Consider the following 57,572-nt stretch of genomic DNA (forward strand, 5'->3'; position numbering starts at 1 on the left):
TCATGATGGAAATGTGGTCGGAGAGCCCGAGGTGGGGGCGGGGCACGGCTCTGTATGCGTCTCTCACGTTGGTGTAAACACGGTCGAGTGTGTTATTTCCCCGTGTTGGAATGTTCACATGCTGGAAAAACCTCGGCAATGTGTCCGTCAGTTTCACGTGATTAAAGTCTCCTGCCACCACGTAAAACGCCGCCGGATGCTTGTTCTGAAGCGAGCTGATGTTGTCATGTAGCTCCTCCAGCGCGTTGTTAGCCTTAGCATCCGGTGCTATGTAAACAGCAGTGACGAACACAGCCGTAAACTCCCGAGGCAGATAGTGTGGCCGACACTTTAAAGTCAGTTGTTCTGTCGCCTCAGAGCAGTGGCTCTTTACCAACACGCAGTTTGTGCACCAACCTTTGTTTATGTAGACACGGGTCTGTCCAACATGTCTGTCTGAGATCTACACTTTTACAAATACTTAAATTGGACACACTTCTGATTTTTTTTGTTAAAGTATTCTCACATGGGTAGCTGTGGGTCCAACTTTTGAAAGGTCTGTAAACATCAATTTGCAGTACAACTAATACTTATTCCATCTGCATTAAAATAAAACAGTTTATACTGTTTATACAATATATACTCACAAACACATACATTTCATACACACATACTCATACACAAAAACAGGAAACTATCCCCGGATTTTGACAGAATGCACAAAGGTGAATTGTTTTTGTTTCTGATCAACACATTTTATTCACACCAAAGCAGATGTGTTGGAATTATTTTTATTTGCATATGAAATAGACAACTATGTCTGATAAAAAAGTGAGTCATATTCCTTGTACTATTTGGGATGTGAGAACAACAAATGAAAGTGCTAACTTAGGGGAAATAGCCTTTAGTTTGACAAGTTGGTCACAAGAAAGTTTCTTCAATTATTCCAGAATAGACATATTGTGACCTAAAATACAATAAATTTTAGTCCATGTCATCAAAGCAGTTTTAAGAGGTTTTCATAGATCCCTTTATGATGCAGTAACATAAAAACACTTTTTCGTGAGTACTAAAGAGCATAGCAGCAAAATGTTTAACTTCACTCTGAAGGAGGTTTTCCAAATTTGCCACAATCCAGCCACGTTCTGGTGGATCATGTAGGTCATGGGGAGCCTTGTGGGTCGTCATTCAGTATGAAAGATGCCTAAGATCCTGTGAGGTTTAAATATCCATAGAGCTTTTCATTTGTGTGCAGAACAGTTCATCATCACAAACACAGAAACACACAACCATTCACACACATTCACACTTAAGGTCAGTTTAGTATCACCAGTTAACCCATGCGTGGTGTACCTGGAGAAAACAATAAAACAGTGCTCCTAATTTAAAAGGTAAGGTTTGTGTGTGTGTGTGTGTGTGTGTGTGGGTTGGGTGTGTGTATGAATTCTCAAGTTACCTTAAGAAATTTAGAAAAATATGCTTTTGAAGAACCATAACAAATACAGCAGCTTTCAAGTGCATGGTGTACAATATTTTTTATATGTATATTACAGCTATGGCTCATTTCAAGCCAAAATATATTTTAAGACACGGTCTACCTTTATGTCCATTAGCAGAAACAAAATCTTTTGTATGTTATGAATTCAGCTGATCAGCAGTTTGCTTATTTGAGAAGAGTGTTGAAGTTTGTCTTAGGTCTGGTAACTTTGAAACTGAGAACTTTAAAAAAAATGTTCTCCTGGGTTTCTTACAGAGCAGGTTTGCTGAGAGAGGAAGACATAATGAGCAACAGAGTTTGTTTGCATTCCCATGTAGTCTTTATATAAACAGAGTGCCATGCAGTACAATCATGCTCTCCAGCACCGTGCATGTTTCTGCAAGTAAGTGTATATGAATGAATCATGAATCATTTTTTGCAGGATCTGGAACGAGTATTTGACAACAAAATGAAACCATTAGCCCTTACAAGATGTAGACCATGACATTTCATTCACAAAACTTGATACAATTTGAGGTTTCTAACAACAAACTTCTGTTGGCCAGTTATGGGAAACATTAACCAAAAAGCAGCAACTTATATCCTACTTAACTCGTTTACCCGGGCTTTTCTTTATAGGTTCATGGTTAGTTCTGATTTATTTTAACAACAATAAAAAAAGAATTCTAAAGAGAAACTGCATGAGCAAAAGTTTGCTTTTTGCGTAAAAGTATAAACTTTAGCAGGAAGCCTCAAAATCAGTTGCAACAATTTTGTCACATGCACACAATGAGACTTTAAAAAGTATTTAGCTCTTATTTTTTACATTTTCTTCCCTCATGACAAGAATTAATAGTGATTTGCAAAATGAAAACAAATTAAGAAGTTCTCTAATTTCAGGGACAAGGTTCTGAACAGGTACAAAATGAAAGTAGCATATTATTTTAAGGGATGGTGGTGCAGTGGTCTGATATCTTGTAGACTGGCTCTCATTCCTAGAAGAACACCTTCCTCTATCTTTATAAAGTAAAGTCACGAAGGGGAAGTGAGTATAATACTTACTGCCTGGCACCATGTGATAGATGAGTTAGCTTTGTGTCTTTTTGAACCAGAAAATATCATATTCTCTTTACCTTTTGTCATTTTGTTGGTTTTAGAGCATTTTTATTGTGTAAGAAGTTCCTTCCTAATGTTGCATTTGCATTTTACTAATTTTTGCTCCCAAATGTTTTATCTTAAAAAAATATTATTGAACACTTGTCTCTTTTTCATTAGTGGACTTTGTTTGTACTCAATGATTGTGATTTTTTGGGTGATCCACAAAGTAGGCCTGTCAACAGCTTTAGGTCAGCTTTGATTCAGTGGTGGAGTGGTAATCTTCCAATGAGAAGTTCAACATTTCAGCCTCTGACAGATGCTTTCAAACCAAACTAAATATTGCAAAAAGCAATGGCAACCGCTCTTTTTCCCTCAGGTGACCTACGTCCATGCAAGAATAAAACCCCCTTTATTACCAACATATACAACAACACAGCTGCAATAGCAAAAGCCAGCCAGTCCATTCCTGTGGTGTCGGGGGTCCAGGGGTGTGAAGAGGGCTGACCTCCAACACACAGAGAATAAAACTGATTTACTGCTGCTCCGCTGGCTGCGCTGCACTTTATAAAACTGTCCTAAGCAAAGTTACGACCCCAGGTAACACATGCAGACACACTCACAGGCACATGTAAACACACAAAGCGACATGCTAATGCATACATACAGTACATGAACACACACACACACACACTGAAAGATGGATGGAAATTCTCACACAAGCAGACTCAATATTGTACAAGATGACACTTTTACTTTGACATGTGAAGAGAAACAAACGATCCTTTTAAGGGAAAGAATCGGACACTCGTAAAATGATAAGATCATTGCAGACTTTTTTAAGACCGTGAACAAGTACTTAAACATTACATGTTGTTCCTGTTGTTGACACATGGTTTCCCACTCTACTTTTCAATGCACTTCACCAACATCTGAATTAAATTTCAAGTGTTTAAACTGTGTTAATGTGAGATAAAAGAATGTCGCACAAGTCTGAGAAATTACTGTAAAAGAAGAAGTGAAGAAAGACAGAAAAGTTAGGAGAAGTAAGGATTTTACATCAGAACACAAACAATTACCCAAATATGTAAAATATGAAAAACATGAATAGGAAATTAGATCAAATTTCAAATATAATTTTGATCCTATTTTCTAGTTAGTAAACAAATGAAGGCTGTGCTTATGTCACTTCTTTGTGACACTACTAAGACTCACCCTCCTGAGTGGCAAAACATTCAACATGCCTTCCACCTCAACTCAGAATGGGAGTGAAACAAAAAAATAACATTATAAATTCAGAGCTAATTGTCTTGGAAGGGATCACTGTGACCTACATGAACTAAAGTGATTAAAATTTGATCAGGAATGTTTTGATTCTACACTAGAACAAATCACAAAGTAAAACCCAGAGGCATTTAAAAGCCTGCTTTCAGTTTCACATTACATGGTTAATCAGGCAGAAATATTATGATGTTCCTGCTGGAAGGGCCTCAGGTTGTTCCAACTATGTGCTGCTAAAGGTCTTCTCAATGAACCATAGAATTATATTTCAATAATTGATCAAAAAGTTATCTGCAACAAGTAAGATAAAAATTGATTATTACTTTTACACTGAACCCAACTTCACAGGATTTAATCATTGCTTTTAGTTGGTATTTCTTTTTTTTGTTCCTAGAATTTATTATCAAATTTAGCAAATAAGTAGAGCTTGTTAATGTGTACAGATAGATTAGGTCTTTTTTTCTTGCTGTGTTTAGTGCACAAATAAAATTATATTATTATAAATTATATCCACTGTGCAGCTCATAATATACTTTGTAATCACAGTTGTGAGACGATTAAAAATGTTTTGAGGGTATATTCAACAATTTTTAAAAAATGTAAAAAGTTAAGTCACTTTCTGTACAGGTTCCAGTTGCAGAATAAAAGTGTTAATTTTGTCCCAAGGTTGACAAACCAACATCTTACCTTTGTCCACAACAGATCAAATGAGCAGAGTCCCCCACACCTTCACCCCCTTCAAACATTAACCCTGAATTTTTGCAGATTCTGTTTGCATAGTTGATTGAGCAACTATCCCCGCCCCATTTTAGCTTTGATTACTTAAACAGATCATTGTTGGGGTCTTTTTGCCACTCAGTGGAGCGTGACCTGAGTTTGAGACTTTTGCGGTGTCATTACGTGCACAAAACTTTATATGACAACAGTTCTTATACAAACTGCATCTGTGGTAAATCCCTTTGACAGCACACAGAAACAGTCCAGCAATATGCAAATAAACAATTTAGTCACTGTTTATAAATGTGTAGAATAATTGAAATTGAGTTGTGAGTCATCAGTTTCCTCTACATTATTCTTTCGTTCATGTAGTTAAAGTATATGACAAATAAATAAGGCTATTAGAAGTATTTCAGTATCGCCCAGTCTTTGTGTAACAGCCACATAAACACACATCCATTAAATATAACAATACAGTACTGATGTGTAACATTCATGTTTTAGATCTTCTCCGGTCTTCTGAAGGAGGAAAAGCAGATCCAGGAGCTCATGAGTTTAAATCACCCACCGCTGCCCGGTTCATCCCTGCACACTGCAGCTGTGTGGATGGCTGACACTAAGCAGATGTGCTGTGCTTTATCTTGTCCTGACACGGAGCTACTGAAAGAAAACTGCAGAGCTCAGGGGTTTTGTCTGAATCTGGGTTTAAGTTCTGTTTGTCAACTCATTGGGGGCATGATTGTGTAAACTGGATATCTAATATTTGATTAAAAAAATGTCTGAATATGCAATAATTTGATTTTAAAAAAGTGTCTGAGCCTGGACATGGAGCAGATGTTTGTTGGAAGGAAACTGCTGGGTAAAAAACTGACTTGCTTTGTTGGAAGCAAGGATCCACTACTGACTCATACACATGCACAAAACACAGGCTTTATTAGTTATGTTAATACTCACTATATATATTTTTAGGACCTAAAACCTTTCGGAATCTTAAAATAATAGTTGGTCATAAAAATGCGAGGCTACTGAGACAAAGCAGATGTGTTCAGTGTCAACTTGTCGTTTAACACCACTACTCAATGGTGCGTCGTTAGTTTCCTGTCTGTCTGCTTGATGTTCTCATTTTTATCCTGCGATGGCTGTAACAGTTTTCTGATTTAAAGCAGCTGTCAGCGAAACACAGGGGATGACAGGGCCCATTAATAACCATTAACGCTTTCTTTTACAGGCATAGCATGATAACATGTGCTTAATAATAGACATTTGACAGCAGTTTGTGTGTGTGTGAGCATTTGTCTGTTATGTTTGTAATATATCTCATGAACCACTGGATGGATTTTAATGAAACTTCCAAAAAGTAATAATTCAAGGTTTGATCAAAATGGCAATAGCTCTGTTTTCATAACATTTGACAATCTGAGTTAAGAACTCTGAATTGAAAGGCGATGGGTGATATGCTTTACTTCAAGGAATGTTAGCCTTGAATTTTTTGAATGTTGTTGCTCTTTTGATTTGATTTTTGTCACTGCATAGCCATAACATAAGGATAGCTGAACTTATCAAAATAATAATAAAAAGAAAATTGCACATAGTCTTCACCGGATCCATTTTTGTCTGAAAAGCTAGCATTTCTGTTTCATGTGATTCCCTTTGTTAGGTCTTTTGCAGGCTGATTTAATGTGCATTTGTGAGGTATACAAGTGTGATGACACAAATAGCATGTCATCTGTAAGGGAAATGTTGACACAAGTTTTGTTTACCTTGTATTTCTTTGTTCCAGATAATTACACTCATAATACACAATGTATCAGCAGCATCAATAAATAGCATCTACTACTTTCTTCCTGAATACATAAACAATATATGACAGTGTTTATCTCTTTTAATCTCTCCATCCTTCACTTTCACACGGTGTGGTCCAGACATGAGATCTCAGAGGTGGGAGGAGGAAGGCTGATCCAGCTCTGTCACCCAGTGACGAGAGGTTATCCTGAGAAAAAAGCTCTGTTAGCTCTGGATGGGGCAATGAATACAGGCTGACACTTTTGAAAAAAAGACAGGTGAAGCAAGGCGGAGGGAATAGGAGCATAAAGCAAAAAGGTCAAAGGAAAGAGGACAGTGGGAAGTAGAGATGAAAATATTCAAACAGATACTTGAATATAATCAAAGTATCTAGAATGTTGAGTTTCATTTTGACATTGTTTGGAGTCAGTTACTCTAGACAACATTCCTCACAATGTAGAAAAAAAACATGATTTTATAAACTCCAGAAAGTTGAACGTAATGTAATTTTTGCATTCTGATGCAATTTTTCTTAATAAAAAAATACTTCACAAATGTTTGATTCAACTGAGTCTTTCCAACTTGTCCAGTTTCCACTCTGGGTATTTGTAGTCAATATGAGCCCAAAGACTGCTGTGGTTTTGGCTGAAGTGCTTTTAAATCTGATGCAACAACTCAACCCGAAACAGCAGCAGAGAGATCGTGACCCTAGAGTCCATCGTTAAACTTAAACAAGATATTTTCTTCCATAATTGAGGCCTGGTGCTGCAGGACAGGGTCACTGAGGCCAAAAGAGAAGAGTGAATCAAACGTGCCTGTATAAGACCTTCTCTGTTCACAGGTGTAGCTCCTATGTTATTTTAGACAGAGGTCATTGTCGTCTTCTCTGAGGGATGGAAGGATGGCAGGATGGATGAGGCGGGTGGAAGACAGGAGCCTTCAGTGCCTGCTTGGGCTGACAATGGGCTGCTTCTGCCGGGCTGAACGGTGGGTCTGTGTTTGAAAGAAGAGCAGAGAGGAGAGCGGGGGATAGAGCAGAAAAGAGAGAGGAAGAATTGTTACATCATGGAAGTACTGTCCCACACACACACACACACACACACACACCATCTCTCAGCTGTGACCTTGTACTGACCTGAGCCAGTATCTGGTTCACCTGTCCACAGGGGATCTCCTCATTCTGCTGTCTACTCATCATTCTCTGTCCAACTCCTGTATCTGTAAGGCAGCCAGCTGGACTCTGAACTATTGCTAATTTCCCTTTATAACTACAGTGAAACAGTTTATGTTCACATAAAAAGATATGGTCATTTTGATTTTGAAATAAAATAATAGCAGCTCTAAGTTCATTAGTACCGCCTGCCTGCAGATTATATATATATAATAAAAGTTATTATATGACAGTAATAACCATGCAAGTGTAAACAGTGTTTAGTATGTGTGTGATTCTTTATGGTGTTTATGTCTATGTGTATGTATTACTGCCAGCTACTCAGCCAAGTGTTTGGATTTAAATGTCTAATAATAAGTGGTATTGATAGCAGCTCCATCACTATCGTCATGTAAAACACCCAAATTGCAGATGTTACTGCACTGCTCCTATTTTGTATTTTAAAATACATTCACACCTCAAACATTCCATCACAACATTTACAGCAGCCATTTTATGGCAACCATATTAAGGTAAGGCTGAAGTAAAACTATAGAACAGAGATCGGGAGCTGAGTGTAGTCTGCTACTCCAATACATCCCTGATGCCAGGTGTGAAATAAATGAACAAAAAAAGTAAAAAAAAAAAGGACAAAATGTATCTAAATGTCTAAACAAATAAAAAGGGGAAAGGAAAGGGAATTATGAGCAGAATGGCTAAGTGATGGTAAGAAAAGAGCATTGCTTTTATCTCCGCCTGACACCCATCCATCCACCTTCGTAACAAGAGCGCATCAGAGCAATGACCAACAAAAGGCAGCTGGACTGGTCTGAGCTGTGCACTCACCACAATAAAAGGTCATGAAGAATATCTCTTCATGTGTGCGTGATTGTGTGTGTATTTTGTGACAGAGATATCCATGACTTGGTCTACTTAGCCTCTGTCGTATCATCAAAGGACACAGGTGAGAGCAGCATTGTGGGTCCTGAGCTCTCAGGTTACTCTTTCAGCTCAGGGAGGGCACATCAAAGAGGGCTGCTTAAAAAGTACAAAACACACACACACACACAAGCATGAAAAATACAAGGACATAAAAAAACAACACAAATGCACATTTCTGACACACAGCGGAAAGATGGGTCTTTGCATTAACTTAAGCTTTTGTGTGTGTGTGTGTGTGCGTGTGCGTGTGTGTGTGCGTGTGTGAGTGGTAGAAGCATAATAAGTGATGATTTGCAGTCTCACCCAAACTCCAGATCATTTATGTAACTTGTCAAATATTACTATTTCTCTTAGACTGTTGTCTTAGTCCAATATCACCACAAAACAGTCCTGACTCATTGCAAAATAATAATAATAATAATAATAATAATAATAATAATAATAATAATAATAATAATAATAATAATAATAATAATGAACTCTAAATTGTCCCTGTGAGTGAGAGTGTGAATGGTTGTTTGTCTCTATGTGTCCCTGTGATGGACTTGTGACCTGTCCAGGGTGTCCTCTACCTCTCACACAGTGACTGCTGGAGACAGGCACCAGCTCCCCTTGACCCGGAAAGGAGAAGTGGGAAAAGAAAATAGATGGATGGATGGATAGATAATAAAATTCATAATTATAATCTGATCTGACCTGATTTGATTTGATTTGATTTGAAGGCTGAAACCTTTGATAGGACTGTTTTCCAGATCATCAAGAACTTCAGCGTGAGAGATTCAGTATCAGTGAAGAAAGATTCAGGACATCCAAGACTGTCCAGCAAATGCCAGAACCGTCTCCTCCTGAGGAGGGAGCTACAGAATTGTGTTGCCATCAGTACAAAGCTCACATTGGCAGCAGATAGGTCTGAACCCATCTTCAGCACAGTGAGGTGAAGACTTTTGGACAATGTCTTTGTGACAAAAAGTGCACAGAAGAGGTCCTTTTTGTCCAAGAAAATCAGAAAGGACAGACTGATATTCTGCAGAAAGTACAAGGACTGGACAGCAGAAATGGTGCAAAGTTATTTTCTCTAATCTTCTGATTGTTTGGGACATCTGGAAAATCATTTGGAAAGGTGAGTGTTACCATGAGTCCTGTGTCGTGCCAACAAGGATGCATCTTAATACAGTTCATGTGTGTGGGGGTGGTTGTTTCTGATCCAAGAGAGTGGGTTTATTCATTGCTTTGTCCAAGAACACTACCATGAATAAAAAGTGTAATCATAACGTCCTAAAAGAGCAACTGCTTCCAAAAATCCAGGCAGAAGTTTGTGATAATGTGTGTATTATCCAGCTTGATTAGGTCAGAATATTAAGATTTTGAACGTGAAGCCAGGAAACTCCCCATATTTGAACCTTTTTGAGAACCTGTGGTCAGTTCTCAAAAGCAGGTGGATAAACAGAAATCAACAAATTGTGATCAACTCTTAGCACTAATGAGACAATACCGTGATTTTTTTTGTACATGAAACACGTTTGCACGATTGGTACTTTTTTTCTTATTAGGAGCAACTTAAACCAACTAAGGCAGCTGCCTCACATTTACTCAAGTTTTTGCTGCCCAAAATTTGAGAATGTGTTCAGTGAATGGAGTCTGAAATAATAAAGTATTTTTTAAGGAGTTGGTGAGATCTGTCTTTCCTCAGTTTACCCCAAGCTTTTACTCTGCAGCATCATAAAAACTGGAAGATAAACAGCTGCCTTTTGTTGCAGCTCCTTTGTCAATCCTGCTGGCAGCACAGCTCACCAAAGCTTGGCGTGAAATTTCAGAATCAGAAACTGAAATGAGTATTTTGGCCATGTGCACCACCTCTCTGGTAAATTTCTTGGCACAGCATAAAGAAAGATTGCTAAAAGGAGCTTGACGGGAGTAAAGTTCTGACTTAAGAAAATTTCTCTCAGCTTTTATTATATATCTAACACCTCATCAGAACTTTCCAGATAGGGCTGGTAGAAAATAAAGGATGTTGGGAACCTTGCCAACCTGCAGCTATGGTGAGCATGACTGGCAGGTGTTAGTGGGTGTTTCTATCGGTGGCATTTCCCGGCAAGGTTTCAAATCACACTGAACAGGCAGCACATGTTTAAAAACCAGCTACTTTTCTCTGAGGGGTCATAAAACTGTTCTTCTGAAAGATTTGCTATATCACAGGTTACTGTATGAGGTATACGGTATGTAGTTCTACAGCTAATGACAGCCTTACTTAATTTATAGTCATATGTTCATATTTAAACCATTATTCCACACATTCTGGCCAAAGGCAGTGATATACAGCATAAAGTTCATTTCTGCATTTTTTAGGAGACAGTTGGGTGAATAATTCCTCCGACTTCATGAGCATTGAAGTCATTTTTTCTTTAAAACTGCTTTCATTTACTCAAATAAACTGACCATCAGGTGATTGATTGAAATACTCTCAAGAGAACTTTTATTTTTCCCTCAAAAAAACATTTTGATCCCTTTTCCCCACCTTACCAGGCTCAGGCTTCTCTCTCTCCATTCTTCATCAAAAGGTATGTTTGCCCGCAGTATAACACAGCATGGACTTCCAGCAGTAATTTATCACACTTTTTTCCAAAAAGAACCATTTGTGTAATGAAAGCGTTGGGCAGGGGGAAAAAACACCTTCAACCTGTAATAAAAAACAGACATGCCGAGAAGGAGGCTCAAAGGTGACGTCTCATTTGCTGCCAGCCCTCCTGAAGGTGGTGGTGGTGGTGGTTGGGTGGGGGAAATGTTACATTATAAGGAATGAATTAAATCTTGGATGCAGAGCGGGAGCTTAGATGCCTTGCTTTCATGAGCCTGCAAGCAGAACCAAACACACCTTTGTTGGACTGGCTCTTAATAGCCAAACGTCCAGCAAAAATGGCATCTCAACCAGCTGCCATATCCCACAAACTGAGGCCCATTTTTCCAGTGTTAAGCTGTCACCAAACAAAGCTTGAGACTGTATGCCAAGCAGAAAGCACATGTGTCTGGAAATAACATTAAAAAGCATAAAACGGTGGTGTTGGAACATCAGAAAGAAAATGTGTTAGCGCTGAGAGAAGACAGATAACGAACCGCAAGAATATTTCCTGGTATAACATTGCTACTATTACCATATTGCTTTACACTTTTCCACAGTTTGTTTGGCTACAGGTATTTAAGTTACTTTTTTCTTTGTAACTGATCCTCAGGGGGAAAAAAAGTATTTGAAAACCTGCTTTTTACATTTAAGAAACACAGAACTGAGAGTTATTCTTGCATTTCTTAAACCTGCTTGGGAATGCAGGCTTAAACCTAAACATTGATGCTATGGTGCAATCCCGGATCTTTCTCCTACTGTGACCCTTCTTTGGAAAAAGTTACAGCACAAACTGAAACTGTCTAGTTTAACTATGGCTTGCTGCCAAGGGTAAGGCGATAACGTTTTTGCCTATGTGTCTGTGTGTGGGTGTAATCTTTGGATTGGCATCTGCAAATATTTAATGTTATTTTCAACTTAATTCAATATGCTTGCCATAGTCATCTGACCTTAAAAACACAAAAATAGCTACAATTCAATCAATGAGCTGAGAGTCATTCACAATACATAATCAAAGTCCTTCTTATTGCACTAGATTTTTGCTTAAAACTTCAGTATTACCTGTTGTCTGCTAGCAAAATATCCCATGAACCACTTAACATATTTAAATGAAAGTTTCAGTATGTAATCATTGGATGCACTGTACATCTACAAATGATTAAGCTTTGGGGCTAATCCAATTCAAGATGGCTGCCACAATTCTGTCACTTTTACAGATATAGAGCAAAGATTTGATATTGCTGAACATGAGTGTCATTCACAACACATACTTAGAGAGTGGCATAGTACGATATTGCATGAGATTATGCATAATGTTATTTTCAAGGATTAGCCAAAATGACTTTTACTCAATCATTTCTCATCATAAGATGATCTGAGTCTAAACTCCGGCATGAAAGACAGCAAACGATATGCAATCCTTCAAGGAATGTTAGGCCTTTAATTCCATTAAAGGATTTTAAACTTCTTTTAGGGTCAGTAAAAAAGGCAAAATACGAAATCTGTAACTGATTCTATGTTCTGCTTTTTTGATACTTTTGTTTAATTGCCATATGCACTGTAATTGTTGTATTTGTGACTATATTTTTGTCTTTTATGTTCACTTTAAACAGATATTGTGAAACCATGTCTCACAAAAATGACTTGTAATAAATAAAGGTAAAAATAAAAAATGGTATATGAAACTTAACAGGCATTTCTTTCCACTGTGGATTCTGTTTAAATAAATGAATACATAAAAAGTAGTATTCTCTGAAGGAATGCACATCACTTGCTGCTTTGCATGGCAAAGTTTTAAACAAAACTCTCATGTGATCTGTTAGTGCGTCTATAAAAATGTTCTCCAGCAAGGCCAAATATACAGCCATGACTCATGTCGACTTAAATGCATATTTTGGAGCAGACTTTGTCACAGACAGAGTCTCGAAAACCACAGCAGACTTCAAAAGTCTCCTAATGTGCCAAACTTTGTCATGATAACATCAACTAGCTAACTGAGCGGAAAACATGACGTTCGTTGTTAGAAATTCCACAACATAGCAACCAGAAACATCCATTTCCAAATGACAGAAAATGCACCAAGTTCAGCACAGGTGCTTCAGCATGATAATGCTCAACCTTAAAATGACATCTAACCTAAAACACTGTCCTCTGATGGATACAAAATGAATGTTCAATTCATATCTGCCCCCCACACCCATGGTCCTACCTCTCACCCCAGCAGAATGTCCTCCAAGTAAAGCCAAGAAGTTATAACAGGTTATATATTATTTCAGGTACAGTCAAAAAACAAAGAATTGTGTCTAATCAAGTTCTGTAGAAATCAGCTTAAACAGTGAGGACACATTACTCAGATACATTTTTTCTGTTTTACAGTTGCAATCACAAATATTTAGGAAAGTCCAAGGTCAGAGTAAAAGCTGGAGACAGGCGTAAAGAAAAATATCTTTTGCTTAATGTATTTGGACAAAGTTCACAGCAGGTTTTAGGTTACAGAAGTTTATTCACTTTCAGCTTTTTGATAAAAGCTTGTGTTAAAACTGACTTGTCTGTGAAGAAGTAACTCGAGTCGTGGTTTGCTTTTATTTGCGCTCTCAGAGATATTGTGAGCTCATAAACACCTCTAACCATTATTACTCAGTCTCTTTGACGCACAAATCATTGGAAAGCTAAGAGGCTCTTTTAAGCTCAGCTGCCTTTGTCAGTGTTCATCAGTTGTCCAAAAACAGAAAAAAAAATATTATTTGATGTCTGCTTGGATAAATGTCAAAATGTAGTCAATATAATATTTTTTTGTTTTTATGTCTTGCCTTAAAGTTGATGAATGAGGGCCCTGCAACAGCAAATTTAGACTTTGTGGCAATTTTATTAGGCTGAATTCAACATCAGAAAATGGTGCATTGCCAGCTATTTTTGCCTATGAACTAAAAGCTGATTTTTGATCAATACTGTAAACAAGTTTAAAAGCAAAACTATGTGTAGAAATAATATCTATGGACTGCCAATATTTAAACTCCAAAACTATTTAATCCACGCCATTTATAACAAAGTGTGTTAAAATAATGAAATGTTTCACCATGCTTCAAACCAAGTCCAAATAAACAGAAATGGTGGTTTGAGACTACCGGTGCTGTTTTATAGTGGGTATTGAATCAAGGCATGAGTCTGGCAGGTGGGAGTTAAAAAAGTATCAGAGCGTAGAGTGCACATTTCATCAGGGGCACTCTGGAAGGAAAATGTGCAAACAAATATGGAGATGTTCTGGAAAACCCCCATGATACAAACTGCACAGAGTCAAATCACTTGCACATACAACACACACACAAGCATGTAAATGTTACCTTGGGTGTGCAGACACCTACACACACTAACAAGCTCCTGCTTGCACACGCTGAAGCTTACACAAACACACGTTTTATTTATTTGGATTCATAAAACCTCAAAAAGTTCAACAAAAACCATGCAAGATTGAAATATAAAAAAGCAACAAACTTTTCATCATGCAATACCCAAACACATGGTAAACAAATAAAACCAACTTCCCACCACCTTCACGTACACACACTATAGAGTGTAATGTGTTTTTCACATCAAAAAGTGAGCTCCGTGTGTTGCACCACAGCGTGCAGAGTCACAAACATAAGAGGACGAGAGGGACAGAGAGGGGAAAGAAATTTAAACGTTTTATATAAACTGGATATTTCTGTATGTTAGCAGTCAAACAAGTCAGCTTAGAGCCACCAGCAGGTTCTGGCAGAGTCTGCACACTGTTTATGGTTTACAAGTGAAGAAGAGGTAGCGTCACTCTAAGAAAAGAAAAAAATAAACAAACATTTGTGCGTTTTGTTCAAACATGTGGAGCTTTTGCTAATTTCTCAATGAAAAGTATCTCATATCACCTGAGAAGGTTTTCAGAGTCTCTTCCTGCTTCATAAGGAAAAACCTTTAAACTTAAATACATTGGAAAAAAGCAACAGTTAAAAAAATCTTTCATATACATTTTAAGCTTAAAATGGTTCTTATCAGAACTTAGAGACTTCTCAAATGGTTATGGTCTTTCTTGCTATACTGTAATAAAAAAAATCTCTGAGTTGTTAGTGCTCTGGGCAGCCCTGAATGCTCTGTGGAGGAAAGATGGTGTTGGTCTTGGCCAGCAGCAAGCTAAAAGCTGTAATAACAAGAACAAGCACTAACTCAAATCTACAGGGTTTATTTGATTTGAGTTCCATACTGTCAGATACTGGCAACGAAGCTTTAGCTGCACAGCAGAGTAAAGAAGAAAATTAAATAAGTGTTTCTTTCAAGCTCCTTCCTATGTAGAACTTGTTAGTCAAGATAGTACACAGAAAACTTAGGTTGTTAAATAAAGAGGACAAAGCTTTTTATGTGGATAGGCGATTTAGCCTTTGACCACTGTATTGTCAATATTTAAAAGCATGAGACACATATATTATAATTCAGTGTGTGGATTTCTGTTGAACCTTCTCTAAACATGGAGAATCTTAAATTTTTTAATAAAATGTGAAACTCAGCGGCTGCAGCCAGCTGAAACAAACACTGGATACAGGAGGCAGATTTCAGGCCCAAACCTTTTTAATTACAACTAAGATGCTCTAGAACCCAGGCAAAAAAGCAAGGAGACACTTGAACACGCAAAAAAATTCTTTATTCAATCCAAAATACATAGCTTGAGCCAGGCCACACACGAGAAACAGGAGAAGAAGGCAGAGGGAGAGGCAAAGACTTGACCACGTGTACACAGAAGAAAGCTAACAAGACACAGGCGAAAACAATCAAGACAATCAAGGGCTGAAGAGCAGGGGGAGCGAAACAAGACTTCCACATTAAAACAGGAGCTAAGGACTGCAAAACTAATTATGGAGCTTAGCAAAATCCAAAATTAACCCCAAAATAGCATAATTAAAGAAACAAAAATCCTACAGACTGTGTCAGCTAGCATCCTTTTAGAAATTAGGCTACATTAGGAAGTTGTTGTCAACAATCACATACAAAATAGTTATTGAGTGTTACAGATGGATATATTGACAGTCTTTTTGTTAAAGCAAGGCTAGGTGGTTTTCTTGATAAGAGTTTCATTTCCACAGGGGCCACTATGCTGCATGTTTTAGATGTGTTCTTGCTTTAAAACACCTGATTTAAATGGATGACTTTTGAGCACGCTTGAAGAGCTTGATGATTTGAAGAGGAGGTCTTTAAAACATTTGAATCAGGTGTGTTGGAGCAGGAAATCCAGGACAGTGGCCCTGGAGGCCTGGAGTTTGACACTCCTGCTTTAGATCTTTTAATGTGAGGTTCTGTGGAAATGTTAAGAAAAATAAATATCTTACCTGCTGTTGATAGATCTTTGAAGGGTCTCACCTTGGAGTAATAGAGTTTAATTCTGAGCAGACTAATGCTAATGACTAACAGGGCAAAGATCAAAGTGGATTGCTGCCATCTTAAAATAACTCCAGTCTCAAAAAACTCATAGCAGTCCAGATAAAGGCAATTTTATTGTTATTTATATTGCCATCTTTATCAAAACACATGGTGATTTACACATAATCTTTGGTTATTTGCTGGAGCTAATAGTGGCATAAAAAGCTAGCTGTAGCACTTTTGGTACAGTTGTGTTGTTTTAGCTAAGAAAGGGCACATTTATCTACATTTTGACTGACATGAGACTATGTGGGGGGTTTAGGAAATAAATGACCTGACTCTGTTTGAACATACAAACTCAAACCAGTGTGCATGACAGTGTAGAGTTTATTTGACAAGTATGAATGCAACATTGTGTCTTTACACAAACTTCAGCTTTTTGTATTTGTTGTTTTGTTTTGTTTTTTAAACATTTGACACCAATCAGCTTATAGGTAGATTAACTCATTTTCATAATTGAGCTTTTCGACATCCAGCAAATGATTCCTCTGGTGTTGGCTAATGTGGATAAGTTGTGGTGGCCAGCTTGAATTGGAATTACTCAAAAAAAAAAATCAGTTCTCGAGGCACATCTACTTATTACTTTTTGAGAGTTTCACTAAAATCTGTTCAGTGGTTCTTGAGATATTTTGCAATTAGTCAACACAGGGGTGGGCAACCCTGGTCCTCGAGGGCGACTATCCTGCATGTTTTACTTGTTTCCGTGCTCCAACACATCTGATTTAATTGGTAAATTATCTCTGCATGTTCTGTAGGGAGCCTGTTAATCACCCATTGATTCAAATCAGGTGTGTTAGAGCAGAGAAACAAGTAAAACATGCAGGATAGTGGCATTCAAGAACAAGGGTTGCCTACCTCTGGTCAAACGTGATTGATTCAAACAGTTAATGCTAAAATTTTCAGCAATGGTCTCATGTGATGAGTACCATTTGGAGTATGTATTGTGCATAACTATAAGCTAATACTAGGTTAAATCTTAGCACAATATCTGTTATAGCCATTTATGTGTTTTCTAAGACTGCCTTTGGCAGCCATCTTGAATTAGGTTGGCTCCAAAAGTTAATTTATGGTAGATGTACATCTCATGATTATTTTATGAAAGTCTAATTAAAATCCATCCTGGGGTTGATGAGATATTTTGCCAACAGACAGACAGAGTTGACTCAAAATAGTTGATGGCAACATTTTAAACAAAAATCTTATTCAATCTGTAAGTACTAAGAATATGTGTCGGGGATCAGTCTCAGCTTCTACCATACCAAAGTTTAGGTCAATAGCTGTAAAACTGACTGAGTTATAGGCATGTTTTCAAGTTTCTTAAGTTCAGTTGACTTTGGCAGCCATATTGAATAGGCTGAACTCCAAACGTTAATCAGATGTAAATGTCTATCCAATAATTACTGTCTGAAGGTTTTATTAAAATTACTTCAGTGGTTCATGAGATATTTTGGTAACAGACAGACACACAAATACATGAACACACACACACACACAGACATGAGCAAAAACCATTATTGCTTTGCTTTCGCCTTCGCCTTTTGGCAGCAGGCAACAATTATAGCACATACCAGCAGTGGCAAAACAAGACATGATGTGTAAAAGTATGCACTCAGAGTACCACTAGACTGTTTTGTTTGCTGTGAAAACTGTTGTTTATCTTTTTTTCCAGATTTGCATGAAGCAAAACAGAAATACAGTTAGACATTTACTGACTCAAGTAGAAACACAGCCTGACTGCCAGGCGTGCAGTTTGGCTCATCCAGTTCTCAGGAGGCTCACCTGTGCAGAAAGGACAGGTGTGAGTGTGTGTGTGATCAGTCGACAGTCACCCCACAAAGTCACCCGGCAGTGATAGGGGTGTGAAAGCCTCTGCAGGTCCCTAAGGAGCAAAAATTTGAGCACCATGCGTGTATCCTGGCCCTGACTAACGAACACCCCCATGATCAACACATTCCACTCAGCTAAACAGCCATGAGAGCTGTGGGTGTGATCAGCTAAGTACATGTGCAGTTAGGGATGCTCACAAAGCCACAAGTGTCTGTTTTATACACACACACACACACACACACACACATACAGTACGCCTACATCTCAGTCAGACCCTCCCAGGAGGCACTGAGGTGCATCGTTGAAGCTCAAACCCCGCATAGACAGCAGTTTTCATTACTGAGAGGCAGGGCAGCTCATCCTGAAAGACCTAACTTCTCAGGTAGGGAGGGGAGGGATCTGGGAGATCCAAAGGTCAAAAAGATAAATATATGAGATTATCTCAGAACGAGAAATGGAAAAATGGATATCTGGTGCAACTTTTCCATAAAAAGTCCCAATGATAGGTTTAGATCAGCAACTGAAGATGTTGCAGAAAAAAAATCCCATTTCAGAATGTCTGCATAAATATATAATATAAAGCAAACAAAATGAATATTTCCTCTCCGTGGTTTTTCCTGCAATATTTACAGATATTTCCTTTGGCAGCTCTGCTTTCCTCTCACTTTGTAATGCTGCTCATTAGTGTCAGTGTGAGGGTGTGCTTTTTTGCAGGTTTGTTTCCTGTCCAGGGTCTTTCCACACTTTGAACCTGGGGCATGCTGGGATTGGCCCCAAGGTATCCACAGAAAATGTACGACTGGCTGAAAAAAAGTCTCGTAATACATCCTCACTGGTGTCTAATATTAGGGTCACTCAGAGACGTTAGCGCTTTATGATCCAGGCAGGGGCAGAAGAGGAAATGTGTCAGAGCCTCCACATTTGCCATCTTGGCTTTGAATGTATGTGTGTGTGTGTGTGTACCCACTTGGCAGTTAAGAATCATTAAAACAGGGCGTGAGGAAGCCATCGAGTGGTTTTCTGACATTAATGAAGAACAGCACTGACAGTCGCAAGAACCCATTCATACACACAAACAATATAAACATGAAATGAAGCACATATGCACATATCCAAATACTGTTTATCTTTGGTGTTTTGCTTCCTGTTGCTCTCTGCTACAAACACTCCTTCCTGCCATAAAGTATGATGACCCCATGAACACATAGAAGTACGTGCGCACACACACACACACACATCAGACAGACCCAAAACAGCAATGCATGTGCATTGCTTTAGGGTTACATGTTAGAGAAAACATCAAGCTGTGCAAACCACAAAGTAGATTTTATTTTTCCTCAAAGAAAGTAAGTAGTTGGAGCAAAGAGTCTGTGTGGTTCCCTCTGTGGTGAAGCGAACAGTAATTAAATAGTCAATGAAAGTGGGCTGTGAATAGGTGAAGGAAGGATGAGGAAGTTGTGTGACAAGACGTTCAGTCACCCCCCCCTTCACTTCCTGGGCCAACAACCCTCACCACTTCCAGGCGACTATCTTAAAGAGGATGTTGTGTGTTCAGAGCTGCTCTGCATTTTCTCAACCGCAGATACATCACTTCAAAAGCGTAGCCACTGAACTGTTTATTTATAGGCAGCGCAGCACTGATTGTATGGCAAACAGTGTGTATGCTGGAGTATAGCGCACTGCTCGCAGGACATTTGGTTATCACGTATGGAGAGACTTGTGAAAGCTTTCTCTGCTCAAGGCTGTCATCTAGTGGCTCTGAATTCAGTGGAGCTTGAAACTTACTGGCTCTCTGATACAAGTAGTTGTAAAATCGCCTTTTTTCACAGACTAACTCCTTTTTGTTTCTTATTTCTTTTGATACATCACTCAGGGAATGGTTTGAGTTTCACACAGCTGCATGAGGTGAGGCTCGTGATGATTTGTTGCATTATAATGACTCTTCCTTGCCTACGCTTCTCCTCCCAGATACGGAGATCACAGTTCTCATCTTACCTGGATCGTCAGCAGCAGGGGCTGAGCGGGGCTTCTCCCGTGTGGATGAGGGCACAGAGTTGACCCGAGGGTGATGGGAGGCGAGGCGAGAAGGGGTGGAGAAGTAACAGGTGTCCAAACTGCCCTGTCTACAGACAGGTGCACGGCACCTGTGCAGCATATGTGTGTGTGTGTGTGTGTGGAGAACTTGGACAGTCCTGACTACCAGCTGTGCTCTCTGAAGTTTTCTCCTCACCCTCACACACTTATCACCTCAGCCTCCTGAAACACACAAGCCCACACACCCTTCCCATAAAACACTTGGACTCCCACTTCAAAACACACTCTCACACAGAAACCATCAGCTGCAACACACACTTCTGTCAGAATACATGCAAAGCATTAGCTAGTGTTACAGGTCAACAGGTGACTAATCACTTGTTATGGATCACTGGTTAACAGATGTGTTGAGCATCATCAGTCCTAATAAAGACATCGTGATTATTGCATCTTTGACCAATAAGGGTTGTAAACAAGATGAGCTGATCCAAAGGTAATAAAATAGTTGCCTACAAACACCCCCAAATATCTCTAACTTAAGGTTTACCCTATTTTATTATAATTGAATAAGGCTCTGGGGGTCTGGCTTTTGGCAGATCTTTCACCAACCCACAGTTCCACACTTCTTGTGATTCTCCAGGTTGGTAGTTTTAAATTTTAGTCTCTTTCTTTTCTCATTACCCTCTCTATCTCATTACTGTTTTACGAGATTTAAGACAAATTTTCAGATCTTCTGAAGTAGGGTTTTTGTGGAAAGGGTATAAACTATTGATATTTTACCTGTTGTAGCTAGCTTTTTAAATGACATCAATTTGGAGAAACAGAGTTTAATTCTGACAGCACTGATGAGCTAATGGTTCGTCTGAGCCGGGCCAAGACCAAAATGGATTGCTGCCATCTTAAAACAACTCAAATCTCAAAAGTTTCATAGCAATTTATGCAAATACTATTTAATGCACCTTATACCACTGTCAGTTTTGAATTGCGTAGTTATTTACATCGAGATATATGTTGCTGGGTTTTTTTTGCAAGATCAAACACGGGTGGCAGCTGCAGATAGCTGTATTATTTTAGTGAAGCCTGGGACACTTCCAGCTCGAATATCATAACATTCCTAAAAAAAAAAGAAAGTAAAGCAAAAATAAAGGTAATGTAAAAGTATAACAAAAAAGAATCTGCATAACCTGATGTGATTTTTTTTTTCTCAGAAGGCAGCATCTTTGATCAGATTAACTGTCCGTCTCTTCAGTCAGAATTAAACTCTATTCTCCAAATGGAGGTCGTTCAAAAAGCTATCTAACTATCCAAACTATCCCTTTAAACCTTTAGCCAAGCAAAGCAATAAGGTGCTTTTTAACACAGTACCACATTCTGTTCTGTTGCTGGTTTAACTGGAGTTCTTTCATCAAGTGGTGTCTGTACATCATATTTGCCTTTTTCAACTTTTAACAAAAGCATTTAGTGAAAAGATTGTTTCTTGCTTCTTTCTTCTGAAGGCTGGACGTTGATTTTATTTCAATCTTTTCATCAGGTTAGGGTTAACACTTCATGCTGTGTGCATGTGTGGAGCACCAGCTGATTCAGCAGGTTAAAGCTCAGTTTCAGACTGAGAGGAGTTTAATCTGGAGTCATTGTTCCACAACAGTGGCCCTCTCCTCCTCTCCTCCTTCAGGGAGTTCTCCTTGGAGAAAAGGAAAGAGGAGAAAAGGTCAAAGGTGAATCACAGGTGGAGGCGGAGACTAGAAAGTGGTAACGTGTGGAGAAATACAGGGATTAAAGAAAATGAGAAAAAACTGAGAAAGCAGTGCTGTTGTTGCAAATCTCCCCCAACAAACAAGATATATAGAATTTCAAAACAACAACAACAACAAAAAAAAAACAGGAAAGAAGAGCCCATCTCTGTAATTATCAAACCACTTTATCACTGAAAGACATCGGGAAAACTGCTCTGCTGCAGTTAGCATCCAAAATAAAACCAAACCAGATCTCACAAGTATAAACACATTCGGAGACAGAATTTCCTCAACGTCTGGATAGTATTACACTGTGTGTGTATGAGGATACCCCTTTTACACACAGTCCCTCTCTCTAATTATAGCCTGCGTCAGTGGAGACTGAACACTTTAGAAAACTTGTTTTATCACTGTATGGTGGCGGCACAACACAACCCTGCACAAACCCAGTAACATGAAGCAGCTGCACTAAGACTACTCTGTGACATAAAGTAGTGTGTGTTGTTGCAAACATCACAAGCGGCAAAATATCAGGAGTGAGAGAAAGGACTGATGGAAGTAAAGAAAGGCAGGAAATCTGTCTTGTGGTATCATTAGATTTTGCATGATGATGATGATGATGATGATGATGATGATGGACAACAAAGGGGCACTGTGGGAACTGTAAACAATATGCACCACAAACGGTGTTGAGCTGGGTATCATGTGATGGAGGCTTGAACTTCCCCCTGTGAAGCAGTTCAAAAAGGAAAGTGCAGTGGAGAGGCAAAGGTCCAAGTGATAAACAGAGCAACAGGGTAATGTATTTGATCGCCTGCGCCGTCACTCTCTGGAGATGATTAACGAGGCCGGCAGCACGTAAACTTAGTTGGGAAACAAAAAAAGCTGCTGACTAACTGTAGTGGTGTTGAGCGGTGTGTGTGTGTGTGTGTAGGGGGGGGCACCCTGTAATTTGGCTTTTTGCCTAAACAGGGAGCTCTCTCTCAACTAAACACACTTCCCTGTTCAGGACTAAAGCAGGACCATTGCTGTAGATGTATTTGTTTATTTCCTTTGAACTTTGGATGCTTACCCCCGTCCACTCATTTTCTCTCTGGAAGCAAAATATAAAGAAACCAGAGGTGGTTTCAAACTTCTCTGCAGTATTGTACACAAGGCTGTGGGAAACAGGGGTGCAGAGGGTGATGATGACCCATGAGCCTTTCATGTGTGCCAAACTCATGCAAGTTCAAGTACACAGTTAAAGAAATTATAGAAAAACAAAAGAAATAAACAGCATTTATTACTGCTGCATTTGTTTAAATTCTGAAAACATATTGTTATTACTGAACTTTGAACCAGTAAATCTGTACTAGTATTGTATGTCTGTGTGCAAAATGTTACAACTGCCTAAAATCGTTTAGCAGATTAGATAATGACTGCAATTTTATAGCTATTGTCTCTTTTTAAACGTCATATTGAAATAAGAAAACATGCACTAAATGAAACATTTTCAGATTTTTTTTAGTTAATAATGGTACTGAACCATCAAAGATATGTCTTCTTTAAAACTAACCATAAATTTTATAGCATAAGAATCCCCAGGCTCTGACGGTCTCACTGTTAATTTTTATAAATTTTTCTGGGAAGATATAAGAATTTTAGTATTTAAAGCTTTATTAGAGTGTATTGACAAAAAAGAATTGACGTCAAGTATGAAGCAAGGATTGATTGTTCTGATCCCTAAAACAGGCAAAGATAAAAGGCACTTAGATAATTTAAGACCAATAACCCTACTGAATACAGACTATAAAATCTTGTCTGGTGCTATTGCAGCTAGACTTAAAGATGGAATCTCAGATATAATTAGTGAAACTCAATCAGGTTTCTTGAAAGGTAGATCTATTCATAATAATATAAGACTTGTTTTAGACTTAATAGATTATAGTGACTTGATTGAGGAAAATGGACTTATTCTTTTCTTGGATTTCTATAAAGCATTTGACTCTGTTGAACACACGTTTATCCTCAAAACACTTACTCATTTTGGATTCGGTGAAAAATTCAGGGATCTTATTGAGATGCTTTATACAGATATAAATAGTTCGGTAGCCTTAAGTCATGGAACGTGTAATAGATTCAATATTAATAGAGGAATCCGTCAAGGTTGTGGAAGTTCACCATTACTATTCATAATGGCTGCTGAGATGCTGTCCATTCTAATTAAAAACAGTGGAATAACCGGCATTGATGTAATGGGCAAACAAATCATAATAAGTCAATTGGCTGATGACACAACCCTTTTTTTGAAAAACAAAGATCAAATTCCTTTAGCTCTTCAAAACATTAATCTGTTTTCCAGGGCCTCGGGACTTCAATTAAACTTAAATAAATGTGAGCTGTTTTCTCTGAAGGATCACCCAGTACAATCACTATTTAATATAAAAGTTAAAAAAGAAGTAAAGTACTTGGGTGTTGTGATAACAAAGGATAAATCTATTTCGGAGAAGGAAAATATTTGGAACAATATTGACAAATGTAAACTGACTCTGAATAGATGGCTACAGAGGGACATATCAATTTTTGGTAGGATTTTATTAACTAAAATGGATAGTCTTTCTAGACTTATTTTCCGGCTTATTCTCTGCCAGAATCAAAAAAGATGATTAAAGCCATTAACAAACTGAATTTTAATTTCATTTGGAGGAATAAATGTCACTATATACGAAAAGACGACCTGATTAAAACTCATGAAGATGGTGGAGGAAATGTGATAGACTTCGAAATTATGAATAGTATGTTGAAACTCAAATGGTTAAAGTTTTTTATAAATAACAGTCTTTCAATTTGGTCATATATACCCAATTTGGTATTCAATAAGATGGGAGGACTTCAGCTTCTCTTACGGTGTGATTTTGAGTTAAGCAGATTGCCAGTGAAACTTTCAGATTTTCATAAACAGGTTCTTCTTAATTGGAAACTACTTTTTTCTCACAATTTTACACCTCATAATACCCCAGTGTGGAATAATAGATATATTTTGATCAGTAGAAAATCTATATTTATTGATGAATGGCACTCAAAAGACGTTTGGGCTGTCGCCCACTTCATGGATAATCAGGGAAACTTTTTACAACATCAGGAATTCTGTGAGAAATTTAAAATCCATTGCACTAAGGAAAAATATAATCAAATCTTAAAAGCTATCCCATCATCTCTTTGTTCTATGGTTAGACAAGACATATTATACTCTAATGTGACTCCTAATCTGAAACAACTCTGGATCGAGGGGATTCCCTTTTCGGACTGTCGATGTAACAATAAATTTCTGAGGCGACATATACTAAAGTGTCATTTTCCTAATCCAGTTAGGAGAAATTATATTCTCAAAGATTTTAAGGAAGAAGAGATAAAAAAGATAAGGACTAATTTTATGTCATTTCCTGTTCCACCCAAAGCAAAAGAAATGCAGTTTAAAATTATAAATAATATTTATCCAACTAAAGATTTCTTAAGAACAAAATTTAAGATGGACATTGGGAACTGCAGTTTCTGTGAGACAGACTGCGAGAATTTAGATCATCTTTTCTTTGAGTGCAGGATAGTGCAGAGTTTTTGGCTTGATTTTCAGATGTGGATTAAATCCAAAGGAATTCAGCTACCTGCTCTCATGTCAAAAGAAATCCAATTTGGGGGTTTCAATAAGCTTGGCAGTAATGAATATGGGATCAATAATTTAATTTTACTGGGAAAATACTATTTACATAAATGTCGATTTTTCAAATGTAGGCCCAATTTGACTCATTGGAAAAAAGAACTGAAGTCTTATGCAAAATCTGTAAGTTATGTAAAAGGAAAAAATGCTGGCAACTTCTTTTACTTTTTGACTGACTTCAATTTTCTTGATTAATGCCCTTTGTACTTTGTATTTGTTTCCTTTTTAGATATATGATGCTTTTCTTTTTTGCTGGCCCTTGGCTTATTTTGTTAAATATATGTATACACATTTTAGGCATATGTTTTTGTCTAGGTGCCATAAATCACTTTTTGTAATGTAATTTTTCGAATGTTGAGCTTGGTACTTTTTGTTTTGTATTGCAATATGTTAAATAAAGGTTATTTTAAAAAAAAATTATAGCATAAGTATAAAGTATTTTTAAAATATCAATAGCATCTTACCATTAGGTCCATTATATGATTTCAGACAAAAGCACTTAGAACATTTGCATTTTTAAATGATTTTTATTCACAAGTTTAAAAAAATTAAAACAACAATATTAAAAGATCTTAAGACTGCTTATAATCTTAATGAACTAAAAAATAAGGAAAAGACTTCCATTTTTGACACCCTAAAAAAGGTGAGAATGCTTTTCTTAAGGCCTTTCAAGGAATTTATTTTCCATCAACAGCTGATCTTGCGTCCTCCTTGCTAGACCTTTTGTTCTGTCCACTGAAATATTTCTCTCTGAAGGTGTTGTGTCCCTGGTAGGGGCTGGAGCGGGGGTCTGACAGATGAGTGAAGCCATCCAATTCCTCAACAAAGAAAAATATATACGTTAGCATACTTCACAAAGTTCTGTTTTTCTACATAAACAGTTTTACAGCATGCTGCTATAGTAGAAGACCCTGCAGTTTTTATATATGCATGTGATAGTTATTATATAAACTACTATATATATATATATATATATATATATATATATATATATATATATATATATACACACACACACACACACACACACACAAAGGGCAGCTGCCAATTTTCCTTTTGCAGCTTTTACATTCTATGTACAAGATCGTCCAAGTTAATATTAATCATAGGTTTTAAATCCTTTAGAAAACAAAGCTTGTTGTTGCTGTAAGGCAGATGCTGATCGACAGGGGCATAAAGGGAAGAAGAGAGATACTAACAAGAAAAAAAATGAGGTGAGAAGAGCTGGAAGTAATGAATCCAGAACTGAGCCTGCAGTGTGTTTGCACCACCTCTGGTTTTATTTGGGTAGCTGAGGCTGCCAAGCAACCTGAAAACATTTTCCCTTCTGAAGAAAGAACCTCATAAAGAGTCTATATTGGTATTAATTTACGATGTGCTTGATTTGATGGTCTACCCAAAAAAAAAAAATCAAAACCTCACAAGCTTTGTTGTTTGCAACAGAACATTCCTTGAAGGAATGCATACCGCTCACCTCCTTACAATTTAAAGTTTTAAACTAAGATCGTGTTATGCCGAGAAACAACAGGGTTGTAGACAAATTTGGTCAAACCTAGAAAACAGAGTTAATATGCAGAATTTCATTCTCATGCAATATCGCTCAGAATGAGCTCTGACAACATCAAATTTGTGTTCAATGACTAAAACTGACTGAGTTAGTACAGCTGGCTGTGGTGGTCATGTTGAATTTTATTGGGTTAAAATGTTAATCAGCTGTAGATGTACATCAAATAATTATTTACTGAAAGTTTTGTCAAAATCTGCCCAGCGGTTCATGAGACATTTGGCCAACAGACAGACAGTACTGACTCCAAATAGTTAATGACAAAAATCTTGTGCAATCACTTAGCACTCAGAATATGTGTTGGGATCAGTCTCAGCTACTACCATACTAGATTTCAGGTCAAAATCTGTAAAATTGTCTGAGTTATAGCCATTATTTTAAGGTCAACTGGCTGTGGTAGCTATCTTAAAATCAAGTTTTTTAATGCATACTTTGTTCTGTCATGTCTCATAAAAGACTAGATTTAAATAGTAGATTTCAACTCCACATTAGAACCAGATATTTTCAGATTAAGCCTTGAATACACTTGCATAAAAATGGACCCCTTACTATCAGACTCGAACAGATGTTCTATATTTGCACAGTAGATCAATCTTTAGACAAAAAGGTATTTTGTGCAATCACAACAAACTGGTAGAAACATCTTCTGAGCTGCAACATGTACATCATGCAGACTCCTTTACACAGGTCATTCAACACTTGCATTACAGCAGGCAAAAGTGTTTGGCCAGTAAATTAAAATGACAGACTACAAAGAAGCTTCCGATTCTGTTTAGGCATGTAACAAACTAAAAACTAGGGAGGAATTATGACTTTGTGTTACAAACTTATGTAAACTAGTAAAGAAGTAAAAGCTCAGGTTGCCAGCAAAGCATTTAGGATGCTACGTGAGCACTGTTTACCTGATGGAGAGAATACTATCTTTTTTGTTTAAATAAAGTGAAAACACACACAAAGAAAAGGTTTTTAGGTAACTGATAAAAGCAAAAACAAAACCGCAAAGACATATATGATGTGTTTGATAAGAATAGAAACATTTGGTTGCAAAACTGAAAACACAAGTTGTTCTCAACAAATACACATGCAGAGTTACTTGGATTTACTGATAAATTAGGCAACCAACAAGCTATTTTTGCTCAGCATGCACATAATGTTACATTTTATGAATCAGGCCAACTTTTACAGTCTTGTTAAGAAAAGGAAACATTAACAAGAATGATGTATACAAAAACAACAAGGACTCAAACATGCACGTTAAAGTCAAACAAACATCTAAAACTAAAAAAGCTGTGAACCCTGATTAAAGAGCGCAGCTAAGGGTTCTTTGAAACCTATTTGGAAAGAAGGAAAATGCAACCTGAGACAGATACCAGTCAGATAAGATCACACAACTTTGGCGTTGTGTGTGTGCGTGTGTGTGTGCACGTGTGTGTCAAACAGTGCCGTTTATGGGAGCAATTTGGGGTTTTGAAGTGGAATGGACGTCAGATCTAAAGATGGATTGTTTTCCGTACGACATGTGATTAAGCCATTTAGGGTTCCAGTATAAAAGAAATGAGCCAATCACAGCCAGATGGTGACGATTTACTACATAGAGGCAGACACCATCACTACCAGAGGGATGACATGTGAAAACATGTGCATACATGTACACAGAACATACTTACATAGTTACATATACGTAACATTTTTAGAAGATACAGTAAATGCATTAAAGAACTGGCAGACACATATGTTCTCACTTTACATACATGCATCTCTGCTGCTGTTTATGTGAACACATGTGCACGCACACACACACACACACACACACACACGCACACACACAAGTCAAACATTCTGTGGCTTATGGGTCAGTAGTGTTCGGTAAGACCATTGAAAACCCAAAACACAAGTTTAATTAATGATACAGATCCATTTCCAGTCAACAGATAAGCAAAAAAATTCAGAAGGCAGTAAATGACAGGCACACACAAATAAATATTACACAACCAGACAAAGTGGTGGAAATGAAATTGTGCATGTTTAAAGGTTCATGTAACTATATTACAATCAGATGAAATGAATAAAGTAGTTAGCAGTACATGTGTACACTGCTGCTCCTATGTCAGGAGGGTGTGGCAGCCCCTTGAGCCTGGCAGCTTCTTGACTCTGGATACAAGCAATGATTTGGTGCAGAGTAAAGTCATACAGTTGTTGTTTCCTCTCATGTGGCAAGCTGAGCCACAGGAGTTGGAACTGGCCCTCAAGATCCAGCCGATTGACACTGGGTCAGAACTGACATCTGAGCTGATAGCACACATGTTCGATTGGCGATTGATTGGGGGACCTGGCTGACCACAAGAGGACGTCAACACAACGCCAGTAGTCTATAGACACACGTGACGTGTTCAGATGGGTGTTGACTTATTAACAGACTGTGCTAGGGTGTTGTCTCAAGAAGGGTAAGACACACAGGATGTCACTGATGTAACACTGTACCATCAGGGTCCTCCGGATCACTACCAGAGTTGATTGAAATGGTAACCTACGGCTTTTCACACCATGCTGCTCGAGGTAACGGCGGTGTATCTTTCCACATTATTGACATGATTGCTCCTCTCCCCTTAGCACCAATGTATGCACTCAATCCAACAATCTTGGGCACATACCTCTGGCTCTTTGATTTTCTCCATAGTGATAAGGCGTCGTGAAGTGTGGCTGGATAGTGCCTGCTCACAGTTGCTGATCTGCCGAAGACAAGGATGACCAGGAATCATCTCGTCGCTGTACCTGAAAAAAGGCCAAACAGAAGCAGCGATTAGGTGCAACAGACAAATTTATATTGATCTAGACCAAAGTTTCTTGATTATATGCTTTGAAAACTGAATGAGAAGATATGTTTAGTTAATTTGTGACAACAAAACACTACAGATTCCATCTGAATGTCATTAAAAGGCTTCCAGGGCATACAGGCTAATTTGGTCAAATCTACATCTTTGGTTCTATGAAGCTCATTTAAATCTATTTCTCTTTCTGTCCATGTCTCACTCCGTTCCTCAAATAAACTCTACACTTTACAGCAGTGCAGTGAAATCACTGCAACCTTCACTTCTGCGAAGCTTCTCTTGTGCAAAAGTGAAGGTGGAAAAAGTGAATCTAAGCTGACAGGTTGACTGCTTGCTCTGTCATCACTTGGCTGGTCCAGGTTAAGGCCTATTAACAGCAGATGATGTATGTGTTTGCATATTTGTGTCAGTGGCACTTTCTCCCAACCACCACCAGAGCAGCAACAGTCTCAACTCGGAGGCAGATTTTAACATCACTGTTTGCCTTGTTGCCTAGGCCTCATGTGGGATTTGGCAGTGATGGGGATATTTGGTCGCCATGGTAACTGTCAATGATGCAGCAAGACAATAATTCTGCCCTGCCAATAATAACCAGTTATTGGAGAATGAAGAGTCAAGACTGGTTTTGCCGGGAATAGTGTTGAAATAGAGGCACTTTTTCACAAGACTAACAGTAAAAATACGACCCCAAATCTGAGAAAGTTTGGATGGTGTGTAAAATGTAAATAAAAAAAGATTCCAAAGATTTGAAAACCGCATAAACCCACATTTTATTCACAATGAAATATAGTAAATATCAAATATTGAAACTAAAAGAAACTGTTCAATTTTTAAAGAAAAATATTTGCATTTAATAGCAACTACACAACTTAAAATAGGTTGGCTCTGTTTACCAGCGTTGCAAGACCTTCAGAAGACTCCCTCATGAATGCCGTTTTCCAACTAGTTGCAGCCTAGTGAGATACCACCTCTAGGGCTCCGCACACGCAATTTACTTCACCACGCGTTCAGAAAACTCTGTGTGAACAGTGTTTATATACCAGGAGAGAGGAATGGGAGCCTGGCAAAAGAAAGTAGACAACCCAACGAGAGCTAAAGGGCATTCAGAGATGGTAAAATAATAAATGAACTTGTTTCTGAAGAAAAACAGCACTAGATCTTTCATCTGGTAGTGGTTTGGATTTCGCAAGAAAGACGTTGACCAAATGTTTCTCTTTTACGAGGTTTGTCTCCTTTTTGGAGCAAAGAGATTCTGAACAGGAGGAGTTTATGGAAGTCTGCTAATCATCATCAAAGTGGCTCAGGTTATAAGAAAACTACGGTTTGCCTGATGAACTTAGAAAAGGAAGAAGAGAAGTTTGAGAAGGTCTGTAAAAAAAAAAAACTAGGTGGTGGAGGGCCACTGAGCAAGTAAATGACTACCGGAGACTTTTAGGCACAATATTTTGTTTCATTCAGAACAAGGGTCAAAGGCAGCGGCCTATCAGACCATTGCACTAAATAAGGCTGAATTTAATAATACAGTAATGAAAAGTAAATTTTAAAATATTGCAATATATCATGTATTGTAATGAAGCCACAAAATACTGCGATTGTAGTTTTTCCTACTGTGATGTGTTGTAATGGTATAACAGAAAGAAATGTAAGTTTAAAATATCAGTTAAATGATTTGTTAGTAATTAACCTAGTCAAGAAATACAAACCTGAAACATTATTACTTACTACATAAGTGTTGCATTTCTTCTGACAATGCAGCCACTTTATGTCATAGCTTCACTTGTTTATGCAGCAATTAGTTCACTTTATGACTGTGAAGAGTGATGCAGCATCATCTGTCTTGATTCGTTTTCTTCTTTCATTTATTTTTTAAAAGCAAAAATCGAGAGTTTACGCACTCTGACCTGGTCTAGACGTTTACTTTTGCTGACTTTGTGCCACCTGTCATCACACAGAAACACACACACACTGGCCCCTACCCTCATGAAGCACGCAGACACACACAGTCCCCACTGTTCTATCACAGCCACAGATTACATGGTCAAGGGGGGGAGGCAAGAGAAACCTGATAGCCTCCCCGTGGAGCCCCAGATTAGACCCAGGAGACAGGCCGCGTCTGGGCTTACACACACAGACACAAATGTCCAAAAAACACAAAGGTCAGCTGGCAGACCATAGAGACAGATAATTCATATATCTGACTTGGCCGCCTGGCCTCACATGTTTATTTTGGCAGAGCTGTCTGACAGGCACGGTGTCGAGCACTCATGAGATGAGTAGCAAAGACAAATGTGTGAGCACGATGACACAAACATATACTCGTACGGAAGACCACACACATTCACACATATGTAAAGAAATGTTCCGAAAATCAAAGTGATTATATCAATGTATTCAAATGTGCTCCCTGACTCACACACAAGCATATACTCAGACCAAAAACTACAGGATGCACAATCATCTCATCTCCTTCAATGTCCTGTAATCAGTGATTATAAAGAGCTCCAGCCCTGTGGGGGGTTTTTTCTTCCACAAAGGTCCACTGATGCAGCAGTCTGTTGTGGTTTACACCTTTACAGTCGAACACCTGCGCTTCTTCACTTTCTGCTAATGCACAGAACATTTAACAATAAGAAACTTTGTTTTAGAAATGCCAGCTTGCACAGGGAAGCTATAAAGCAGCTCTGAGATGTCAGTTGTGGTTTACTGTGGCCCAGCTGGACAGATGGGAAAAACTCAAGACACCTGTATTTTATTTTGTGTAAACACTGTCATTTTACATAGGTGGTTCCATACGGCAGAAAGTGCTTATTGGAGTGTGAATGCAGCAGCTCTGATGGGAAATCCTGGGAAACAAAGTACTTAAGAGGAAAAGAGGGTTAAGCGGCTCTTTGTGAGCCAATCAAACGCTGCTATCTGTGTAAAGTTTTACATCTACATTCATTTATTTCAAAGGCTGGTTTCCTTATGCTATAGGACATTTGGCGAAATAACAATATTAGAAAATATTTTTAAGGAAACAAGTGATGGTCATGAAGCCCTGGTTTATGGTGTGAGACTGCCTCCTACTGTTACAGACGAAGGAAAGCAACATTTGAAGAAAATTATAAAATATTGTTTTGAAATGTTAAATGGCCTTGCTTTTATGCAAGCGGGATTGCACCTCGATGTGGGTCATGTAACACCAAGTGGGGGTTCTTAAACAATTTCCAAATACTGACTTACATTTAAAAATACTGCTAAGTGCATAAAAATGGAGCTGTGAATGTTAAAACCATTTGTGTTTTCATTATGGCCTTGTTTTATATTGTTATTAATGGCTTTTGTATATTTAAACCAGGAATAAATGGGGTCTCAAGACTTTGGGAGCCAGTGGTTTAAAAGTTTTCTTTAAACCGTTTTACAAATTTAACATACTTTACTGATCTTGTACCTATGTAACTTAGATAGGTTACTGAGACTTACTTTACCATTACTTGGAAAGAGTTTTTTAATGAGTTTTGATAACATAAACCCCATAAAACATCTGATGAAAGATTAGAAGGAAAAAATAGTGCAATCAATCGACTTGCATGTGCTCTGAAGTCATTGAGCAAGTAACTTAAAACAGTTCAAATGCTACTTTAACAATTAGCAGACCATTGCTAATCTAATTGTTGATTAGCAATGGTGGGCATTGATTGGACACGTGATGGGGGTGAATATCTAATTCATTCAGTTCCAAACTCACTTGTTTGCAAATACGATAAACAGGGGAGCATTACTGACTCATTCAATAAAAGGTCGAGTTATCCACAAAAGCTCACAGCACTTTGTTTTAGAGACATTATGTAATTCTGAGAGATTATTGCAATACTACAGATTCTGGACTGAATTCAAACAAAACTCAATGGAAAACGGTTGATGCCATGCAAACAGGACAATGGTCTACAAATTAATAATCTTAACAATAGCTGAATAATGAAAGGAATGTGGACAGAGCATTTTGAAATTTTTTACACTACAAATACGCCACCTATTATACACATATATATGATTATTTTTTCTCCCCACCCTATCAGACAAAAAGTAACACTGACTGAACACAATGAGGCAATGTAGAGGGTCTGGAGACCATGCTAGTGACCTTCCAGGTGAAGGCACTATTAACTGATGATACCAATGCCTCTTTCACACGGACCCTAATTCAGAAGTCCCGCTCTACTCGGCTCGGCTCAATAAAGAATGCATCGCGTTCAGTTTGGTCTGTAGCAGAGGAACACCTCCTCGTGTTGCGGGGGGCGGGGCCGCGGCGCCGGGGGATGCGCTACCGAAACTTAGCGCAAGTTGTGTAAAAAACGAAAGCGCTATGAACAACGTTGGCCCTGTGTTGTTGCTGTTTTTTAAACTTATGGGGATTCTCCTGAGACTTCAGGAAGAGAGGCGCAGTGGAAGAAACGCTCTGGATGCCGCGATTGTTGTGCGGAGTAGGACAGCTGTTGTCCGCTGGAGATTTCAGGCTTTACAGCGCCTTCAGCTGGGGGACAGACGGCATAAACGTTGCGGGGCAAGCTAACGCTGTTGTTTATATTCCTACCTTCGCTCTTTATGCTTGCATCTGGTCACACACACGACCAATGAGTGAACAGAAGCTAAGCTTGTGCCGCCCACGAAGCAGGGCCAGCCTGGCTGGCCCGACTCCGAAGCAGGGACCAAAGAAACAGGGACCGACCGCGAAAAAATGCAGATGTAAACGCTCGCAAAGCGAGCTGAGTAGGGTAGAGCCGGGACTGTTAGGGTCCGTCTGAAAGCCCCACAAGTGTGTTTACTCACTCAGGTCTGTAGACAGGCAGCCAATAGACGAGCCTCCCACCCATGAGCAGATGGTGGGCAGAGAAGTTTAAAAGATCTGAGAAGATGTCACTGAGGTGGTACACTTGTGAGACAGGGACATGGGACTCTGTGTAGCTGGGGAGAAGAAACGGAGCAGCAACAACCAAACTTTTTAAAGTTTACTAAAGTGACATAGATGATGAGATTACGCTACCAATAAACCCCAAATTTTATAAATATGTTGTTGTTTTATGACTTTATAAACTACACCAAAAGCTAATTAATATCAAAGACAAGTCTAGAAATGAATACAGTACATGTCTGTGGAATTTCAGGTGGACTTACGTGCCATCAGGGGGTTTAGTGATGTCCTTGTTGGAGCCTGTTTTCCGTGTGGACTCTCTGATCCCATATGGAGCTGAAGACAAAAACAAAAACTATTAAAAAAACAAAAACAAAAGTGTATTCCTTTATCTAAAAATTAAAGGCAAAATGACGGTGTATAATTACAAGTGTGAGTTTTCTTTTTTTTTTTTAAGAAACTCAAGTACAGAGCTGAGTTTGTAGTCTTTTGGAATGGGAGTTCTTATTGTATTGGAAACAAATGTTTTTCTTTTCTTTTCTTTTACAATTACTAAAGATGTTCTCAGTTTAGTGTCAGGCAGAGCCTTATATGTCCTAAATGTAACTTTCCAGAAAATAAATTAATATAAATAAAGTCTGTGTGGTCAGATGTTATATCGTCAGATACTGAACATATATCTGAAGGTCATTTTCTTTTACAGATTTATTGATTTAAAGAACCCAAGTCTTTTATAGCATCTTTCTTGATACTATTGGAGTTATGGGGTAAAGTCAAAGCTCTTATTGATCATTTTCAATAAATAATTAACTACAGAGAGATGTGAAGAGTGACCAATAACGTTTATTTATGCATTAATTAAGAAAAATAAGATATGAGGTTTTGGGCCAAGTAATTAACCAAGTATCAGTTAAACTCTAATCTAAAAGGAATTCAGACACGTGAAATGTTTTTGAAACCCTCCAGATAAAGAAAACCTTCAGCACTGTAAGTTTGGATAAATGCTTGACCTAAGCATGTGTCAAGTAGAAAAAACAAACAAATATAAAACAAAAAGATTCACGCTCACTGACTAGCACAGTCAAGCTTCAGCTTACAACTCAAAATTAACTTTAAACTTAAAAATGAAAATGAAACATTTCCTCTAACTTTGACAGCTTTTGAATGACTAGCTGTATTTTTGTGAGAATTTCAATAAGTTCGGTAAGTTTTCACATTTGGTGGTCTTCTTGTCTGAATTAATTCAGGACCTACGGTCAGTAATGATTGCATCAAACAGAGCAGCGTTCCTCCACACTGGCTTGGATGCATCAGACACCATCACATCCACGTACATCTTCTCTGTTCCGTACTGTCGTAAGTTAGCTCTGATGTTCTCATCAGGACCTCGCCACTTTTGATTTTTACGGCTGGACCGACCTACCAAGATAAAGAAAGTGTTGTCATATTTAAATAATAATTCTTTGTTTGCTATTATAAAAATAGCTCAAAAATTAAACACTGCATTTAAAATATAGCCACATGCCACACCAACTGGGAGATAAAATGTACCTTTGCCATGAATAGTATTGTAATCTATATCTGTTCCACAAACATACGCTCCAAAATGAGAACATGCAACCAACAGGCTTCCTGCCACCAATTGAGAGAAAACATATACATGATTAATTTCTATAATGTGTGACTGAATTTATCTACATTTGGAAAGTAGTGACAACACAAACTTACCTGTGCCAACAAATGGGTCAAAGACGAGGTCATTCTCTTTGACCTTTGCATGGTTAGCCATGATGAATGAGAGGCCAGCATTCATGCTTGTGTTTCCAATAAAGTGTCTGTTCTTCACACTGAAGGACTGAATCAGTTCCCGCTGACCATCTGCTATCTGATGCGTAAGAATAACAGGTATTTAGCTGCAGATCCCCACCTTCCTCTGTTTACAAAATAGTTAAATGTATCTTACCCATCTACCGAAGTAGATGTAATTGGGATGCTCTGGGATGTTGTTGGGGTCAGTGCCATAATCCTCCAACAAACAGAAGGTGTGCTGAGGGCTCGTCAGGCTCACTGCTCCTTCAAAGGGAAGATATTCTAAAGCCTAGTGGACAAAGGACAAAACATGGCATTAAGACACTGACTAGATATCAACACCCATGTCAGTGTTAGACACATTAATTTTCACTTACGAGCACATGTAAATACTCACATCAATCTTTTTGATTCTGTCTGCAAACAGCAACGTTTTGTTGAAAGAGCAGATGTCGATTTTGTACGTTGATTCTTTGTGCATGTAAGGACTCTGTAGGGAAATATGTGATGATAGCACAAATTGAAATAAAGATACTGATATTGTGCACTTTACATATACCGTATTTTCCAGACTATAAGGCGCACTTAAAAGCTTTCAATTTTCTCAAAAAATGCCAGTGCACCTAATAATCCGAAACTTATAATATGTAAGAAGTCATAATGTTTTAGTATGACTTTGGTAAACTACAAAGCTGCACCACTTGCAGCATTAAGGTCCACACAGGGTTACAAAAATTGGGAGGTGCACGACAAGCCTTATAGTCCGGTGTGCTTTACATATGACAAAAGTTTGAATATGTGCCATTCATTGACATATTGAATGGTGCGTCTTATAATCCACTGCGACTTTTAGTGCAGAAAATATTGTAATATGATTTTTTTAATATAATGCAAGAACAGGTCTATCCAACCCTTAAGAACTATAAGGAGGAGCATCACAAACCATTTTCTCTGATGGGTAGTTCAAGAGGGATGTTCTGAGTTCACTGTGCGTATGCCCATGGCCCCACAGTTCAAATGCAGACCTGCATTGGGAACATTGTGGCATGAACTGGAGTTACATTATAAAACAAAGATGACAGACTGTATTGTAGCGTTTTGTCTTTAAAATGTAATATATTTCATTACTATAGATGGTGTGTCACTAAAGCTAAACCACTTACTTTGAACAAACAGATCTGGCCATAACACTGCGAACATCTTCCTCTGACAAACTGTTCAGGCACCAGAAAGGAGACTAAAGGGAACAAACAAGAAATGTAGTTACTGTCAGAGCATGAAGTGTGACCTCACAAAATCTGCTGACTTGCTGACCTGTTCGTTGAAGTTTTCAGAGGGGTGGAATGGTTTCGCTCTGAGACCCAGCAGAGACCTTATTTCCTACAAGATCCAACACAGACATGAAGAACAGTGCAAAACATTGAGAATTTATTCAAATACATCAAATGTATTATAAAGTTTTAATGAGAAAACTAAAATTGCACTTAATGCAGATAGGAAACATGAATGTAGTGGATAAAGAATGCAAAATAAATTCTGCAAGAAGAGTGAATCCATAAATATTTACATTGTCAAAACGGTTTTTTTTTTCTTTATCACACAGTTGTACCTAAAATATAGGTCTATAAGAAATTAACTTAGAGGTGACAATAACGGGATTTTTTTTTACCAACAAGGAAAATATGTTAACGTGTCCACATGCATGACAAAAATATAGACATTTTTCACTTGAAACTAAAAGTTAAACCTAATCTAACCACCCACTAAACAGGATTTGTGATTCCACACAGTTTGAATTAGCATGAAGCTAAAACAACACAAAGAAAAGAAGAGGTTACACTGTGGCGACATAAAAAAGAAAAAAAAAACATTTAAAGTAGAAGACACAAATATAATTTAAAAAACTCTACCGGTAACCTGAAGTCCAGGTTATCATGAGCAAGATGCAGTAAATATTGAAGGCATGATCGACTACTGGAGGTGGCCATCTCTGGTGCGCATTCATAACAGGTCCGACTTGAAACCGGAACCTCAATACAAAGTACCGCTTGGTGACAAAGTTACCATAAATGGAAGAAAAAATAGTAATATCGCCTTCATTTTTGTTATCACGAATTACCAAACATAGAAATGAACAATGTGAGTGTAACATTAATCAGTTAGTAATCTCTTAAATGCCGAAATTCCTAATCATCTAATTATTGTTTTTTTTTCTCCCTCTCACTTCTTTTTTTGTAAACCAAGTCATCAATTTCACGTAAACGTTACAGTCAACAGTTGCATCCTAAACACGCAGGCGTAGATGAAGTTTCTCCTGTAAAGTAAATGAGTATAATCTGCTTTAATTCACCGACATCACAGATAAGACGCCTTGTTTTACACCCACCCGCTCTAGCTACTGATTGGCTGCGAGGTCTTCTCCTTGACGCTATTGGCCCAGGCAGATGTCAATCAAATGGGTTTTGCCTGAACTTCGCCTGCTGTCAGCAGAACAGCGGTGTTGATGGTTAGTATGTGGTAGTTAGAGCCTAAGTAAAAAATGACTGAACTTTGGCTGCAATAAGATATTACTGCTGGTCAGGTAAGAACCGAATTATTCACAAATCAGCTAAATTATCTAACTTCAAAACTGTGTTTTTTTGTTCTTCCTAGTTTAGAGGTTAAGTCAGGCTGAAACAGGTTGTCCACTTGGCAGATGTTTATAACTGAGAGATTTATTCTGCTAAATGACTTTATTTATTCTCTTTTAGCAAATCACAACTAATCACCAGACATCTGTAACTACAGACTTATACTTGTGTAGTAAATCTAAATGGCAATAAAAGAAAAGTAGAATTTTAACCAGGTTGTATTCTTGTATGCAGAAATGAGTGGGGTCTAAAATGGGGACTAACATGGAGAGCACCATCAACTTGGACACTGACAATGAAGTCAGCACTCCTGCTCAGTGTAAAGACACTACTGAGGGTCACGTCGTTTCTGTGAAAGGCCTGAAAGAGAACTGGCAGAGGTGGTCCAGCGAGCACCAGCAGTACCAGAAGCACAACCCATTCAGCCATGACACCAGACCCAGCGTGGTGGTCCCCCAGAGGGGACATGACAGCTATGGAAGACCCCTGCAGGGGTCTCTGACGGAGCAGCGTGGGAAGGAGGCTCACACACACATCAGCGAAGAGGTTCAGAAGCTGTGCGAGGCGATAAGAACAATCGGAGAGCTGAGAGAGAAAGATGGGGATGAAGGTGGCAGCAACAGGAAAGTGGTCAGTGTGGAATTTGGGAAACTGTTTGAGCATTATGTGACAATCTCCAACAAACTGGTGGGCATCCTTTTACGGGCCAGGAAACAGAGACTTGTTGAGTTTGAAGGGGAGATGCTGTGGCAGGGGAAGGACGATCATGTAGTTATCTCTCTGGTGGAGTGATGAGAAGCTGATGCTTTGTTTCATGTTGCTTCATGCTACGTCACACACCATCCCTCACTTTAGAGAAAAAAATGTCAGGGATTTTATTATTCGCTTAATGAAAAACTACTCATTTGTTGCACCTAGTAAAGCTATAATTTCTAGATGAAACATACAACAGTGTCCAACATTAATGTAGATTTACATAAATATGTGTTAGGTTCTTACATCTAATGTGGTGCATCTTATGTTTAAATTAAAAACACAACAAATACATATTAGTTGGCCAAAGTGCAGCTATATATATAGAAGTGGATTACTGCCAGCCTAAATAAAATAGAACCATATCATCATCTTTTATACATTAAACTATATTTTACATTATAACAACACGTTTTCACATTATTAAAATACACAAACTTTTCACGTTATAATTTTTTTTTTTACATTCAAGCAATTTATTATTAGAGAATATTTGTGATATTTTGTTAGAGCATCATATGTGCATTGTAATACCATAAAAGCAATTTGTTATAAAGTGAAAAAAATATTATAAGAATATAAAAATGTGTTAAAATATAAAAAAAGATCACGTTTGAACCAAAGACATATGACATTATAACATGATGTGGTTCTATTTGTCTTTTTTGTTGGGGTGGCAGCAACACTTAAAGTATACAATATATGCTTCTTTAAAAAAACTGACTAAAATGAGTCAATCAGACCTGCTAACCTCTACTAGTTTAATGTAGAAGAAATCAAAAGACTGGTTGATGACATCAGCATGTTCATAGGAAAGTTGTTTTCTTTACTTGTTTGTTTTTTAAAAGTAAAGTGCTAAAACAACCAAAACTATTTATATCTGTACAACATGAGTCAATAACGCCATTAATATGTTACAGAACACTTTATCCTTCTTTGTTCAAAATTAGTATATTAGTCAATCTAGTTGGTTACCTTGGCATTTGCTTCAGTTTTAAGAAAATAAATAGGTGAACGTCTTCACTTTATTTCCCCCACTAGCTTTTCCTCATGTGTTAAAACCGGAGAAGTGAGCAGCTGAAGTAAGAATAAGTTGATGCGACTGAACCCGTGCCAAAGAGCACACGAGGCTTCCTGTGACAGACAGTATGGTGCTATAGGATGAACATGATCCGGCCTGGCCGACAGCCTCACAGTTTGTATTTATTACAAAGCTGCTTTGTAACTAGGCAGTCGTGAGTTTGAATTTCTGCACCTGAGCCGCACAAAGATGCAGATTAAACCAAAGCATTGTCTTTAAAGAAGTGACAACAGCAGATATGGTCATAAAAATTTTCATACCATTTTATGCTATTTAAAAAAAAATGTCACTGTGCAAATATAAATATTTCTCAGTTCCCCTGAGTAATCATAACTAGCACATTCACCTTACTGAGCTAAATAAAGAAAATAAACCATTTTCTCTGTGTCACTGTGTGACTTCACTGACTGGTGAGAAATAGTGTGACAAGTTCTATAGAACATGGTAAAGACGCTCTGAGAAGAAAATTTACTGCATATTTTATTTTAAATTAAACAAATGCTTAAAGTGCATCTTTTTATACAACACAGTGTAAAGTACTTTTTACATTCAGATTATATACAGCAGCAAAGTTTGGCAGTGCCATTAAATGTTATGACACTGATAAAAGGTGGACATACAGAATTGGAAATAAAATCGTTGTTCAAATGTATCAACTCATTTGCAAATCATACAATTACTACAGGATATCTCTGAAAATGACACTTTTCATCCAAGTTATTTCCCAGTTAACATTTTCCTCACTCATGTCTTTTTTTCTCTTTATCATGTTGGTTTTGTAAATTTGGTTCCATTTTATTGGGAAACGAGCATTAAATATGTATGTGTGCAAACGAATGTTCAAAGGTTTTACATCTGATCCATCACTTACTCAACATATATAAATTAAAAAAACAAAAACATGGAATCAGAAATAAAATATTAATTTCGAGAGTTAGGAAGTGTGGCATTCACAGCAACAGGTCATGTCGCTATTATGTCCACCTTTCATTTAAAGTGAAAGCGTTTTTCATTCTAACATGACATTTTATTAATTTTTACAGTAAATCAACCACCTGATGCTCAGTAGTAACTATGTTTCAGTGCTTGTTGAGGTGATATTGTGTTGTACTTTGACAGCCAAACGATTACTCAGTAAAGTACCTTTTAAATAGGTTTTTAAATACTTCAACCATACAGTATTTCATGCTTTAATCCATCTCTGCTAAGTTAGCAAATATGCATTATTTTGTGAATACATTAAAAATGTCTTATGTCAGTTATGAGTCATACAAACCAAATTTTCTTGTCATTTTATAGTTTCTGCTTTCACATGCATAACCTGAGATTGTTAAATAATGGAAGCGATCATGCATGGCAGGAAATCAATCAGCCTGTAAGATGTGTTGCCGTTTCAGGACATGAGTTTATGTCCATAATGATTGTTTGCCTTATCTGCGTGAGGTGAATATTTAATTAACCCATTTTTTGGGTTTGGTAGAAATTAGAAATAATAACAACATGAATTACTCCTTGGTCCATATATATGATTTTTTTTTAACAGGGCAGGTTAATTAGGATTTAATTCACTTTGTAAAATGACTCTCAGCCTTTTTTGTAACTCATTTCAACTACTAAAAGACAAAAATTGTCTTCATTCAAACTTTACTTAGCTTTGAATCCCAAATGTTTAGAGGCATAGGTTTCAATAATGGCTTAGCTGTGGCAAAACAGATAATAAAAACTACATCATCCAACATGGCATCTGCAAGATGGAAAAACTGCCTGGCACCTCATCTGGATCCAAGTCATCAGTTGGTGTCTCCTTTAGAGTTGAGAAGCTCAATCAGCTGATCTGCCTGAAAAACAGTCATAAATACAGACAGATATCACATTTTCAGCTTTATTTTCTCACCTTTCAGTCCCAGTAAGTATTGCACACCCACACACAAACCTATCCCAACTCATTCTTGGCATTAGAATAAAAATTTAAATTTACAAGATCAGAAAATCACAGTTTCTTTGGCATGCAACTTCACACACACAAACAACAAAAAAGTTCAGAATATTTTTATTTCTTCCACTAGATAAATTGTATATATTGGAACTTTGAATGTTTCTTATTATATTTTTTAAACTAATCTCTTGTGCAGGGTGACAGCTTTTCAACAGTAACATCCTGATTCAGTTAAAATCACACATTGTATTATAACATCACAACTTCTTAAAGAAAAAAAAAAAAAACAAAGAAAACAAACAAAGAAGAGTTTGTTCTGTTGTGTTTGTATGGCAGCATGTATTTATTGTTGTTGCATACTTCAGAATATTGCTAATTAATGTAACTTTGAGTGTTTTTTTATCTTCAGATATGACAGAAGAATCAATGATTTCAGTAACCTGACAATAAAAAAAAAATATATAGGACCTATTCAAAATGTAGACAGCGCCATCTGCTGGACGTAACTAAGAGGTCCAGTATAGTATAGTATAGTATAGTATAGTATAGTATAGTATAGTATAGTATAGTATAGTAGTCTTTGCTCATCTTAATATTCATTCATAATATTAAAGGTTTTGTTGATTTAGTTGTTTTTTGTTTTCATTTAAAATATGAAGAGTCTGACAGCCTCACTCCACGTTGGCTCATCAAGTCTAATATTAATTTCAAATATTAGTTTTTTGTTGCGCAAACAGTTTGGGATTCTGTGGCAACGGTCATCTTAGACCAGATCAAGTGTTTTAGTAGTAAAATATGAAAAAAAAAACTGTTTGTGTAAAACAATGGCTCCAAACAAGCACTGGGAATGTAGTGTTGAAACAAAGGTGTTACACACTTATAAGAATGAATTTTTTAAAAAAGACTTACTGTGATAAACCAATAAGAGTCGAGTCTGTAGAAGAGGCGGGACACGAAGCCCATTTGACTGGCAGGTGCCAGGACGTGAAGGTGCAGGTGTGTGACGGAGCAGAACGGAGGCCAATGGAAACCAAACCTGCAAACAAAACGATGACAACCAAATACTCGATGTAACACAGGCAGCTTACATCACCACAAATACAAGATTAAAAGCATCACACTGCGAAACACTGAATGCAGCCAACCTGACATCAGTAAGATCTGTGACATTGTTTTTTTGGAGAATCTCCTTACCCACTTCGACCATTCGCTTCACTAGAAACAAGAAAAACAGACACTGTAAAAAATTTTGCAAGAAAAATAATACTTTTACTACTAAATAATACTGACTTTACTAAACAAAGCGACTGCCCACCACCTCCACCACCTGAGTTTATAAACTCACCCAAAGGTAAATGCTCTTTGCTGAGAGATTTACAGTTCCCAACATGTTGTGTTGGAACAACCAGATAATGATGTGGAGCTCCAGGCTTTATATCTCTGAAACATGCAAGCTCTTCATCCTGCAGTGAGAAGATAGGTTTATTTTACTACATTTACCAAACGGCATCGTACTTCTAGGTTATAATTGCTCAGACGCCAAGGGGGTTTACTCTATTTCACTGTTGTCTGTCAGGCAGGGGACACATGAGACACACATTAAACATAACTAGAAACTACACATCCACAACACTGACACAAATGTGCCAGACGCTGCTGTTCACGTAACAGATAACTAAAACAGTCGAAACCAAACCTAAATATTTGATAAACCTTTGTGTCAAAGAGCTGAGGGTGTTACAGAATCACGATGCTAATGCTAGCTGACTTAGCACTAACAAAGACCAGAGAAACCTCACGCTATGGAGAAGCTCTGTCCCCATCTCATGGTTGACAATTTTGCAGAAAATACACTTCTTGTTGTATCCACCAGCCGGACCGCTGCTGGTTTTAGAAACATCCACTTCAGGAGGCTGTGCAGCCTGAACACCGGCCATTACTGAGCAGCGAACAGCTCCGGATCAGACCCACTCCGTGGATTACTGATGTCATCGAGCTGAGCTTCTTCTTCGTCTGTCTAAAAACAGGTAGAGCTGGACGAATAATGAGCGTTACCGCCATCTACTGAGCTGAAGTCTACACTAAGGTTACTAAATGTGGAAAAAATTGAAAATAAATGAAAAAAATAAAAAACTTGAAATCTCTTAATTACTCCAGATTTTTTAATAAACATAAATAAGGCAAACTTTATTTGAGTAGCACATTTTTTTGCCTTTTCAACAAAAGCAAAAATGCAACTTGGAAATGCATAACTCTACAGTCTACACTGATATATCCTCACACACGTATAAATAAAAACTGCAGTAAAAACAGAATCTTAATATAAAATACAAAAATAATAATAAAAACCCTAATCATATGCTTCTGCTAATAAAAAAAATTAAACTTTATCTTAATTTATTTTTTCTTTTAAATCTAGAGGCATTTTTTTGCTTCATTAGAGGAAAAATACAAAAGCTTCCCCTGTTTCAGAGAAGGTACAAGATGTAACTAATTCACCACAGTCTGCAGACCTGATCAGACCTGATCTGACCTGATCTGAGTGGTTAGCGTGTTTGAAACCAGATGTTTACATACAGTGTATGTCATACACTGTATAACCATAACAATAAACATTTTTCTCCTCATTTTCTGACACTAAAGCAAACTAAATCTTTCCTGTTTTAGGTTTGTTTCAGCTTGCTCGACTAAAATGCTGGATTCTGATAAACTGCTGTGTTACACCACGTAAATCAAAATTAGCTATTAAGAAAATGAAGCAAACTGCTCACATTTTTCTACCTTTGTGTTGGAAACTGAGGAGATGGTTTTAGAATTCTGTCAACTTTGAAGATGTGTACTACTGTAGTACTGTTAAATTTTTTATTTATAATTTTAAAGAAGGTCACATTTTATTTCTTTATATTTTTTAAACAGGCAAACTAAAAATATCACAATGAACTTGAATGAGTCGAAAAAAGAACTCCATCTCACCTCTCTTTACAACTTTAGAAACATCATCTCAATATATTTCATTTTTATAACCACCATTAGGTGGCGAGACTGTCCACAGGAGCAGCATATCAGAACACAGAGAGACAGAATATTCTCAGTAGTGATCCTTTTATACTGTTTACGGAGTAGAACGTTGGTTCATGGAGTTTTCTAAAAAAATCTGATGGCAGGACCAGCACTGCCTGACAGGCTCAGATTTCCTCACAAATGTTTGCACAAAGAAATCAAACCCCCATCAGAACGTACTTTCCTTCTTTGTTTCAGGCTTTGTAATAATAATAAAAAAATAACTGAACATACAGTTCATGCAAAATCTTTTTTTTTAAATGAACGTTACAAATACAATTAGAATTTTTTTTACTTCAAGCAAACCAAACAGGCACAAATGTTTGTTTTTTTTAATTTAAAATGAAAAAAGAACGCCTAACAACAAACATATATCTGCTGAGGAAACTACAGAGTTAGACTCAATCAATTCCTGATTGAGTCTAATTTTTACTTTCAGACTCTCATCCTGGTTCAACTTCCTGAATACAAAACAGAAAACAAAATTACATAGAATAATTAAACAATCAAGTGCAACAACCGGTTCACCTTGACGCTCCACTGTCACATTTCTACAGCCGCTCAGCGACCAGGAAAGACACACTTATCACCGAGGACGCCTCACGTCCACTACACAACTTTTTTCAGATGCTCCAATCAAACAGGCTCTACAAAGTCCTGCTGGGGCTGAAGAATATTTAAAAGAAATCATTTATACCATCTGTAGTAATGTTTTGAAACCAAATGAAATAGACAGCTTAATGGTTTCTATGATAATGTGGTATAATTATGTGTTTTTGCACTTGTGCTCTGTTTGAATGTGAAATGTACGCAGTGTGTCAGAAAATAATTTCTGCCACAGTTGCGGCAGACAATAATTTTATCTTATCTTTAAAAAAAAAGAGGATTAACGAATATAGTCACTTCCTCCTTAAAAGCCAGTCATCATTCATTTTACAGTAAACTGTCTGTTGTGCAACTCTGCTTTGTTTCTCCTCACTGGTGTAGTTTTCAAATGAGGTTAGGATCCAAACCAAACCTCTCATAGAAGCTCAGTAGGCTCTTTAGGATCCAATCATGAGTTGTTACAATGAAATAATATTCAACTTGAGCGAGTCAGTAGAGTAAGACGCATTCATTTTCTTAAACAATCATGTCTATTCAGCATAAAAAGTCAAAATAAATATTTAAAATTGAAAATGCTTATACACTGACATCAGAGTTTTCACCCAGCACAGTTTGTGTAAACTTTGTGTCATAATGCTCTTCATAAAAAACAGAGAGCACAATAAAGCATCAAACATCAGTAGGTTTCTGACCCTAGCACCAAAGGGTTGAAGAGCACCAGTGGTTCAGAGCAGCAGGAAGCTGAAACACAGCGTTTCTTGTGGCCACGTGTCTTTAACAGCCACAGCTCAGACAAGCAGAACTCTCAGTCTGAGAACCGGTCCAATAGTCTTGGTACGGTACGTGGACTAATCTGCAGGAGCAGAGATGACAGCGAACTCTCCATCAGGATAAAGCAGTGGCTACACTGCATGTTTCTTTAAGTTTAGTGTCTCCAGAAAGGACAGCTTCCATGTCCTCATTCAGTTCTGGACAGTCCAGACTTCAACGTCTTGGACAATAAAGTCTTCATGTGTGGAAAGAGGTGCATTGTGAAAAGTAGGGCAGGAAAAACTTGCTCCGTGGTACAAATCAGCATCCAGCCACAGGGCAAAGCCACCCCTATAAAACAAGAAAATAAATAATTTACAATAAATGTTTGAATTTTTATTAGTTTTGCCAAATTGCCAAATGTCCTGCTTGTTTTTCCTGAGCATGTAAATGTTTGACTGGACACATCAATAAGCATATAACTTACCCTCCTCCACCAATGTGTAGAGATTCCCAGTTGCCGCTCATAAAGTAGGAGTTCTCACCACTCCACGTGTATGACTACAGGAAGTTCAAATATCAAACATGAGTAAGACGGACAGAACCTCTGACCAAATGTGCAAAATATGACAACAGTGCCTATAGCTGCAATAGTGGGCTGTTTTAAAAAGTTCTTTTTATAAATTGTTTTTCAAAGTTTCTGACTGATGGGCTCCTTTAGCCTCAGTGCACTGATCATAATTTCACTCTTACCTGGAAGTCAGGGTTGAAGCTGAACAGGAAGGTCTCTCCGGTGCCGTAGCAATATTTACTGACTCTGAACGGATCAGAAGAAAAAGCCCCGAACACCTGAAAGACACAAGGAAGTCAGTCTAGATATTGATTTGAGAGTTATTTAACAGTAATGAAATCTTGACTTAAGACTGAAATGCAAACCTGTTTGTGCATGTCCTTGATGACCAGCAGCACGGGGCTGTCCAGACCAGCCATATTTCTGTAAAGTGTTTTCAGGCTGCTCCCATGGATGGAGGTGCTGTAAACCAGATTCCACGGATAGCCCTGAGTCCGAGCAGGCATGTGAGCAGCAAGCTGTGGATGAAGACGATGTTGATGAAATGATGAATACAGAGATCTAACACCTGTAACTGTGGTAAACGTATCCACCTAAAAAGGTGTGAGATGCTGTAAAACTAACCTTTTGTAGGTGGTGGTCATGCATCAGCTGGCTCTGATCACTCAGAACAGGGAGTGCGTCTTCAACTTCTTGGTGCTCGTGCACCTCTGCCTCCGATTCCACCGAGCTACACAGACTCGAGCGACGGCCGGAGTCCTGCACTGTGATTATCTGCATTAGAGCACAGGATGCAACAAACACATGAGAAAACAAATTTAACATTTTTGTGTAACAACTTTTTCTCCATATGTCTAATGTTTATTTGTCAGTCCTTTTCTTCTACATTAAAATCTTGGGGATTTTCATATTCCTTAATAGGTTGCCGGATCATTATGGGTTAAACACAAGCAAACATATCACTAAGTTATAACTCAGGATGCATATATGATTAAAAATTTAGGTAAAGATTTAAAATAAATTCAACATTTTATGACCTTTCTTACAGTCTTGCCTGTGTTAGTATTTTGCAAATTCTTCTAATAAACTCTGCAGATAAAATAATCTCACCTCAACATAAGGTTCCTCACAGTCTCTGGCAAAATAAAACACCAGTAAACGTTCCTGCTTGTTCTTCATAGCTCCTGTTTTCTCTGTCCAGTTCTGTGCTCTGCTGTCCCACATGTCTGCTCTCGAGAGGGACCATCCTCTACTTATGTATGGCAGAGTTATTTTCACTTTCATTTGGTGGAAAGTCAAGCACATGGCTGCTCACTCATTGGCTCTACAGTTTCTTTTCTTTCCTAAATAGAAAGTTAAGCCTACTGTAGTTCTGGGCTAAGGAAAAGGAGGGGAAAGGAAGTCCATATAAGGAGAGTTGGACTTCCCAGAACAGAGGATATGAAATTTCTTTACTGTAAGGGACAATTAAAAAAAAAAAAAAGTTCACATAGAGAGCAAATGTGCTCCATGCAGTAATTTTGTTTTAATCTTATTTCATATGCACATTTTTTGAGCTTACCTTCCAAGTTTTTAAAGCCTTAATGATGCCGACAGATTTGCTAAACACCTTGTTTATGGCAGTCATGACCCTGTCTGCTACCAGACAACTGCTGGGATCTTTCTCTCTGTTGAAATAACAAGACTTGCAGCGCTGCTTCTTCCCTTTGGTGTAAATATCCGGTGACCATTCCACAAAGAAGACGTAAAGGTGGTTCACCCTGTAGGCAAATGAACAAAGAACATTTTATTGCTGATAAATTAATGCAATATAATGCACTTATATTGCTAAAGCTGTTCAATTTGAGTGGCCAGACATGGCGTAAAAAAATCATCTAAAACAGAAAAAGTACAATAAAGGTGAATTACCATCATGGCTCTGCACTTATTTTTTAATAAAAAATGATATAGGATATTTAAATATGTTTAATCCATTTCAGTTAAAATTTTTTCTGCATTTTTTTCTGACAAAAAAACCTCAGCCGAATGAAAAGTAAATATATAAAATTCAATGCAACATATTAAAAATGTCTCTTTCTGAATAGCTAAAAAGTGTTTTTTTTTCTTTATTTGTTAGTCATGCAGAATTGATGTTATGTTTGGATATGAGCAAAAAATTAGAAACTCCTTGCATTGCTTTTCTCTCTTATGCTTCCCATAAGTAACCACTTTTGCATAATTAAGTTCTGATATCAAGCTTCTCTTTTTTGTTACCTCCCCTTATTTTGATTTTTCTGTGACTTCCACATGCTCAAAATTTGTTGGTTTTCCAAAGCTCCACTGTAGTAACAATTCTTCCACCTGATCCAACCAACTTTTACATCATTTGCATATATGTCAAACTATGAAAACCACACATGCAGACTTCCTGGTAACTTTGCAGCAAATTGCAGATGAATGGAAATTTGATTTAACTTTAAAGGGGTAATCCTGCCATTTTTGAGGTCATGTTCTGTCTAATAGTTATTATTAGTTACTACCTTGTCTGTCGTGACGTCAGTCACTGAGCACTGAACTTAGAGGAAGAGGCAAAAGTCTTCATCCAGGCTAGGTTATGGGCACTTGATGCATAAAACATAATAAAACAACTTTTTCTCTAAAGTAACATACCACTGTTAAAGAATGCTACATTTGCTAAAACTTTTGCATGACACCATTTGTTTAGTTTGTCAATTTTTTCTCAAACAAAGAAAGTCTGTGTTACTGCGGGAATGTATGCGAAGCATAGACCGTGTATATGCCGATGGTGCTGAGGCTCCTGAATGTATCATTCCACCTGATAAGAACATTTCTTCAGCTCAGAAGTTTACTCCTGTGGACTGATACATTCGCAGCCTCAGCAACATCGGCGCCATCGGCATGCACACAGTCTGTGCTCAGCGCACACAGTTACACAGTAACATGGACTTTGTTCACTTGAAAAAATAGTGACATACTAAACAAACAGTCTCATGTAAAGATTTAGAGGTTTGATATTAGCTAATGTAGCATTCTTTCATATCGGTAAATCATTTTTGGAAAAGAGTTGTTTTAGAAGCTTGAAAAACAAACAAAAAAAGAGCGCACTCATTTGACAAGCCAGTAGCCTAGCCTGGAAGAAGACTTTTGCCCCTTTTTCCACACTCTGTGCTCTATGTCTGACGTCTCGGCTGGTAAGGTACTAACTACTGATAAATATTAAAGAGAACCTCACTTCAAGAACACGCCTTTAAAGAAACTAGATTCAGAATCTCAGTACATGATCTCACACTAAACAACATGTCAATTACAAATTTAAAGGTTGTCACTCTGATTTAATAGCAGAGAAAAGCATCCTGTTTAGGACCCAGAATCACATTGCTTAAACCTGTTTTTAAGGTTTCTTTTACTTACTCTCCAACGCTATAGGCAACTCCCATGACTGACTGAAGACAAAGGCGTTGAGTGTAAAGAGATAAATAAAAGTGCTAGTGTGCAGTCTCAGAGCGGAAGGAACATTTCCACTCATTCTGTCATCCCTGCGTTTTATAAGAGTGGATCAATTGCTGAGAAAAGCTCCTTTGACCATTAACCCTTCCTTTTTCAGCTGAATGCTCCACACATCCAGTAAAATATGTGCAGGCCGTATGGAGCAGCAGTTTGAAAGCTGAAGAGGGTTAAATATTAACTTGACCTGCTCTGAGTCCTTGTCTTTATTTTTTTGCTGTGATTCATGTAGTTATTGTGTTAAATGAAGGTTCAGAGACAAAAAAAGGCAAGCTGAAAGACATAAATGTCAGAAAGTATGTCAGTCGGCATTGTCTTTTAATTCCGACTCGGACCTGCATTTTAGTGTCAGAGAATCCGATCGCTGCTGTCGTGTACAGGAGCGGACGAAGCACAACAGAAATGTCATGGTTTCTCTAAAAAATAGCATTTTGTAAACTCTTTGAAATGGAGCTTTGCGGCCTTTATGGGTTGTCATGAATTGAATAAGATACGATAAGATGAGCCTTTATCCATCCACCAAGGGGGAAATTTACACAGCTGCGTTTGACAGCAGAAAACAGCACGCATTCAATTTATATTGAAATAGAAATGAAATAAAGGTAAATAAAGTAAGAAACAGGTATACATATTTGTTCACAATACGTGGATATATATATATACAGAAAATAAGAGTATCGCACATTGAATAGTGTTTATTTTCTTCCTAGTGGGGCAAGGCACAAGGTCTGCTGTGAGCTCTGTTGGTCGTTCAGTCTGACAGCCACAAAAATGAAGGATCTCCAAAACCATGTCCTCATGCACTTTGAGTGGGGCAGTCTTTTGCTGAACAGGCTGTCCAGTTCCTTCAGAAAGTCCTTCAGGGGTTTACCTACATAGATGAAGTTTTGCCCCAACCCTCCTTTCTCTCCCTCCTTTCACTTACCACCCGTCTGAGTCCAGAGGACACCCCAGGACAGCGCTGGCCTTCCTAATGAGTTTGTCAACACTTCTCCTGTCAGCTGTACTCCAAGAAGACTGAGTCTCCTGAGCAGGTAGAGTATGTTCTGGCCTTTTTTATAAAGTGCAGCAGTGCTGTGAGTCCAGTCCAGTTTGGTGTGCCGGTGAACTCCCGGGTACTTGTGAAATGTCACCATCTTAATTTCCTGGGTTGATTCAGAGGTAGTTCTGTTAACAGCAGATCAGGAAGTCCTCCGTCAGTCCTCTGTACTCCTTCTTATACCCATCTGTGATGAGGCCAAAAGTGGCCTTTAGAGAACTTCTGCAGGTGACAGGCGGGAGAATTGTATTTGAAGTCCGCAAAAAATCTCAAGTTACTGATCACCACGGCAGACAGAGTCCTCCCCAGACACAGAAACGGAAGCCTGTCTGACAGATAATCAGCAAGCCAAGAGACAGTAAACACACTGACACCCATCCTGAGCAGCTTGCCACTCAGGAAAGAGGGTGGTTGGTGTTGAAGCCACTGGAAAAAAAAGAAGATTTTCCATCAGAGCCTCCACCACCATCCAGGTGTGAGTGGGCCCTCAGCAGCAGATGTGTGACTGCTTTATCCACTCTTTCATGGGGCCGGTAGGCACCAGTGGTCCAAGATGAGTCAGGACAGCCTCTCCAAAGTCTTCAACATAATGTATAATTTAGAACAAAAAGCATTTTGGGCAAACAAAAAGAAATATGTCAATAATAAAGGCACATGTCGTTTTTGTTTTTTTTTTTTCGGGACTTCATATCGTACTTTGCAGTTGTTTTTTCATACTATGCCACTTGCATTTTGTACAGAGCCCGCCAGGAATCATGGGTAGAAATTAAATTTGAGGTCTTAAGAATCTGATCCTTTTGTTTATTGAACTGAAAGAACCAGATGTTGCAGGTTTTTAGTTAATTTTATACACACACATGTTTACCTTAAAACCTCCTGCTGTTATATATTGTATTTGCAGTCACATGCAACACAAAAACCTAGTCATATTAAATAATCGCAGTCACAGTATATATGAATATGGTCATGAATATGCTTTATGTTGACTAAAGCATTATGTTGACCGTTTACAAATAATGCTATGTTTAATTTTACTGCATATTTTAAAAAATAGAATGATTTTTGTCATTATTTCATCTTCTATTGGCTGTTATAAACCAAGCTTTTACTAAGCATGCTTCAGCAGAATAAATCGTTATTGTAGGGGTGGCTGCTAAAGTGGATACAAAGTGAACCAAGGTGAGTATAAAGTGACCCTCAATAGTACGAGTACAAAGTGAACAAACAGTAAAAAGGTATGAAGTGGTGAAAGTGTCACAGCTTTATAGGATTTCTTTTCTTTGTTTTGCATTAGCATCAAGCCCTAATATCAAAATTTAATCAAAACATTAAACACTGATTAGAGTAAAGAATCAATGAGCAATGGTATTTATTCAGAAATAAGTATTTCTGTTGTTAGGTGTTTTGTGAGGATTACAGAATAAAAAGAAAACTGCTTAATAAATTGAAATCATCTGAGCACATTTGTAATCCAGTCTGCATGATCTGCTTGGCAGGTGGTATTTTCAAATTACTTAAAATTAGGGTTTTTTAAGGCTTTTTCTTACCTATTTTTGCATATGCAAATAGATTGATTATTTTGAATAATAAAAAACAAAAATAAAACCCTTCAAGGTTATAGAGCCATAGTGGCAACACTGTTAAGACCCAAGGTAATGGTAGCAATGTTTGAAAGAACAGTTAAGTTGTGTGGAGCATATTTTTAAAGAGCCATTATCTTACCTGCAGCAGACAGGTAGTCCTAAGTGTTTGATAAAAAAAAGGCAGCTTCCTTTCTTGTCTCTTAAAGATGTTGCAGCTCTAATCCAAAAAGCTTCTTTAGTTCTAAATTTATGGGGTGGAGTTTCAGGCTTTTAAGTCATAGCTGGAACAGCCTCACAAAGGGGTTGTTGTCACATGATCTACTGACCCACCCATTCATCTTGTGTCATTTAAAAGATGTTTACCAGCAAAGCCAACGTGAAGTGTTTCAGTCACATGCTTCGAGGTGTGAATGGTTGTGAAACCCCCCTGGGGAGAAAAGTCAAGGTGGAATGTGAGGGCTTTTCATCTGTTTGATTTTGGCTTTTGCTGTTTGACCTGGGCCCATTTTGTTGTCAAGTGTGAGTAATGAAAGAACCAAAGCAGTGTGGGAGGCAGAATGAAGCTAGTAACAGGTCAGTAACAGTTGATATCTCACTTTGCAACACAATGTTGCACATGCAACCTGTTGCAACAAAGTGTTTTGAGTTCTGACTATAGATTGTAATTGTTCCATCATGGAAGAGACTGTTTGTGGTAAATGACCAAAGCACAACTGATGCAAATAAAAGAATCATAAATCATTCGCTTATACCACTAAAGAACTTTTGAGGTTTGTGTTGTTTTAGATGATGGAAAATTCTCCCTGCTCTGTTAGTTGTGATTCTCCAAACTGAGATCTTTCTGACTGCTGGTGGCGTGGATTCCCAGTCATCCAGGACATGGTCAATCCAAAAAAGTTAAAAAAAACAAAAAAAAACAACTGGATTTCTATTCTGTGGCTGAAGATGTCTCGCTTCTCATCCAAGGAGCTTTCTCAATTCAAAATGGCAAGAGTGTGGAGTTCAAGCTTTTAAAATTAAAATGCTATGCATGCTAGATTCACATGCAGATTGGCCTCACTCTCTTCACAATAAAGACTCGTTAGGGACTCTAACGAGAAGCAAAACATCTTCGGCTACAGAATAGAAGTTCATTTGTTTTTGTTTTTTAACCTTTTTTAGACTTTCTGACTGCTGTTTACTGTCACTAAGATACTTCATAAAATACAAACACACTTAAAAAAAGATAACTATCCGTCAGTTTATCTTCCAGTATCAGATTTTGCACCTACAAAAAAGACAACCAGGGGTCAACAATCAGTCTTGGTAATATTCAACTAGAAAAAGAGAGTAAAAATCAATTTAAGTCTGTGTCTATTCAGTCACACAGACAAGATCAATAACACACAGACACATATAGACACTAAAACCAATCTGCATTAAAATAAAAAGTGCATGCATTTATAATATAAATCTTGTGTTAGAATGTGTTTGTAACAGAGATTCATGCAAACAGAAGCAAACCTGCATGGTTTCTAATATGCTCACCTGGTGCGTTCATACATGTGAGTCCTAAACATGTGCACGTGCTCATGATAAACTCATTGAGTGTTCAATAACCCCACTTTTATTGTTCGACCTATTTGTGTTTGTAAAAAATTGTACATGTATAGAAATGATAATTTATTTGTCTCTGTTATTGACACAAAGATCAGAAATGTTTAAAAAGTCATTTTATTTCTGAAGATGATGTCTTTCTTAATTGGGCTATGACATGTGCTTAGATCATCCATTCCTTTTCTTTACCAGGTTCTTCTCTCCAGGTCATAGGGACCCGGTGCCTATCTCTAGCAGTCAGTGTGCTAGAGGTAGGGAACACCCTGGACGGGTCACAAGTCCATGACAGGGACACATGGAGACTAATGAGAAATGAGACAAACAACCATTCACACTTAGTCACAGCTAGGGACAATTTAGAGTGACCAATGAACTTAACTTGTATGTTTTTGGTCTGTGGGAGGAAAGTGGAGCACCCTGATTAAACCCACCCAAGCAAGGGAAGAACATGCAAACTCCCAGGCCAGGAAGCAGTTCTGTGACATTCATGCTGAGACCTGTGCTTTGAACAGGAACAATTATTTTAACAGGGCCTTTTTTTCCATTTTCATTGGCATGACAGTAACTAACCTGAATGGCTTCTTAAGAAATATCTGCTTCACAATACAAGCGTCACACAAGAGACATTGTTGAAAAAAAACAAAACAACTTGTTTGTTTCCATTTCCATTGCAAATGAAATGACAGTAACTAACCTGAATGGCCTCTTAAGAAACAAGTCAATTCAATGAAAGTCTAATTTATTTAAACTGCTTCACAATTCAAGTTTTGTCAAACCCACCCTTGGCTCACTTCCAGTCCTTTTATCCCAGAGGATGGAGAACTCAGACAATTCACCCTTAAAAGGATGACGCTACAAAAGAACTAGAGTTTAACTATTTATTCTTAATAAGGCAGAAAATTATTACAAGGCCAGTGCTGGGACTTCTGTCTACAACATCTTATGGATGAAGCAGAGAGAAGCCCGGAACCAAGGAATCGTCGACTCATATAGGTCCTAGGCTCCGCCTAACACAGGGGGCCGGAGCGCATCCTAATTGTGATATCAGTAATCGTGCTATGTGTCGCCAAAAAACTGGCTTTAACTGGTTAAAACAAGTGATTCTGTGCGTGTAGTGCTATCTTGAGGTGTAAGCATGCGGCAGCAATCAGTAAACTGCTCATGATCTGGCAGGCCTTGACTCAGCCAATAAAGCAAAGGTTTTCCTCTGTGCCTTCATAATACTTACAGTACCTCTGTTTAAGGACATATCTAACACAAGGTAAATAGTTAAAAAAAAAAAAAACAACTTGAAGCAGCAATAATCAATCAAAGCTCTGATGCAAGGTAGAAGGATAATAAAAGTAAAAATGGAATAGAGTCTCTGTTGGAAAAATACCTCTTTTACATGAACAATTAAAAGCCTAACTCTTTTTTTGAAGGAATGCATGTTTTCCGAAAGGCCTCATGACAAATGTTGTGCATTAAAACTGAAATGTTATTTTTGGGAGTGTGTCACTGCCTGGGCAGCATCATGCCATTTACTCAAAAGAGGACTTTGCATCATACGATCATGAGAAAAAGTCCACTTTTTTCAAATATTTTTTTGTATTGAGGTATGATAAAGT

At 37.8% G+C, this 57,572-nt stretch overlaps 4 protein-coding genes across 5 annotated transcripts; 1 reads left to right on the plus strand and 3 right to left on the minus strand.

Annotated features, from left to right (window-relative positions):
- Positions 1–26,277: 26,277 nt before the first annotated feature.
- On the minus strand, positions 26,278–38,897 carry trmt11 (tRNA methyltransferase 11 homolog). Its single transcript, XM_017409808.3, has 13 exons — positions 38,767–38,897; positions 38,171–38,236; positions 38,020–38,093; positions 37,800–37,881; positions 37,254–37,346; positions 37,011–37,145; positions 36,776–36,932; positions 36,599–36,679; positions 36,302–36,466; positions 35,311–35,383; positions 34,966–35,100; positions 29,980–30,100; positions 26,278–26,582 (listed from the first exon to the last, which is right to left on the minus strand). Exons 1-13 carry the CDS (start codon positions 38,842–38,844, stop codon positions 26,442–26,444), a joined length of 1,401 nt encoding a protein of 466 aa, XP_017265297.1. The 5' UTR covers positions 38,845–38,897; the 3' UTR covers positions 26,278–26,441.
- A 430-nt stretch (positions 38,898–39,327) lies between these two features.
- si:dkey-29b11.3 (actin-binding Rho-activating protein-like) lies at positions 39,328–41,781 on the plus strand. Its single transcript, XM_017409908.3, has 2 exons — positions 39,328–39,437; positions 39,721–41,781. Exon 2 carries the CDS (start codon positions 39,739–39,741, stop codon positions 40,276–40,278), a length of 540 nt encoding a protein of 179 aa, XP_017265397.1. The 5' UTR covers positions 39,328–39,437; positions 39,721–39,738; the 3' UTR covers positions 40,279–41,781.
- Position 41,782: 1 nt separating this feature from the next.
- hint3 (histidine triad nucleotide binding protein 3) lies at positions 41,783–45,323 on the minus strand. The gene is made up of 5 exons (XM_017409850.3): positions 45,056–45,323; positions 44,602–44,719; positions 44,402–44,471; positions 44,166–44,292; positions 41,783–43,158 (listed from the first exon to the last, which is right to left on the minus strand). Exons 1-5 carry the CDS (start codon positions 45,191–45,193, stop codon positions 43,111–43,113), a joined length of 501 nt encoding a protein of 166 aa, XP_017265339.1. The 5' UTR covers positions 45,194–45,323; the 3' UTR covers positions 41,783–43,110.
- Positions 45,324–46,114: 791 nt separating this feature from the next.
- Positions 46,115–51,852, minus strand: LOC108232321 (nuclear receptor coactivator 7). Of its 2 annotated transcripts, XM_017410046.3 has the most exons (7): positions 51,655–51,852; positions 49,805–50,003; positions 48,868–49,017; positions 48,609–48,761; positions 48,426–48,521; positions 48,160–48,233; positions 46,115–48,023 (listed from the first exon to the last, which is right to left on the minus strand). In XM_017410046.3, the coding sequence occupies exons 1-7, from the start codon at positions 51,678–51,680 to the stop codon at positions 47,885–47,887; spliced, it is 837 nt and encodes a 278-aa protein (XP_017265535.1). In that variant the 5' UTR covers positions 51,681–51,852; the 3' UTR covers positions 46,115–47,884. The 2 variants fall into 2 exon arrangements, with proteins under 2 accessions (XP_017265535.1, XP_017265536.1); XM_017410047.3 differs by lacking the exons at positions 49,805–50,003; positions 51,655–51,852 and adding an exon at positions 49,354–49,744.
- Positions 51,853–57,572: the final 5,720 nt, after the last annotated feature.

Source organism: Kryptolebias marmoratus, linkage group LG16 (genome assembly GCF_001649575.2).
Source record: "Kryptolebias marmoratus isolate JLee-2015 linkage group LG16, ASM164957v2, whole genome shotgun sequence".
Classification (NCBI taxonomy): Eukaryota; Metazoa; Chordata; class Actinopteri; order Cyprinodontiformes; family Rivulidae; genus Kryptolebias; species Kryptolebias marmoratus.

What these genes read in the sequence shown, in the direction of transcription:
- trmt11 (XM_017409808.3), bottom strand. Translation starts at nt 38,844, where the DNA reads ATGGCCACCTCCAGTAGTCGATCATGCCTTCAATATTTACTGCATCTT. An exon ending in CTGAAAACTTCAACGAACAG is followed by an intron (nt 38,094 to 38,170) that starts GTCAGCAAGTCA and finishes TGTTCCCTTTAG; the next exon opens with TCTCCTTTCTGGTGCCTGAA. An exon ending in GCCAGATCTGTTTGTTCAAA is followed by an intron (nt 37,882 to 38,019) that starts GTAAGTGGTTTA and finishes TTCCCAATGCAG; the next exon opens with GTCTGCATTTGAACTGTGGG.
- si:dkey-29b11.3 (XM_017409908.3), top strand. Translation starts at nt 39,739, where the DNA reads ATGGGGACTAACATGGAGAGCACCATCAACTTGGACACTGACAATGAA.
- hint3 (XM_017409850.3), bottom strand. Translation starts at nt 45,193, where the DNA reads ATGGCCGGTGTTCAGGCTGCACAGCCTCCTGAAGTGGATGTTTCTAAA. An exon ending in CAAAGAGCATTTACCTTTGG is followed by an intron (nt 44,472 to 44,601) that starts GTGAGTTTATAA and finishes TCTTGTTTCTAG; the next exon opens with TGAAGCGAATGGTCGAAGTG. An exon ending in ACTCTTATTGGTTTATCACA is followed by an intron (nt 43,159 to 44,165) that starts GTAAGTCTTTTT and finishes ACTGTTTTTCAG; the next exon opens with GCAGATCAGCTGATTGAGCT.
- LOC108232321 (XM_017410046.3), bottom strand. Translation starts at nt 51,680, where the DNA reads ATGGGAGTTGCCTATAGCGTTGGAGA. An exon ending in GTTGCCTATAGCGTTGGAGA is followed by an intron (nt 50,004 to 51,654) that starts GTAAGTAAAAGA and finishes ATTTGCCTACAG; the next exon opens with GGTGAACCACCTTTACGTCT. An exon ending in TCAAGGACATGCACAAACAG is followed by an intron (nt 48,522 to 48,608) that starts GTTTGCATTTCA and finishes TGTGTCTTTCAG; the next exon opens with GTGTTCGGGGCTTTTTCTTC.